Raw genomic sequence first — 62,403 nt, forward strand, 5'->3', positions numbered from 1 at the left:
TAAAAGAATCCGTTAAATCAATTTAAAAGTTGAATATCCAAATTAAAACTGAATTTAAAAATATTAATTTATCAAAATCTATAGTTTATTCTAACAAATAATGACTCTTTTAAGTTGTGGAAGTTTACTATTTCAACGATTTTGCACTTCATAGCTTTATATAAAAAATAAAATTTTGTCGAAATTTACCATAATTCAAGATATCATGAGAAAAGATATTATTTTTTTCTGAAGTTAAATTTGTAGCATATATGATAGCTAATATTCCATTTCATAGCAAACAATTACACTTTCGAAAAATAAAAATAAATGTAATTCAAGGGCGTGTGTTGAAAGATAACATGGTTTCTAATTGAGACGCAAAGTTATGTTCCTCTATTGTGCTTTCTCTTTCAGGATATGTAACTTGTCTCGAGCGAAAGCAAAAGAGAAGCATTTTCCCCAACAAAAGGACTATAAAGACTAAAGCAAAAGAAAGAAACCAGAGAAGAGAACATGTAGTTTTTTCATACGCCAGTTAATTGCCAACTACGTAAAGATAGAGATTGAAAAGGAAGAGTCTGAAACCTTCAACCTTTGTTTCCTTATCGATGATGAAGATCTACATCACAACCACTCCAAACCAGAACTGTAACAAAAGAGAAAAGGTGCAAAGAATAATCTGTCAGAAAAAGCAAATTAAAGAGAAACTATAGCTCTTTTGTCTACCTCTGATGAATCGTTCTTTAAGAATAACAAGTGCTATTTGAATTTCTTAATTATGTATTAAGGAGAGGGAAGAAAAAATAAAGGCATATGATCCATGCATGCATGCTTTTGTATTTAAAACGATGAAAGACGATAGGAAAAGAATGAGATCTGGTCGGAGAGAGAAGAAGAAAGAAGTAAAGGGAAATGGTAAATCCTATCCCAAACTTTGCGAGGAACATTTGGGGCAAATGGAACATTCAGGGTGTTGTCCTTGTGAGTCTGACCATGCAAATAGTTCTCATATTCATAGCTCCTTTCAGAAAACGCTCGAGAAATACATTGTTGGTTTCGGTGCTTTGGTGCACGTACCTTGTTGCAGATGTCACTGCGGAATTCTGTGTTGGCCTCATCTCCAACAAATATGGTGATAAAGACACGGCAGTTTCCACCATCGATGACTACTTGCGAGCCTTCTGGACACCCTTTCTGCTGCTGCACTTGGGTGGCCCTGACACCATTACTGCTTTTTCTCTCGAGGACAATGAACTTTGGCTCAGGCACATGCTTGCTTTCACGGTGCAGGTAAACCTAATTTACTTGTATTTCTTAACAATATAATTAATCTATGTATTCTATATAAAAAATCTTATCATACTATTGTCCAGGCACAGTATTCAATAATATAGTAATATACCCATGTCATTACCCTAAGTGTCTCTTGTACATATCTATAATATATGTATTTTTCTGAGAGAAAAAATTAATCTGTGTAGTATCTGACAAACATATATTTTCCAATCATAATACTTAAATATAATATACTGCTTTAGATATTCCAATCCAAGCACTTTGACATTGTTGGTTTAATTTAAAAGAAAATTATATTCTACATCACCTTGTATAATTATATTTTTCTTTTACTCTTCTAATGTTTCAATCAAATTTATATATTCAATTATGTTTGACAATCCCAATTTCGTACATTGTGCAAATTTCATCATCTTTTATAAACTTACTCTATTGGAGAGGACTGGAGGTACTGTAATAAACAAGTCCAGGTACAGAAAATGCACAAGGAAGGAGTGGAAATTAAGTCAACATGAATCCATGCTATTACATTTTCTTACATATCTATTAAGTAAAATATACACTACTTAAAAAAAGCATCATCGATACTCAGTAAAAAAACACAACATAATACGAGATGCTTTGGCAATTAACTTAGAAAGATGAGTCCAAATATGAAGATGTGAAAACAATAGTAAAAAAGGTTTGGTCTGGTTTTAGAAGAATAAAGTGTGGCCTCTCTCTTCCTTTAATTTGTCATTAAAAGAGTAGTGTGTTGGAAGTATATCTAGTATGACAAAAAATAATATTTTTATTTTTACCTTTTTTACTCTCCTGTTATTGTTAAGTTTAAAGTTGATCTCTTAAAACTCGTATTAATTTTTTATATATTATCATGTGACAGTAAGCTAGTTTTGATAGTTAGACTTTAAAAGCTTGTATTTAATGTGCTTCAAAGATGAATTTAAATTTCACATCATTACATAATTCAAGTTCATTTTTACATTTTACATATTGGTTTAAATTTTATTTTTATCGATAATATTCGGCCTAATTATAATTTTCTCCTGCAGTACATAGTATTTCAAAAAATTTTGTCTTTGGTTTTCCACAGATTTTAACTAAAAAGTTATATGAATTTCTCTAACTTTTAGTTAGTATAATAATTTTCTTAAAAAAAGATATTGTTATTACAATATTAATATATTATTCCTTTAAATAATCACAATGCATTACCATATCATATTTCTCAATCTTATTCCGTTACTATTGAAATATGATAAAGTTTTAAAATTAAAAAGGTTTTGAAATCCGTCCTAAAGAGACATTAATTTATTCAATGAAATATATATAATGAAAAGACTTAGGATTATTTGACACACCTAAATTTTTCATATTTATTTTATATTATTTTTTTTTATTTTTTATTTTTTATTTTTTATTTTTTATTTTTTTTAAAAAATACAAAAGTTTATATTTTTATAACTATTTTATCCTTATGTTTTGTGTCAAATGAATGTAAAAATGTGTGATAGTATTATTACTCATAAGAAAAATGTTTTTTTAACAATTTTTTTAATACAACCTATTTACAAGTGGTAGCTCGTGATTGATTATTTATAGAGACTAATGAAATAATAACACATGTTTTCAAAAAATTATTAAAATGCTAAGAAAAAGTTGTTAACATGGTAGATATTAGGTTTAATAGCCAATTTAGTCCTCACTTTGGTTGAAAAATCTCAATTTAGTCCCTCGTTATAAAAGTGTTTTGAATTAGTCCTAACTTTTAAAATAGTGGGTCAGATTGGTCCTTTCTGTTAAATATAAGTTAACAAAATTAATGGATGATGATGTGACACAACTTAAAGCTAACGAGGGACCAATCTAACACATCAGCTTTAAGCTGTGTCACATCATCATCGATTAATTTCGTTAACTTATATTTAACGAAAGGGACGAATCTGACCCACTATTTTAAAAGTTAGGACTAATGTAAAACACTTTTATAACGAGGGACTAAATTGAGATTTTTCAACCAAAGTGGGGACTAAATTGGCTATTAAATCTAGATATTAATATCTGACCTTTTATATTCACAGGTTTGTCTAACGGGTTACGTGTTCCTGTTGACACTTCCAGAAAACACGTTATTGATCCCTACAGTCCTAGTTTTCATGGCGGGGGTCATCAAATTTGCAGAAAGAACTATTTCTCTTCAACATGCAAGTGCTGACAACTTCCGACAATCTATGATTCAAAATGCTGATGCAGTTCCCAGTTATGCAAAGCTCATGGATGAGCTGAAATCAAGACAGGAAGCAGGACTTCCAGCACAAATAGTAACCATGCCAGAAATCTCAGAACAATTTTTGGACATTGATGAGTCACATGATCAACATTCCAAGATACCTTCTATAGAGGAAAATGATGACCAAATTGATGGCAATAAGCCTTACAAACAATCTCAAGAAAAAGAAACACCCATTAGTACCGACTCACAACCAGACACTCCCAAGAGTAAGCCATCTAAAGCTTAAGCTCAGCAACATCAACAGAATAGTATTCATTGTTATAATATTATTTAGCTTAATTATGTTTACACTCCACGAAATTTGGACTGAGTTGCTTTTCGTTATTCCAAATTTATTTTGAAAATAACCACTTTCAAACTTTGATTTAGGTCTCCCTCGTGAAGTGGGAGATTCTTCAACTGAGAGGGATGTTGACGAAAAGCTATCGGATTTGCAAGTAATGAAGGGTGCTTATGACTACTTCAACAAATTCAAAGGGCTGGTTGTTGACATGACCTTCAGCTTCCAGGAGCGCAATGAGAGTCGCACTTATTTGCTAAAAAGAACAGCAGTGGATGCTTTGAGAGTGATAGAGGTTGAACTCAACTTCATCTACCAAGCTTTCTACACCAAGACAACCATCATAGAGAGTTGGGTAGGGCTTTTCTTTCGATTTCTGTCCATTGCTTCAGTCGTAGCAGCTTTGGTTGTTTTCATTTTTGACGAAAAGAGGGGTTGCGAACCCTTTGATGTTACAGTCACCTACATATTGTTGTATGGTGCTGTATCCTTGGAAGTCGTGTCCATTTTCATGTTCATTTTCTCTGACTACTCATTTGCAATATTGTACTCTCGCGGCTCTCAGAAAATCAGTGATTCTGATAGTGGCACTGGAGATGACACGGAAGCAACCAAACTAGAAACCACTCTCAGTTGGGTCCTGAAGCTTAAGAAACCCAAATGGTCAAAACACAAGGATAACAAGCCAAAATGGTTAAAAAATGAGGAATACGAAGTTTTGAAAAGATTCGTACTGTTTCGTAGATGGTCTGAAACCATCTCGGCATTCAACTTGATATCACGTTGCTTAGACAAGAAGATTAAATGGTTGGATTGGGTGATTAGAAAAATTGGAGTCGAAGAGTTTGTGGAAAAATGGATATATGAGAAGAAGAGGCCATTGCTTCAGAAACTTTGGATTTTTATATTTAACGAGTTGAAAAGAAAATCTGGGGATGCAGAAGATGTTGAAAGTATTCAAAGAATATGTTCCTCTAGAGGTGAGTGGGTTATCAAGAAAGGTGGTCTATCACGAGATGATCTGAACAAGTTGATGCCTTATGTGGAACGCAACGATGTCACTTTTGATGAGTGCCTAATTCTGTGGCACATTGCCACTGACCTCTTGTTCTATGTAGAAGGTCAGCCAAACGAAACGGATGAGCAGATAAAGAAAAAAATTGATGCTCCTGATCTGGAGAAAGGAAACCATGATGATGGTGAAGATGGTGATAAAGAGGGACAAAACAAAACGGATGAGAAGAAAAAGAAAGAAAATAATGCTCATGATCTCAAGCAAGAAAATCATGGTGATTGTGAATATGGTGATATTGAACTGCGGCATTTTAGTAAGCTTTTGTCGGATTACATGTTGTACCTCTTGATCATGCAACCTACCATGATGTCTTCTATTAGTGGAATTGGGCATAAAAGATTCCTAGAGACGTGTGAACATACCTCCCAAGAGGCCACTAGCTTCTTTAACAAAAGGGCTGTTAGAGAAAAGAAAATGAGAGAGGGATTAGATAAAAGAAACAAGCAGCTTCAAAAAAAGAACACATCGAATTGGCTTCTCTATCAGGCAAGGGACAAGTGGGACAAGCTTGGACAATTCATTAAGTTCATCAAAAGGGTAATACATAATCCCCTCTTAAATTATACATACACACCCCAATTACTTCAAATGCTCTAAATTTAACACCATTGTTAAAACTAAAAACTAGGCTATCACTCTTCCTAGATTTCATAATAAACACACACACATATATAGTTAAAAATTTTATCAGCACTAATTATGTTTTAAAATATCAATCATGTTAAATCATTCATTATATTTATAACTTTTTCTGCCTAGGGGTTAAGTTTCAAAGAAAAAGAAGAGGATGAAGATGCAGAAAGTAAAATGAAAAAGGCATGCGAGGCACTACATAGTGTGTCTGTGGAATATGAACCCTCTGATGTGAAGGGAGATAGGAGCAAATCTTTGTTATTTGATGCGTGTAAATTGGCGAGTGTTATAAGACGTTTAGATGGGACGAACAAATGGAGACTGATGGCACAAGTATGGGTGGAATTATTATCATATGCAGCAGCAAATTGCATACCAATCACTCATGTCCAACAACTTAGTAAAGGTGGAGAATTCCTTTCCATTGTTTGGCTATTGATGACTCATTTAGGCCTAGCCAAGCAGTTTCAAATCAAGCGCAAAATTGGTCGTAAGTGAAGAATATGAGGAGAAAACAAATGAGGGCAAAAGTAGCTAAAAATAACTTCAGTATAACTTGTTGCTTCTTTTTTCTTGTTAAGACTAGAAGATGTAGAGCGCTTGTTTATTTTCTGTGTTGGCGGTATCATATGTTTTTTTTCTTTGAATAACGTAGTCATATTTGGTAAATAAATAATAGAAGGAATGATATTGTAGAACTACAATTTCTAAAGTAAAATTTGTAATATAAAACTGTTCCGGTTTCATAATATATTGAGTTATTCTGTTGTACATAATTTTCTCATAAATATTGTTTTTTACAACTTGTTTAGAGTAATTTTATATGTTAGACGCAAAAATATATATATTAAGAACGCATATTAAATCAATTATGAAATCAATTTAATATATGTGGATGTAATCTATTACATCTTAGATAATTGTAGAATTGATTTAATACATTTATCTGATCTTATATTTTTAATCGAAAAGGACAAAATAACATTTTTAAAGGATTATATTAGATCGGTTAATACCATATCCGATCTAATATTTGTATCTATTTTAACAAAAAACTCGAACATATTAGATTGGTTATGATCGTAACCGATCTAATATGTCATGCATTAGATTGGTTAATGACAACCAATTTACTATTTGCTGAAAAATTTTGTTTTCAATTACAATAAACTCAAACATGTTACATTCAAAATAAAACAATGTCAATGATACCAATAACTAAATGACAATATTATTTATTGGACAATATTATTTATTGGACAAATAATCATCATTTGTCAATAATACCTATTAAACAAGAAATTTAATTAGTGATTTAAAATTAATTACATGATAGCTAGAGTGAGTGAGTTTCATGTAACATCCCAATTTAAGATACCATTAATAAAGTGTAAACCTTCTAACATGTGGAAAATGAGAATTAATTAACTAAACCTTTTCAAAGTAGTTATATCAATAAAAGAAATAAAATCATATTTATTGAATAAAAATAAATCAAAGTCTCCTTCCAAGTAAAACTACGAAACAAAACATTATATTTTGACATAACAAAATTGCTCATCAACTAGAACATATGAAGAATCATTTGTTCTCGTATAACAATAGGAGTTATACAATCATCACACAACAGAATAAATATTATAACAACTCCATATCATACTACAAAAATTATTAATATTACCAACGGATTTTTACCGACGGATACATACGCATTACCGACGGATACATACGCATTACCGAAGGACATGTTCCCTCGGTAAATTCTTCGGTAATGTCAATGTCACTTACCGACGGATTTACCGAAGGTTTTTGGCCGTCGGTAAAAAAAGCGGGAATTTTCCCGCCCATTATTTCACTTACTGACATTACCGACGGATGTACCGAAGGTCCATGTCCATCGATAAAAAGAGCGAGAATTTTCCCGCCCAAATTCTGGCTCCAGTGTCAATATATGTGGCACAGACGCTCATTTCTCCTCATTTTCTTTACCAACTCAGTTTCACACCACCACTACTCATTTCTCCTTACCGTCTTGTGGCTTCAGCTCTCTGTCGTTGCAGGTTGCTCTCCACCATCACGGGATGCTCTCAACTTTTCCGGCGAGCTCCACTTTTCCAGCAAGCTCAAGTTTTTTGGTGAGCTGTTGTAGAGTTTATTTGTGCAACATCACCGGTGCTAAAATTTTCCGGCGAGCTCAACTCTGCATGATAAAATGACACAACATCACCGGTCCTAAACTTTTCCGGCGAGCTCAACTCTCCATGATTCCCTATGGTTATTCGCGTGATGCCGTTTTGGTGGCGGAGTTCGTGGAAATGAAAAAAACAATTGACACAACGATGAAGGAAGAGGAAGAAGATGAACTAGGTCGCGACATTTACCGACGGATTTACCAAAGGCCTAGATCCTTCGGTAATTACCGAAGGCTTTACGGACGGCCAAAAGCCTTCGGTAATTACCGACTGACGAAAGATCCGTCGGTAAAGTTTACTGACAACGTTTTTACCGACGGTATGTTGGCCATCGGTAAGCCGTCGGTAAATGCTAATTACCGACGGATTTTATACATTACCGACGAATTATGGTTGTCGGTAATCTCAATCATTGTTGTAGTGACAATAACATAATTTATCAAGTAAATTTTATGCTCCTACCATTCTAAACAAGATTAAATAAAACTATCCAAATTATTCTTTCCAATCCACACTTCAACTCAAGCAACCCATGCTAACACCATTAATCATTATAAACCTATGTCATCTTTCATACTCTAGCACACACAACTTGTTCGCCAAAACAAGGTTTTTCCTGTTCACTAAAATAGGACTTTCCTGTTCACTAAAACAGGACCCACTCACTACAGTAGGACTTTTCTCGAGCCATTCACCAATAGTACGTAAGAAGACATAGGCTCCCCAATCATATTGTCGTATTGCAATCAACACAACAACATGGCATTCCACATAATCATCATGGACATAAATCACAACACCTCAAACATCAAACCATAAGTTTGAGCAACACCACAACAAAACACATAACTCGACAATACCAGAACATACCCAAATTCACCTAGACAACCCCGACAATGCATGAAAAACATTATATCAATCAAATTAAGCACACTAAATGACTTGGAACATGTAAAAAACACCATTTTACTTCATACACTACTAAAACAAAGGATTTTAACTCGCACATTTGACATCAGTTTAGTAGTAACCGAAGAAAAAAATGGTGGTGACATTTTTGTAATTATCGCAAATGTATATGCCTCGGTTAAAAAAGAACCGATGCTTAAAACTCACATAGTGACATTTTTGTAATTATCACAAACGTCTATTACCTTGGTTGTTTAGAGAACCGAGGCATAAAATAACTAAATTATTTTAGAGGGTTTAGGCAACGGTTCTTTATAGAACCAAGGTCATAGACCTTTATTGCCTTGGTTAAAAAAATAATCAAGGTAATAACACGTATTTTGGGTTAAATTTCGCGCACAGAGGCATTTTTAGGCAAAAGCTTTTTTGTACTTGGTGTTGCGTCGCTGCTCTCTGTTCTTCCGTTTTCGCAGCCATCATCGTCAACTTTTCTTGCATTTTTTCTTTCAGTTTACGTTGATTAAGTGCTTAGGTATGATTTTCTTTTGTTTTGACTAATTGATTTTGTGTAGAGGTGCTCTTCAGCTCTTCGAATAAACGCTTTTGGGATGTTCATTTCAGCCCCAAACTCACCTTCAAGGTTAGTTTCATTTTAGGTTTTTCATGTTTTCGTTTGGTCGATTGTTCTTCATACATCATACACATCAAAACATAACTATAGGTAAAACTGAGAGTATGCTCAAACGAACTAAAATGAAATGAAAATTTGTATGAAGAACCAAAAAATCATGAAAGTCCCTCACAAAAATTTTTAACTCAAAATTCGAAATGTAAATATTTTAAATATTTTTTCAAAGTTTGAAAAGAAAACAAAAAAAGTTCCCGATAAATAGAAAACAATGTTTTCTGTGTTTGTTTGAATTTTTGGGATTTTGTCATATGGTTTATGTGATACAGAAACGATAATTTTTCTTAAAAAAATATACTTTAGACTACGATTTTGGTAAAAATTGAGGCAAAAAATGGTTTATTGCCTCGGTTTTGGATCCAATTGAGGCAATAGACCCTTTAATTAATTAATTTTAAGGGTCTACAACCTCGACTCAAACTAGAACCGAGGTAATAGACCCAATTTTTTATTTATTTTAATCGCTTTACTCCTTCGAATTTTTTGAACCAAGGCAAAAATGTAAGTCTTAAATTTTTATCTCGTCTAAATATACCTCGGTTGTAAAACTGTTGTCATAAACCCAAAACAACTAAGATAATATCCCTTCTTTGCACCAGCACTAGTACAATCAGGGGAAACGACAGCGGTTATTTTTGGCTATAGGCAGCGGTTTGTGAACCGAGGCATATTCAGGCGAGGTAAAAAGTCAAGTACTTTTGGTCTCGGTTGGCAACCGAGGCATATAGTCCCACTCTACGGCCTCGGTTCAGCTTCAACCGAAGCATTAAGTTTTTGGTTTTTTTAATTTATTTTTTTCGTAGGAGATACTGCCTCGGGTCACTTCAACCGAGGCATAAAGTTGCACTCTACTGCCTCGGTTCGGGCCACAACCGAGGCAGTAGAGTCCTTTTTTTTTTCTCTTCCGCGACACATTCTGCTTCGGTTTTGACCACAACCGAGGCAGTAAGTGGGCTTTTGACTTCGGTTTTTACCAGAACCGAGGCATATAAGTACGTTTTTTTTTAAAGTGGTATCTGTTTCTGCAACATTCCCAATCACAGAAACAGACCTGCATATCTTTTTATAACCAGAACAGTCCAGAATATTACACAAACGTATATTTTAAATGAAATTCATATTAAAACATAAAATATATTGATTGGAATCATAAATCAAATTCTTAGAAGCATAAATCAATCCAATGTAATCATAAATCAAGTTTGAAGCATAAATCAATGCAATGTACATGTTGAATTTATAGTAACATAGAAAAGCATAAAACAACTTAGAAACATAAACTTAAAACTTAGTATATCCTAATATCTCCTACATACTATTATATAAATGAATTACATATCTAGCAAGTGTTTTCCTCACAAGTTGGATTGACTTCTTTGGAATTGAAGCAGTCCTATTAAATCTCTGCATAAAGTACAATGATTTCAATTAGTGTATATGAAATCCAAATATAGAGAACATAAAATTCAAACCTAAATATTACCGTTTCCCATCCAGTGGTGTAATGTGCACGAATGATGGTCATCATCCAAAACATAACGTAGTAACCACATTCATATGACCCCATTTGTCTATTACACTACAATATATCATTATAATTATAAAATGTTAAGTAACATCATTTGAATGGAAGCAAATGTAACAAAGTATGGACTAAAATACCAAACCTTAAGAGAAACCCATGCAAGCTTTTTAGCTGTAGCAGTAGATCTCCCAGATAACATCATATGTGCTGCAAGGGAACTATTAAAAGAAATTCTTTTAGCATACATTTATATAAAAAAAAGGACCAGACATTGAGATTCTTACCAATCTACTGCATGTCTAAGAGGGCTGGGAGGAGACTTATGCAATGAACAAAACCAAACAGCCGTGTTCTCCGGTACGGAGATCACAAGTAGCTGCCAATGACACCTGAAATTGGTAATAACTTATGAATGATATACCAATATTAATAAATGAATGTGTTGAAGTTAACAAACTTCACTTACCCATGTATATAAGGGAGAAAATATATCTCCTTCCCCGTTCCAAAGCAGGTGGTGATGTATGTCTGGATATCATCAAATTTATTTCTGTCATGAGTCATAGAAGGGTCAATGAACCCATATACATCGTTGAACCCCTTCTTGTTTCTAACATCAAACAGATACCTAAAATGAAGAAATAATATGATATAAGTAAGTTGATAAAATACATGTATATATAAAAGTTTTCATAAACTTACATCATTCACAGCTGAATGAGTGTAATATTAATTTCATCTCTCCCCGACGCAAGCTCCCTAACATCTTGCTGATGCAAGTACAATGGGATAAGAGCTTCTCTTCCAAATGTAGTAGAATCCCAATGTACATTCATCGGCACCTCTGAAATGAGTTTAGCAAGGTCGTCTAATGCACCAAGAGGGTCATCCTCAGATAAATGAGTCTTCTTCGGTCTAGGACTTCCCTCTTGACCTATCTGCTGTTAAATGAAAAAATGGTTGTTATAACGTCAATTAGAAGTAAATATTAAAATTGAGAAGTATATAGTACAAGTGTTTACCGGGGGATTAGATACATGACCAACCAAATGTCTAGGCCAGGCGAGAAAGGACCTAAATGCTTCTTCCACAGTGAAGAACTCATCTGTAGGCACAGGAAGAACGGCATCCGCTATGACAACTTCATCGACCGTGACCTTGACCTCATCTTCTGCAAGCTGTACCCCATGCACTACAGTGGCTGTCTCATACACTGTACCACGAGCCACTAGCATGGTCCCAGTATCAGAGAGAATATATAACTCACATGGACGAGTGTCATCCATGTCGTCCCCTGGGGCACCGGCAGCTGAGCAACTTCCTTTACCGCTTCTACCTGTCAAATTAAATGTTAGTTTATGCAAAAAGTAAATTAGTAAGCAAAAATAAATAACCTTACCTGTAAGGGGCACAGCATGTTCCGCTACAGGAGATGGTGGAGGACGATTGCCATAATCCTCATAATGCTGCTGGAACTGGCGCGCAACCATTTCAGCAACTTCATCATATAACTCTGCTCGAACCTTCTTTGTGATCTCCTGCGTCATCTCTTTTCTTATTTCGTCCTTCATCTTTTCATATGAATATGGACGCGAGGAAGACCCAAAAAAATGTCGTATGCCTATGCCAGTCCCAGCAGCACGCACTCGTCCTGGGTGCTCAGTTCGTCCAATAGCTTTGGCAAGAATATCTTGACGACCTTCTTGTGTGAATTGACCTTGGGAGCTCTGCTCAACCAAGGAGTCCTGTCACATAACAAAAGTTCAAAGGATTTTTAATATACATGTTAGATATATAACAAAATTAATGTAATATAATAAGAAATGACATCTTACAATTCTTTCAGATATTTCTCTGGCAGACTCGGAAGTGTAGGAGCCCGATGGTCTCATACGGGCTAACTTCCACTTGTCGTGCCGAGATGGTGGTGAAGGAGGAGGAAGAGGGTCATCACCCTCAGAAAGTGGAAGTCTACTATCTGACTTCTGCTTCATTATTTTCTCTTCAAGCTTCCTATATCCACCACGAGACAGGAGGTGTGGATTTTTATTCTGAGCGCTTATTCCCTGTGCTTTTGACCTTTTTTCCTGTGACAAAATTAAACAATTGCCATGGTAAATAATTATGAAGGATGAATTGAATGATTTTACTACACTTACCTGCCACGCCTCAGAAGAACGAAGCTGTACAAACTGACGCCACGTTTCTTCGTCAATTGCTGAATATTTGGAACATGGATTTTCATCACTTTTTGGTCCAAATATATATCTAGACGTCAATTTTGTCTTAAACCCTCGAAATCGTTCTGCAATTGCAGATAAACACCTATTCCTTAAGCTCTCGACGTTTGGCATATCAAATGTTATCTGCAACAAAGAAAGTAATAACCTCATATAAATACAGATTTATCAATATACTAAATATAGAAGATTGAGCAATATTGCTTAACTTACCAATAGATCTTGCCAGATGAGATTCCGATCAGCCTCAGAAACATGGTCAAACGATGGAGTAAGTATAGAGATACGATCACGTGCCAATACTCCAAGGTAAGACCTAAATACATCTGCATTTGGGCCAGATGCAACTCCAGTGACCACGTCAATAATGACAGGTGTCCTCTCACCTCCATTTCTTCTAAGTATAAGCTGTCGTAACCTCGTTGCTCCTCTCGTCCGTCTAGAAGTGGTAGGGACTTCATCGCCCGACGAATGAGGTGACTCAGTCATATATCTGTCACAATAAATAAGATGAAATATAAATAAAACACTTATAAATTGTGCAATATATTATTTAACAAAAGCCATAAATATTTACACAAACATGAAATTCATACATAATCATATCGATTGGTCATATATATTTTCCCTCATTGTGATCTTCTCGTATTGCTTGTATATCATCAATTAGAGGGTCGTCATCCAAATTTATTGTCGTTTTAAATGGATGGTTGTCAGCGATATGAATATTACTTAGATTCTCTTCTTTTTCTTCAATTTGCCTTTTTCCTTGGAGAGCAACATACCAATGGTCAGATGCAGGATCTTTTACATAAAAAACCTGACTTGCTTGATATGCCATGATGAACGGTTCGTCTCTATAACCAACCTTTCGAAAATCAACAAGTGTCATACCAGATTCATCTATTTTGACACCACTCTTATTGTCTATCCACTTACATTTGAAGAGTGCAACGAAAAACTTAGTGTAATCAACTTCAAATATCTCTTCAATTCTACCATAGTATCTCATGGAACCAACTATAGGATTTTGATCTTTGGATGTGGAAAACTGTAGCGACTCAGCTTCTAGACTGACACCACTATTTTGTACTGTGCTTTTATCATCCAAAGTTTTCGTATAGAATGTGCAATTATTAATTTCGTATCCTGTACAACATACAACATCAAACTTCAAGCCATTTGCTAACCAGAACAAAGTCTCAGAGGAACGTGATTCTTTTGAAACTTCAGATTTGAACCAGGACAAGAATGTTCTGTTATGCTCCATCAACTGCCATTTCTCTGATTGTCGTGGATACTTGTCCCTTACAACGGCTTTGTGAGCTTCCAAAAATGGGATCACTTCATCTGTGTTGTTTAATATGTATATATGTGCTTGCATCAATTCTTCACGACTTTTCGTCACCACATTCACACCTCGGATGCTTTTACTTGTAGAATATCTACTCAACCATGATGTCCGAGGGACTCCTATCGGATTTGCTTTAGCCATATACTCAGAGCAAAACTCAATACTTTCTTCAGCAATATATCTTTCAATCATCGAACCTTCTGGACGATATTGATTTTTGACGTACCCTTTCAAAATCTTCATATAACGCTCAATAGGGTACATCCATCTTAAGTATACTGGTCCACACAACTTTATTTCTCTGACCAAATGAACAAGTAAATGCACCATGATGTCAAAAAAGGATGGAGGGAAAAACATTTCTAGTTGACACAAGATGATCATAATTTCGTTTTGAAGTTCATCTAACTTTGTAGGATCGATGACTTTACTACAAATTGACGAGAAAAATGAGCACAATCGAGTTATGGTCAGCCTAACTTTTTTTGGCAAAATTCCACGAACTGCCACTGGTAACAACTGTTGCATTAAGACGTGGCAATCGTGAGACTTCAGTCCAACAAGCTTTAAGTCCTGCATTGACACTAAGCTCTTGATATTTGAAGAGTATCCTTGTGGTACCTTGATACTCTTTAAACAAAGACAAAAACTTATCTTCTCTTGTTTGGACATTGTGTAACATGCAGGGGGCAAATAAGTACGTTTACCAATCTCTCTTGGTGCCAATTCTTCTCGGATCTTCATGTCAACCAAATCCAAACGCGCATTCACTCCATCTTTTGTTTTTCCCTGGATGTTTAGTAGTGTACCAATCAAGCTATCACAAACATTTTTCTCAACATGCATGACATCTATGCAATGTCTAACATCTAACTTTGACCAATATGGAAGATCAAAGAATATTGATTTCTTCTTCCAAGGGGTCGCTACAGAAGACTTCTTCGACGTTTTCCCAAATTGATGATGTACTTTATTAACTTTCTCAACAACTTCAAGTCCAGTAAGTGGAATGGGTGCATTGTCTTTCTCTTGTTCTCCATTGAATGCTTTCTTTAACCTTCGATATGGATGATTAGATTGTAAAAATTGCCGATGACGCATATACATTGTCTTCCTTCCGTGTTTTAATTGTTGAGATGCAGTGTTTTCTTCACATATAGGACATGCTTTATGACCCTTCACACTGTACCCCGACAAATTACCATTAGCTGGGAAGTCATTAATGGTGCAAAATAACATGGCATGCATCATGAAAGTTTCTGAAGCAAAGGCATCAAATATTTCAACCCCATCAACCCACAACAACTTCAAGTCTTCAACTAGTGGCCTTAGATAAACATCGATGTCATTTCCAGGCTGCTTTGGACCAGATATCAACATTGACAACATCATGTACTTTCTTTTCATGCACAATCCAGGAGATAAGTTGTAAATTATCAGTATAACGGGCCAACAACTGTGATTGGTACTTAAATTACCAAATGGATTCATTCCATCAGTAGCTAAGCCAAACCTAAGATTTCTACATTCTTCACCAAATTGGGGGAATTCTTGATCAATAATTTTCCATTGCTTGGAATCAGCCGGATGACGAAGCATCCCATCAGTTGTTCTCTCATCTGCATGCCATCTTAGGTTTTTAGCGTCTTTGGGATTCGCAAACAAACGCTTAAGTCTGGCAACTAGTGGAAGGTACCAAACTACTTTCAAAGCAGAACCATTCTTTTCTGTGATGCCACCTTCTTCACCGTTGTTTTTTGACTTGTATCGTGATAATCCACATTTTGGACACTTTATCAAAACTTCATTCTCATTCCTATATAATATGCAATCATTCGGACATGCATGTATCCGTTTATATTCCATACCCATCGGACAGAGAATTTTTTTTGCATCATAATTACGATTGGGTAACGTATTTCCATCTGGCAGCATTTCATTCAACAACGACAACAATTCTGTAAAACTCTTATCACTCCATCCATTGCTCGCCTTTAAATTCATCAGCCTTAACACCGCTGACAACCGTGTGAACTTAGTTGAACCCGCATACAAAGGAGTCTCCGCATCAGTGGACATCGTTTCATACACATGCGCTTGGGCAAAAGCTTCTGCGCCAACATCGCGGATCATGTCCTCTAAGTTGTCTTCTTCTGCTTCATCTTCCATATCCATTGTGGAATCATAAACATTTCCAGTTGGAGAGACAGTTGGAAAGTCTGTTAATTCGCCGTGCCATATCCATGTTGTATAACTTCGTATGAAACCATCACAGATAAGATGTTCCCTAATATCAGTTGCGTTCAACTTCCTCCCATTCAAACAGTTCACACAGGGACATCTGAACTTGACTTCATCATCACCACTTGTACTCGCATTACGTTGCGCAAACTGTATAAAGTCTTCTACCCCTCTCTCGTACTCAGTGCTGATGCGTGGTAAATTCATCCACCCTCTATCCGTACGCATGTTTACTGAAATTGTTTACACAATCTCAATAATCTTGAATGATCACTTTGAAAGTGTATGCTTTTGCCTCGGTTCAAATGAAACTGAAGCACTAAAGAGTGTTCATTTTTCTACTCTTTTTTTCGCCAGACTTTTTGACCTCGGTTGCTGATGAACCGAGGTAATAAAGGAGAATCTTATGCCTCGCTTTGAAGTTGAACCGAGGCAATAGAAACTGCAAAAATATTAAAAGTAATATTTTATTCAAAAGCATCACATATTTCAGAATTTTACTTTTAACACTCTCCAGAATAAAAGACGACAAATACATTTTAATGAACCCGTAAAAAAGGGAGGCTATGACTGTATGGACCAAAAAACTAAGAAGATAGAAGTGGTAGGAATACAAGAGTACATTTCCATAATAAAAAAAAGTAATTATATATACAATTATGTCAAAGCATGTTCGTCCCTGTTGGTTCATATATTTTTAAATAAAAGAAGGAACTTAGATGATCTAGTACTATATTACATATCTAATTGCAAGAGGATTAAGACTTAGATTTCACAATTTAAACCTCCTCCGACGAAAGATCAAGAGCAAAATATCAATCACAGCCCTGTTTGAGAAACATGTTTCCCAGTAGCACGAAATAAAATTCTTTCGAAAGGAACTGATTTTTCCCTTGAAACAACTCCACTAATAAAGCCCAACTTAATTTGCTTTGTTGACGTCTCCTCCTGAGCATAAATTTACCAAGTGTGAGAAAGAGAACAAATCTGTAAAGTAACAAATACAAAATACAAAGCTTGGGAAGTTTGGGCGTTTTTACTTGAGGATATTAACAATAGTGGGATTGATGGAAGTGATGCAGAAAAGGCGATATGGTGGGAACAAGAACAAGAACGGAAATTGTTTCGTGGAAGGGCAGAGGCATTCATTCCAAAGATGCATCAAGTACAAGGTATGAATGATATTATCATGAAAATCTAAGCACTATTCACACAACTGACAAATATCTACCTAACAATGTACTACGAGGATAATACTATATATATATATATATATATATATATATATATATATATAGGCTTAATTACCTACTTAGTCCCCATGTTCGGAGGTAATTTGCTGTTTAGTACCCGGTTTTAAAAATGTAGGCATTTGATACCTATGTTTTGAAATTTGTATCAATTGAATCCTACCCACTTAACGCCGTTATAATTGATAACGTTTTTCTGACTGTGTATGTGATTTGTGCAATCAATTGCGTCGTGGCAATGACGTGGCAGGCTGAATTGGGAATTTGAAATGGGTTACATTTTTTTAAATTAACCCTAACTACCCACCACCCACGTCCCAGCCGCCGGCGACGCTAAGCACCACCAGGACCACTGCCGGCGATGCCGTTCACGCCCGTCGGAGCAGTTCTGGCCGCCGCCTCCTCCAAGCAGACCGCCGCAAGTTGCTTCTGGTCTCTCTCCTTCTCTTTTCACCGTCGACCCAGCCACCCGTGCCACCACCTCTTGCGTCGTCGGCAAACCCCAAATACCACCGGATCCGTTCCCAACCTTCGTTCCTTTCCCCCGCCAGTCGCTATCATCCGTTTGGATTCTCCACACTGTGCTCACCCGTAACAGCCTCAACAAACATAACCCTCCACTACACCTATCATCCCTCAAAATCACCATTGATGCCCCATTCGCATGCCCCTTTCACTATCCAGATTTTGACACTCACGGCTACTTCCAATCACCTTTTTCCCCACTCCCAATCCTCATATCCTATTCGCCTTCCCCATGAATCCGTTTCTCAACTCTAATCATCATTTTCTCATAATCTAATCAGCACCCAGAAACCTTCAAAATCGTTAACAGAAGCATCCAAGTAAACAGAAGCATCCAGGTAGGAAAACAGAGAATGAATAAACCAAATCCTAAACGAATCAGTAATTAAAAAAGAAAAAAGAAGAATATCGGAAGGAGGAGAGTGATGCCGTGGCGGCTTGCGGTGGTTGGCCTCACTGGGGGTGGTGTCGGCATGGCACGGAGGGGTGAGAGTCCCTCTCTCGCACGCGAAGAGGTGGAGAAGAGAAGGAGCTGATTGGAGCTTGGGCCGACACGGGCTCTGGCGGTGCGCGACGCCACGGAGGAGGAAGCAGTGGTGTGGACTGGAACAGAGGCTGGGTTGCGGCGGCCAGTTAGACAGACGCGGCGGTGAGCCTGCGGAGAGAGTAAGAGACCTTGGGTCTCCGAAGAGAGGGTGAGCTGAGGGAGTGAGCTTACGGGAGAGTTCAGTCTTAGAGGAAGCCTGCCACGTCAAGTCACTTAAGCCACCTCATTGCCATGATTGCACAAATCACATACACAGTCAGAAAAACGTTATCAATTATAACGGCGTTAAGTGGGTAGGATTCAATTGATACAAATTTCAAAACAAAGGTATCAAATGCCTACATTTTTAAAACCGGATACTAAACAGCAAATTACCTCTGAACATGGGGACTAAGTAGGTAATTAAGCCTATATATATATATATATATATATATATATATATAAGTGTGTGTGTTTTTTCCTGCCTTAGAAAATCATGCAGCATTGAAAAGGCTCCAATAAATTAGTATGCATAAAAAAACAATTACATTTGCTTCTCCTAAAAATGTTTCTAAAATGGTTTTAGAAAGGCTATTTCAGTGGATCAATGACAACTCGAGGGAGTTTCATAATATATACATTTTCTATTCCCTGCATGTGGAATGAATCCAGGAAGAAATTACGAAGATCAAGGTCCCTGCCATGCCATGTTTCTTTTGAGGAATAATTCTCTTTGTCAATCTATTTCAGAAACCTTTCAACTTTACTGAGATGTGCTTTGGAGTTGTTAACAGGGCATCAAAAGATGAGCTATCATCTTCAGCGCTTGTGAGTTGTGGGAAGATCTACTTTTGGAAGTGCCAATTTCAGAATATATAACTAATAATATGCTAGATTATAAGAACAACCATAAACCCAGTAAGGATTGTACCTCCATTTTCTTCATCTCCATTTCAGCTTTTCTAATCTGGTGATTTTCTCAGGCTTGAATCTTCACCTTTTCACGCTTGAACCTAAATAAAGGTTTAACAAACAAACTTTGTTAACAGTCAACATTGGAATAAGATAAACCCTCACATTGGAATAAACCCTCAACATCTCCACCATTGATTTTGATCCATGTACAGAGAGACTGGGTTTGTATTTGATATTTCATATGCTAAGTATAATGAAATTTTCATATCAAATCTAGTAAGACCCGCAAGTTACTCTTTCTACCTATCCGTTGGACCCACCTCAGAGATTTCCAAATCTTTTAGGTATATAAAAAAGAAAAATCTACCATAAATATTCAACATGCTACATAAGAGAAAAAAAATTATATATTATAGATCATACATTTGATAAAGAAGAAAGATAAAAAAGTAACAAGTGTTGAATATATATATATATATATATATATATATATATATATATATATATATATATGTGATCTTTAATGAAACCGTCATGTATCCGTAAAAAGGAAAAAAAAAGTCATGGCTACTGTCAAAATCCAGTAGTATAAGAAATGTGCGATTATCTTTGATTGAATAGTTATCTCAATACTACGAGCAAATCAATACATCATTGGCCAAATATCAATATTATACATGCACTTACCAACACAACATTTAGAGCAGGCTACTCCAAGATGGGGTTATATCAAATTAAACAATTGTATAAAATTTCTCATCAGTTAATAAAAGTGATAAATATTGCTCTTAGACACATTGGACCGTCAAAAGTTAACTTGTTAATAATCTCAGTCTATATCATGAAAATTGGTTATGCATCAGAGAGATTCCCAAAGACAAACCACCGTCCTTAGCATAAGTGTTGATGTCCCTATCTAAGTTATCGTCACTTGCAAATCATATAATGGAACTTGAAACAACCCGTGCAAATACTTCCTTAAAAAAAGTTACAAAATATACACAAACGCATCAGAGAGATTCCCATTAGACGAAGTCAACATTCTCCTTTGGAGTGCTGATGTCCCTGTCTATTTTTTCGTCATCTGCGTATGACTAAAACATTTAGAGTCTCGTGATCTTTTAATATTCACACTAGACAGCAAAAGCTAGATCACAAGCCATGCAATCGCATGCATCAACTTAGAGCAATAACATCACAATTGCAATTCAATCATGATAAGAAATATTAAAAAAACAATAAAAAAAACAATAAAAAAAAAAGAAAACAAAATAATAGAAGTTTTAAAACACCTTACTTTACGAATCATCGAAGAAGATAAAGCTAATGCCTCATATCGAAGTTTATATCATAGAAATGAATCTCATCCCAAGAACAAGCTTTCCTTCAATACATTCAGTTGATCAAAGAACAAGCTCAATAGTTAAGTAATTACCTGCCTCATCCCAAGCCATTGCTCGACTTTCTAGTGGACTCAATCCTCTAGCTTGATCTTCAATCCTCTTGCAGGGGCTTGTTGATCCTCTTCCTCTTCCATCTCACTACCTGAGTAATCATGCTCCTTTTGTGGCACAAGAGCTATCAGTCTCAAATCATCTGCGTTTGAGTTTCCTGGTCTGTTTTTGGAGTGACTTTTCTCTCCTCCTTTTGACAATCCCAAAAGCCACTTTTGTGCATCATCCCACTTAGAAGGGGTTGGTTTTCCCATAGTTGTTCGATGGTGGTGGGGGATACAACGGCGGCTTAATCTGCCAAAATGCAAACCACCAAACTGTAATCCTGACTGGACGCTCAAAATAAATAGAAAAATCAAAACAAAAAAAGGAGAGAAAGGGGATAACAGCTGAAGCAATGTAGATCTGAGATTGTTCACCATGCAACACTAAAATTGGGGATGGGGATCTGGATTAGAACCCTAGGAGCTGTTATCGAGAAGCTGCTGCTTGCTCTTCACTCCAGAGGCGACGCACTCGCAGGAGAGGTGGAAGCCGCGCTCACAACCGTCGAACACGACGAGGTGTTGGTGGCTCCCAGTGGCGGCGTGGCAGGGCTTGGAGCAAGCAGCGCAAGGAGCGAGGCCACCGCTTGGGAAGGCAGCGGGGGCTCCCGGCGACGGCCCGAGGTTCTCGTGATAAGTGATGATGACGTCGGCGGAGTCTAGTAAGGTTTCGGCGAACAAGGAGGAAGGCGAAGGGATCTCGGTAGATTCCAAGAGCGAGCGTCCTGATGGTGGTTGTTGTGTTGTGGCTGCGGCGGGCGTTAAGGTTGGAGCGTAGAGAAGAGAGAGAAACAAGAAAAGGAAAAGGAAAATGGAAGATGGGAGAGGAAGACGCTTGCGCGAGAAGAAGAATAAGAAAATATGAAGATATTGACTCGGTTATCTATTCAACCGGTGCCTAAACCAAATTCCATATTATATGCCTCGGGTTATCTTATTAATAGGTCCCTAAACCATTTAAATTTCATATTATATGCTTGGGTTCTGAGGTAGGATTTCATTGTAAAAAAAAACCTGATTTTGATGTTGGGGCTGATGAAGTGACACAACTTTTATGTCTGGGTTGGCATTCTAACAGAGACAGTAATATCTATAGGTATCGATTCATATATAACCGAAGCATATAATCACTCAATATTTACGAAAATGACACCGCGCTTTTATATATTTCAGTTTTAATAAAATCGAAGTGTATATAGCGCGTTAAAAAAGTTTTTTTTTACTAGTGCTTGCTGTAATCCACTTCCAAACACATCCCGCTCCTAGACATTGACTTTGACACAACTTAAGAACTCTTTCTCAAACCCACACTCAAGGCGGCTAGAGTCCTTCCCTTCCTCAACCTCTCTAATATAGTATTTATAACTTCTAAATAAGCCTAAAACTACCTTTGGCCCATGAACATAATGAAAAAAACACTTAATTAAAGTTACTATTTTGAATCTAAAAGAAGAAAAGAAAGGAAACAAATTAAAACCTATTATAAATTTAACAATTTTACCTTTAAAACTTTAATTTTGATACTTTATACCCGTGGGACATAATATCCAATATCTTCTTTGCATCATAATTGCATGTTAGCAATGTGTTGCCTTTAGGAAACATGTCACTCAACAACAAGTAATTTTGTGAAGCTTTTATCAGTTCACTCATTTCTTGCCTTCATAGTGAAAATTTAAGTAACATTTACAATTGAGTATACTTAGTGCATTTTGGATACAAAGGTTATTCTGCGTCACTGCACAAGTTTTCACACACATGACAACGTTGGAATGAATCATGTCCAACATCACATATCATGTCCACGAACCGATCAGATATCTCTAAATCAACTTCGTATGCTTCTACTTGATACTCATATCTACACTTGGCATGTCTATTAATTCACCATGTCATGTCCACTTTGTGGAGTTCTTTAGGAATCCATCACAAAGCACATGCTCTCGAATAACTTTAGTTGGTAGTTTTCGCTCATTCAAGTAATTAACACAGGACAATATAACCTTTTATTATTATCTAAAATATTCATCATTGCAAATTCAAGAAATTGATTTACTCTATTCTCATACTCATTTATTATGTGAAAAAAATTTATCCAACTTTTATCCATTGTTGTGCTTATAAACTAAACCCTCTAATTTTAAGTGGAGCTAAGAAGCAACCAAACATGCATAACACAAACAATTAATTAATTCATTTGGTTGTCTACATGTCAAAATCCATGTTTTACATTATTTACCTTCCTTGATTTTCTCATGTAAGGCTAGTAGGTTCACATACCCTCTTTTGAGGCCAAATAAGTTATCTTATATTCACTGTCAACTTCGCTAATATGATAGTGAGTGCAGAAGGCGATGCGCAAATGTGAGGATGAGTAGACATATGGGAGGATAGCAAAAAATGGAGGAGACCAACAAAGGAGGAGCTACGATGTTGATATGTTCTTATAGCAACAACGAACACGAGGAATGAAGGAGAGCAAATGAGAATGATAAGAAATGGAAGAAGGAGAGGGAAATGCTCATGAGAATGTAAAGTCGAACTTAGTGAAAAAGGGAGAAGGTAGGGGATTGAAATCACTATAGAGGCAATGTGGTGAAGTGCAAAAACTTGGAGAAGAAGATTAAACATTCTATAGCGGTTATAATGACCAACCGATATACTCCATCACTCTCTATATTGGCTATTCTAGGTCTAATCGGTATAGAAAAATTTTGTAATTTATTACAATTATTCACCGTACCATTTTTTATATTGATTCTAGATCCAACCAGTATAGAAAAACTTTGTAATTTAATATAATTTTCCTATCGTGTCACTTTCTATACCAGTTTAAAGTTTGATCAATATAGAAAAACTTGTCATATTTAAAAAAATTACCATTGTACCACTTTCTATACCTAACAAAGTATAACTGGTATGAAAAAAACCAAACCTTTGAAATATATTATACAAAAACGCTTCTTTAACAACGTTTTTTGCCAACGATTTGACAACGCCATGTGGCGGTTGTCCATTGGCTGATGTTTAAAAAAATAAATTAATATGCAATTGATCAAGCAAGGGTATTATGGGAAGAAAAAATGCAAAATTTCATTTCGCGCTTTCGCTTCTTCTTTCATTTGCATTTCGCAGTTTCGCTTTCGCCTGACATGTCGCGTTCCCTCATCTCTCTCAGTTCTCTTATCTTTCTGGTGTTCAAAGGCTAACCTTCTCGCTAAACCCTAAAGACTCACCTTCTCGCTGTCTTGGACATCCGTCTTCGACAGCATTGAAGCCCTGTTCTACGTAGTTGTCAACCATTTGTATTGTGCCTTATCATTGTCGTGGTGTTTTTTGGTAAGTAGAATTGTGAGAACCCTAACCATCTTTTCCAACATTGACATTTTCTTCTTTCGCGAACCATAACCATCTTCTCGACCCTTGTTGTTTTGTTGATGTTATAACTACATGTCCAACGACAACCCAATGGCAACCCTCTTCTTCGTCTCTCTCCACTATTTTCACTTTGTCTGGAGCATTGCTTTCACTCTCACGGGTCTTCCTCTCAATCGAAAGAAATTTTTCACTTTTATATACAAAAGATCATGATTATAAATGTTGGGTAATATGTACTGATAATATATTATATGAATAAAATTTCAATTTTGATCTAGTACCATACGTTCTCTACTAGTTTTGTTCGACCATATATATTGAAACTTTTATTTGGTTATGGGTGATTGGTACAAAAATCAATTCTGTAAGCGACCTTGATAGGCTTGAGTGTTGGTGCCTAGAAAAAAGATCCAAATCAATTGAGTGTTGGTGCCTAAAAAATGAATCACATCACACAGGTGCCTAAAACAAGATCAAATTCAATTACGTAAAATGTCTTTGGCTACTTATGTGCCCACAGCTGGCTCTTGCAGCACAAGTTTTTGTACAAAACCAGATATTTGTTCGTGTAATCCTTTACAGGGTCCTTATAATCGATTACAATAGCCAAAAAGGCCTACACTTGAATACCAAGGCATAATTTGAAAGGTCTTTGAGTCTAGATTCCAGCAAAACAAGAATCAACTCATTTGGAGTTCGGTGGAGAAAGTTATGAGCAAAACAACCAGCAAAGGTCAGAGTTGGCAGGAATATATAAAGCGTTAACTTTAAGGAATAAATTGTACCTACTCAGATGTCCAAAAATTACAAATTAGTAGTCATTTGAAATCTTTTTGAGTCTAGTTTCTAATTAAAAAAGAATAACATCATTTGGAGGTCGGTGAGAAAAGTTATCATTAAAATAGCCAGCAAAGGTCAAAGTTGACAACATGTTAACTTGGTCATGACACCAACATTGGGTCTTTCCTCCACCAAAGATTGCCCAAAACCCAGTTTTCAGGCTCTACTCACACTTAAACATTAAAAAGAACTCTCATCCATTCAATAAATATGAAAAAATAATGTAAATTTTTTTTGGCTACTTATTTGCCCACAGTTGGCTCCTACAGCACAAGTTTTTGTACAAAATCAGATTTTTGTTCGTGTAATCGTTTACAGGGTCTTGTAATCGATTAAAATGGCCAAAAAGGCCTACATTTGATTACCAAGGCATAATTTGAAAGTTCTTTGAGTCTAGATTCAAAAACAACAAGAATCAACTCATTTGGAGTTCGGTGGAGAAAGTTATAAGAAAAACAACCAGCAAAGGTCAGAGTTGGCAGAAATATACAAAGCGTTAAGGAGCTTAGAAAAATGTTGTTTTTGGGGAATTATCTGCATCTATTACAGTGGTCTAAAAATTATGGGTTGATAGTAATTTGAAAGCTCTCTGAGTCTAGATTCGAACAAAACAAGAATCAATTAATTTGAAGTTTTGTGAAGAAAGTTATGAGCAAAACAATCAGCAAAGGTCAGAGGTGGCAGGAATGTGTAAAATGTTAACTTTAACGAATTAATTGCACCTACTCAAATGTCCAAAAATCACAAATTAGTAGTCATTGGAAAGAGTTTTGAGTCTATTTTCTAATAAAAAAAGAATCACATCTTTTGGAGGTCCATGCGAAACATTATGATTAAAATAGTCTGCAAAGGTCAAAGTTGACAGCATGTTATCTCACTCAAATTGTCTTTGGTTACTTATGTGCCGAGAGCTGGCTCTTGTAGCACAAGTTTTTGTACAAAACCGGATTTTTGTTCATGTAATTGTTTACAAGGCCCTTGTAATCGATTACAAGGCACAAAATGACCTACACTTGTTTCAAGACTTGAACCAACTTGGCCTTGACACCAACATTGGGTCTTTTCTTCACCATGGACGGCCCAAAGGAATCTCGGTCGGCCTCATCGTTAGTGAGCGATAGTGGATCTTCACGATTTGTTACTCGTTTTTGTCTTCCATCCACTCAACAAGCAGAAAGGACTTAGAGACGAAAGAAAAACAGAGAACCCGTCCTTTTCAGGAAGGCCATCTACAAAACCCCTTCGTATCATTAACATCATGCTCGGGCTTGGGGGGCTGGTGTACCGTAACGGTCCCTGTACTGTACGGTCTCTCGCACATCCAGGCCGACCACCCAGGGCCGACCGAACGGCTCTCCTAAAGTCGACTCTCCTAGGTCTGACCGAACGGCTCTCCCAAGTCCGACTCCCCCAAAGGTCGATATACTGTATGGTCCTCCCGATCCCGTGAATCGAACAGTTCTATCCAGGCCGACCACCCAAGCCGGTCGACCGACCATCCCGGGCGACCAAGCACTAGGCCGATCACATGGTTAGTTTACAAACGATAATAACTCATTAAAGCCCCTAATGAAGATTAAGGCGTGATTGGGCCGTCATTAGGCTGACAACAGGTAAAAGCCCATTACAACTCGTATAAATAAGAGTCCCAGGTATGATTTCTGGAAGACTACACACGCTGCACATTATTCACTACTTGCAGCACTTATTATAATCGTTCGGTCACTTTACTGACTTGAGCGTCGGAGCACCTTTAATAAGTACGCCCCCGTCCGGCTTGGAGAAGGAGGGAGAGCGAGTTACGTCCAACCAGGCCTCAACACCCTCCCTGTACAAGAACCGTCCGTTCGCTTTAAGGTTCGTCCAGCTCCCAACGGTCGCCCGCTTGGAACAAAGTCTGCCCCGTCTTCATCCTGAAGCGCTTTGAACAGTGTTCGTCCGTCCAGTCTTTAACATCCACCCAGTCTTCAATACAACAAGGAGTATTTTAGCAGAATTCCACTAAACTCGACCGAAACACTTTCATATAAATTTTAAACATATTTTACGCTTAAATTTATATTTTCGTAACATTCAGTTTATCCATTTTCTTTTACTATACAGAAACGTTTTTATTAAATTATAAAATAAACTTAAAATTATTGAAATAAAAAATATTAATAAATTATAAAATCAATTTTATAAAAAATAAATTATAAAAAAAATATTTTTATTTTTTTATTTCATAATTTTTTTAAAAGTTTAGTTAGTAGGTTACTTTTTTATTGAAATCATATCTTTAATTATTTTACAATATTGTTTTATTCAATTAAATTCTAATTTTGTTTAAAATCGCATAATAGTTAAGTAGGTGATTATTATATAATTATAGCATTATAAAAATTAATTAAAAATTATTTTTATTATTGTTTTCTAGTATATAATGTTTATAACATTCATATAAATTTTAATAATATTTTTTGCTTGCATTTATATTTTCGTAACATTCAGTTGTGTCCATTTTTTTTACTATACAGCAAATTTTTATTAAATTATAAAAGAACTTACAATTATTGAAATAAAATAATATTAATAAATTATAAAATCAATTTTATAAAAAAAAATTATAAAAATAAATATTTTTTATTTTTATTTTTATTTTATACGTTTTTTAAAAGTTTAGTAAGTAGGTTGACTTTTTATTGAACTCAAATCTTTATTAGATATTTTCAATGTTGTTTTATTTAATTAAATTTTAATTTTGTTTAAAATGGCATAATAGTTAAGTTGGCCATTATTATATAATTATAGCATTATAAAAATTAATTAAAAATTAGTTTTATTATTTTTTTCTAGTATATAATGTTTATAACTTTCATATCAATTTTAATAATATTTTACGCTTGCATTTATATTTTCGTAACATCCAGTTGTGTCCATTTTTTTTACTATACAGCAAAGTTTTTATTAAATTATAAAAAACATGTAATTATTGAAATAAAAAATATTAATAAATTATAAAATCAATTTTATAAAAAATAAATTATAAAAAAAATATTTTTATTTTTTTATTTCATAATTTTTTTAAAAGTTTAGTTAGTAGGTTACTTTTTTATTGAAATCATATCTTTAATTATTTTACAATATTGTTTTATTCAATTAAATTCTAATTTTGTTTAAAATCGCATAATAGTAAAGTTGGCAATTATTATATAATTATAGCATTATAAAAATTAATTAAAAATTATTTGTATTATAGTTTTCTAGTGTATAAAGTTTATCACTTTCATATAAATTTTAATAATATTTTACGCTTACATTTATATTTTCATAACATTCAGTTGTGTCATTTCTTTTACTATACAGCAAATTTTTTATTAAATTATAAAAGAGCTTATAATTATTGAAATAAAAATTATTAATGAATTATAAAATCAATTTTATAAAAAAAATAATTATGAAATTAAATATTTTTATTTTTTTATTTTAAAATTGTTTTAAAAATTTAGTTAGTAGGTTGATTTTTATTGAAATCAAATCTTTAATTATTTTTCAATATTGTTTTATTCAATTAAATTATAATTTTGTTTAAAATCGCATTATAGTTAAGATGGCAATTATTATATATAATTATAGCATTATAAAAATTAATTAAAAATTATTTTTATTATTGTTTTATAACTTTCTTATAAATTTTAATAGTATTTTACGCTTACATTTATATTTTCGTAACATTCAGTTGTGTCCAATTATTTTACTATACTGCAAATTTGTGTTTTTAAGTTTATATTTTTGTTAAGATATAATTATTATATGTTATTTTTTTATTTCTATATTTTTGTTTAAGGGTAAAATAGTCTTTTACCTTTATTAATTAGTGTAGTAATTAATCAAGGGGTGGTTTGGAAACCTTATAAACTTTAAATCAAAAAGAGAAAATAGAGAAAGAGAGGAGGTTCACTTTTTGAAAAAAAAAAAGCAATGGAAAACTATTAGTGTAAAGGAAGATTTGTGGTGTTTTAGGGTTGTAAATAAAACTTTATGATTGACCAATGTATTGAGAAACTTACCTTTGTTTGTTTATGGTTGTATGTTATATGTGTTCTTGATTATCTTCATTGGTAATCCTTGTTTTGATACATGTGTATATGATTATGATTATTTATGATTATTGTTGGATAAGTGTTTGTGTATGAATGGACAAAGGGTTTATGTAATATTTGTTATGGGTTTTATGTATGAATGTATTATGTTGTAAGTGTTGGGTTATTGGGCTCCCTTCCTATATAGAGAATATGCCCAATAATATGGACCATTATGTCTCACTTTGTTTTAGTGGAGCTGGATCAGATTAATAGGGCATATTAGAGTCATTTGAAGAGAGAGACTCTGTTTGAAAAAAAAAATCAGCCTGCATCAACAACTCTGTTTTTGAAAATTTCATGAAATCTACATTAGTGTTTTCGTCGTTGTGAAGTCATTCACGGTTGGATCAAGCTATTTTTTGGACAGTGGATTCCAGACGTATGGTTCTTTATTCTAACAGTTCAGATCGTCAATCGAATGTCTAGTTTGGGTGAATCATGTCTTAAACAGATTAAAAATCTAGTTTCTGATTTAAATAATCGATTACATAAAGTGTATAATCTGTTAGATTTAGCCATAATACTTAGAAAGCGAATGGGTGATTCACTCAGTTATAATCGATTATACAAGGTAAATAATCGATTAAAATAGAGAGAAAGCCATAATTTGTTAGATATTATGTTAAGTTGGCAAATAAATGACTGATTTGGTTAAGTGTTAATATAATCGATTGCATAAGTTTGATAATCGATTAAAACAAAAAAATCCATTACATAAATAGCCTAATCTGTAAAGATTGTTAAAAGAAGCAGTAATAGGCTTAAGTGTTTAAATAATTGATTACACACATAAGATAATATGTTAAAACAGAAAGAAAAGCATAACAAATTATGCAATTAACCTAATCGATTATTCTACGACAAGATTTGAAAATCCTATATATATGTGACTCGAAACCTGTTTCAATAACGTTACAATTTTCAAATACTAACATTCTTGTTGAGTTCTGATTACAAGTGATTTCAAGAAACATTCTTGGAGAATCAAAACTTCATTTGGTGATTACAAATCAAGGATTCTTTGAAGACTTGGACTACATTGGTTCTGATTCAATCTACAATTTGAGAGTGTGTTAAAGATTAGGTTCACCAACAATCTGTGCATTGTGTACTTGTGCGGGGATAGCCAAGTTTGAAGAGTTGAGATTGCTCTTGTGTTAGTAAGAGATTGAGTGTGTTCATCTCTTGTTTTACTATTTTGATTTTGAGTGGTGAGAGGAGTGCAAATGAGGGATTTTCATTATATTCTTGTATACTCAATCATTACAGGGAATTCCCTTCAAATAAGATTGTTGAAGAAGGATTGAATGTAGGCTTGTGATAGCCAAACCAATATAGATTGTTGTGTCTTGATCTTTCTTTCTCTTTATCTTTGTTGATTCATTTGTGTTTGATTATTGATTTCAAGTTTTAAGAATTCAAAAAAATTTCAAAAAAATTAAAACAATTCATTTGCTCTCTTCCCCTCTCCGTTTAACATATAAAGCTTATCTTTTCTAATAATTGATACCAAAATTTGAAAGTTAATAGAAATTTAATATATTATATTCATAGTTTAATAAGTTAAATTAATCACTTATATATCACAAACTATGAGTAAAGGTCTATTTGCTAATGTGAACTGTAGCTTCACTTCGGGACAGTTATTTAACACCAAATTCTCTAAGGATGACCATTTAACAATATCTCCCGAGAAAAAGCTTCTTATATTAGGTAAATCTTCAAGATGTACTTTCTTCACTTCACATAATTCAATTGCGGCTTCTCCCTCAGAGTTGAACTGTCCATAAATAAAATCTCTATAAGGTTTTTGAGTTGCAAATAAAAACACATATAAGCAACAAGAGTTTTTAAAATATTGACAGAGCACAATATTTTTATTACAAAATTTTGAATGTATTTCTACTTTGATATACCTATTCGAAATTCACCAAAAAAAATTTATTAGATGTGTACTTTTTCAATATCAATATTAAAACTTTATTCACTTTTGTAATGTGTGGAATAGTATACCACAATTGTTACTCTGTCTAAAGTACTAAGTAGTTACTTTTATATATATATATATATAAACTTTGGTAACTAATTCAATCACATAATAATTTTATTATAATAGATAATACAATAATATAAACAGATGATTGGTAAAATAAATGAAGTTGAAGTTGTTAATATATTTTGTTTTTAGATGTATTTGTGAGCCTGCTTAGCTAATGACAAATTCTCACATTTATATTACTTGCGGCCTCCAGTCCCAGCCGGATTTCCTTTAGTTACTGAGAATTTCGGCTTCATTCCATCTTCAAATCAAAGAATACAAATTTAAGTAGTAATTTAAATTTTATTATTTTTGTAAATATTGAAAGGAAAAATAAACCTTTAGAATTCGAATAAACTTAATGAATATTCAACAATAATTAAGAGAAAAAAATAAAAATTTATATAGTAAAAAGAAATTATTTGAATGAAACGAAACTTAATATCTACCTATAGATGAAAGGAAGTCTTCATCCTCTCTTCAAGTCAAATAATAAAAATTTAATTAATAATTTAATTTTTATATTTAAGATTTTATTTATTTTAGTTTTTATATATTTTTTAAATTATTTTTTTATTTTCTTTAAAAAAATTCTTTACGTTCCAAGTGACATTAATATTACGTATTAAAGATAAATTTTCTTCATTTCACAAAATTCATATTGAAATTGTAATATTTATGGTCAGTTGGAAATTTTATTTGATTCCATTATTTTAGCATGTTTCATTACCATTTTTCAAATTTGTGCGTGTCATAGATAGATATCTAATTTTCTTTTATCCTTCCAATTTGATCACAAAATTTAAAATACGTTATTTTTAGTATGTTTGTTACACTAACTAATAATTTTATTTTTATAGGTACTGTATACATTAAAAATAAATTAAATGTTTCTATGTATATAGCATTTTTATGGATATTATTCAAACAATCTATTTATTTTATCAAAAAGATATCATATATACTAGAAGAAATATACTATCATATATGTGTCTATTTTTATATTATAATATAAAAGAAATAAAAACAGAATTATTAAAGTAAATTATAAAAATATTTCATAAGTAAATAACTTTTATGATTTTATTGTTATAGTTAACTAAATTTGAAAAGAAAATTATAAAATCTAAATGATAAAATTTGTCTAAAAAAAATAAGGTTTAATCATTCAGGAGGTCCCTATTTTTCTAAGAGAATCTCAATTTCGTTCTGTTCTTTTTCGGTTTCTCAATTGGGTTCTAATTTTGTGAAAATTGCAACAATCACTACAAAAATAATTAATTTTAGGAGGGGTTTGTTTCCGGCGGTTTGGAAAACCCCGAATAAGTTCCGCGGTTTATGCTTATAACCGCAGGTAGCTTTTTATTTTGAATAATTTTTCGGCCATCCTTATTGTTCACCTTCTTTTCCCGCACCTTCATTTCTAATTCCCTAAATCTAAACCCTAATTCCCTCCCTCCCTCTCCGCTGCCTTCGTCAAAATCTTCCCCTGCTACGTGTTCGTGGAGCATCTCTCCCCGCCGTCTTCATCAAATTTTCTGCCAAACCCCTTCCCCACATCACAATCTTTCCCCTCTGCTTCGTGTTCGTTTCTGCTTTGTGCCTTCCCCTGCTTGGGCTGAGCGTCGAGGTCGATGCGGCGAGGTCGAGGCAGCGAGGACTCTGTTGAGGCGATTTTTATCACTCCCGTCTCCAACCCCTCAAACTCAAATCCTCTCTGCTATGTTCATCTTATCTCTTCAATCTTCATCTTATCTCTTCAATCAGATTATTCTTTGTGTTCTTTTCCTCTTGCTTGAGCCTCCGATTCCTAATACTTAGTTCCTCTCCTTCCTCTTTTACTTCCCATTTCAATTCACACTAGGTATGTATTCATCTGTCTCTCTATCTATATCTTCATTTTTCACTCTAACCTAATATTATTCATCGTTTCTAAAGATCATCTCCTTCAGGTTTGTGATTTCTATGTTTATGCTCTTTTATTTTTGCAATTCGTATTATATCAAAAGCAATTTCGCAAAGATATTAGTTCATGTGCAGCGTCAACTCACCATTTCGCAAAGATATTTTATGTACTTGATCTTTTTGGATAACAGTTATTTACTCCTTTGAACTTTGCAGGTCTTGCACGCTGGTGGAAAATTTGGTGGTGCCAACAGTGGGTACTCTGTCTCAGGAGGTTTGCACGGTGTATATTATGTTTTTATATTTTGACAAGGTATGGTAAGAAAAAACATTAGTTTTAATTTATAAAATATGTAAGCAATGGTACAAATGAATGTCTGAAACTTTTTATATGGTTTTTCCAACCATCTAAATCATGCATAGCCTTAACTTTACGTAACACTCATTCATTAAGATTTTCAAACCTAGAATAGATAAACTGGATTTTTAAAATTCTTAAATTCAGCAAGGAATGGGAATTTGGCATTAAAATTAGTCCTCTTCATTCATTTTGATAGCTTTGTTTTGAGATTTTCCAGAATTCGAATCTCATTGCTGTAAATTTGAATTTTTTCCTTTACATCAGAGCACTTATATCATGTTTTTGTTTCTTTTCTTTTTTTCTTCAATTACATAGCTTCACCAATTTTAACTGTGTTCTTTTTATTCTTTTAAGAAAACTAAATTACCTCTAAATGATAACTTCATAGTGAGCACTGCATCAAAATAAGGCCATTTTTCCAGGTTATAAACTTCTCTGTTAATTAAGTATAAGGCATTGATACTCGAGTATAAACTGGTTGATGTCCTAACATGAATCCTTTGTGAAAACACATGTAAAGTATACATTATGAGATGTGTGAATAAAAAAGATGTGCCATTAACTGATAAACAAAAACAAACTGTGAAAACATATATCAGTTAAATGTCATTCTAACATAACATCTTAGTAGCTCTCTTTTAATATGCTTCAGCATGGAAGCTCTCTTTTAAGCTTTTTATTATTATTATTATTATTATTATTATTATTATTATTATTATTATTTCACTTAATTATATAATGTTTTTGCTGTAGGAAATGAAAGCTTAGAGAGAAAGGGTACTTGTTTTCTAGGGCACTTTTGTGGTCATCACATGCATGTCTGCTTTTCTTCTTCACTGTTCCTTTGAAGGTACCAAATTCCAGTAATCTTTTAATTCAATTTTGGTTGTTTTTTTACTCGAAAACTGATTCACACTTTGTACGCTACTTAAACACTCTTTGATTTTGGGGAATCGTAAATACATTATGCAAAGACATGCATTTTTAATATGCCTAATTGTGTGAATGTTGGATGGGATGATTCGTGCTATTTTTGGGTATCATATGACAGGAGATTGAATTATTATATGTTGAAAATAAATAGTCACATGTTTGAATTAAGATTGGTTGGCTGAAATGTTTTTGGTATGTGGATATTTGATGCAGAGAAATGACGTATGTTTGAGGTTGTGGGTGGTAGTTTATATTTGGATTGGAATAATAAAAGTAAAGATATGTTATTTTGAAAGTTATATATATTAAATTGGTGGAAATACATGATTTTTTTGTTAACGTAATAAAGTAATATGAACCTAAGAAACCAATTATTGAAATGTTAAATGTGCTTATGCCTTATATTGAATTAAAGGGGGCAATCATCTAAATTCCAGTTATGAATTATTTTATAAATAGTGGTATGGGTGTAGATTTTATATATACCTAAGTATGTTTCTAGGATGAAATAGTCTTTGTTTGCATGTCTCTGATAGCTTTTGATAAAGAAAGTAACAAAGAATGTATTGAAATATGTAACATTTCTCTTTTTTATTAGGAACCCTTAAGTGAATAATATTTTTATTGGTTATCTGGTTTCTTATGTAGTTAATGAGTTTATATCAACTTATCTTTTTCAAGTTTTAACAGAGATTATTGAGAATTGTTCTTTTTGTTATAATGAACTCCAGTTGTACTTGCATGAAGGTTTTAAATTGAGATTGAAATTGCTAAAAACTGAAGGTAAATGATTAAATGTGGCCGGAATTGCGATTGGGGAGATTTTTGAAACCATGAATTTTGGTTAGGGGCTGTAATCTAAAACTCAGATTGTAACTTAGTATGACACTAGGGTGGTCTGTTCTAGTTGGTGTATGAGAGTAATAGGTGTATGTATATTATGTTATCTTTTTGAGGTTAAATACTAGATGTGCTGAAGTTGGTTTATGACAGTAGTAATAGATGTATGGAATTGTTACCTCAGTTATCTGGGGTAGTCATTTTGTGCAAAATGATTACACGCATAACTAAATGCTAATTGTCATATCATAATACAGAAAACAATTATGTGTATCTTCTGCATATATCTATGCTATAATGGGTTCTGCTGCTGGAATTGCAGTATTCTAGTTGAGGATTTTCATTAAAGATATTATGTTTCTTATTCAGAAAAGTGGAACAAATAGCTGACGAGGCTGAATCACTAAGAGCAAGTTTGGATAAATATAACTTACGGCATCAGAAACGGATGAGAGAAGCTAATAAGAGAGCAGAACTGTTGGGACGAGCTGTATGTTGTTACCATCATGTTCTAGTTTAGTGGCTTATTTTTACTTCCTCATTTGTTGATAACTACTTCATTTGAAATTGCTAGAATGGGGATTCTCCTCATGTTCTAAGAATTTTTCATGAGGAGGCACAAGCATTACATTCAGTTTGCGCCTCTGCCCCGGAACTAGAAAATGCAAATGCAATTGGGGAAGCCATCCTTTCTTCAATACATGGTCAAAGAGAACGCTTGAAGGTAATTTCATTTCATTTCTGTTGTGAAAACATTTATATTCTATAGTTCACTTGTTTTTCATCAATAACTAAAATTGATTTGTAAATCTGAAGTTTTCATATGATTCCCCTAATGTTCTGCTAATTTTTTTGGCAATATGTACTAATTTTTGAAGTTTATTGATTTAAGGAGTGTAACTAGATTTAGTTTTTACAAACTATATTGATTTAGTAATGTATGTTATACTGGACTTACATTTGGCATAGGTAATCTGAGACGTGTTCTGGTAGGGGCTGGAAAGTGTATGAGAGAAGAAGGTATAGGAGGGAGAGAGAGGGGGACCGAACGGTAGAAGGTGGGGAGCTATTTGACCGAACGGTAGAGGAGGGAGGACGATCGGACCGAACGATCGGGAACGGGGAGCTAGTGGGACGACCGGTAGAGGAGGGAAGACGAACAGACCGAACGGTCGGGAATAGGGAGCTAGTTGGACGATCGGTAGAGGAGGGTGGACGACTAGACCGAACGGTCGGGAACAGGGAGCTAGTTGGACGAGCGCGGTAGACGAGGGAGGACGACCAGACCGAACGATATGTTTATTAAATATATTATCGACTAACTATTATGTTATATTGTAGGTATCTGATCAAGGGAGTGGGTCAAACAATGGATGTAATGAAGAAAAAAATTAGATATTGTTATTCAATACTTTTATGAGTCATACTTTTAGTATTGAACATTTATATTGAACATATGTAATGAACCTTTTTCTTTCTAATTTTTATGTATGAACAATTAGTTGTATGAATGATATTAGGTTGAACAATGTAGTTTATTTTATACAATATTATTAAATTTTAGTTCATATTAATTTATTGTTTGTTTTGTCAATAAAATCATTTTTATTATAATATAATTTTATTACAATTAAAAAAATGAACTATACAAATTCCCGGCGGTTTTAAAACCCCGGTAAACTAAACCATTAAAAATAGGGGCGGTTTTGAGATAACCCCAGCTAGTTTCGGAGGTTTTTGAGAAGCCCCGCTATTCCCGGCGGTTTTCATAAAGCCCCAACTAATTCCGGCGGTTTCTACAAAACCCCTGGAAATTCCGGCGGTTTCTACAAAACCCCTGGAAATTCCGGCGGTTTCTGGAAACCCCCGCTAATACTGGCGGTTTTTCCAGAACCGCCGGTACTTGCTTGGCGACGGACGTTTTCCCACCGGTTTTTCCAACCGCGGGAAATATGATTTACGGGGGTTAAAACCGCCGATAATATTTAAAAAAACCCCGGGTAAAAATACAGATTTTTGTAGTGAATTGAGTCCCTACCGTTAAATTGGACCCAACCGCGTTAGTGTGTGATTGACGTGGCACGCTGGAGTCCCTTTCTTAATTGACGTGGCATGCTGGAGTGAGTGTTTTTAATTGACGTGGATTAATGATGTGCATTTGAGTAGATTCCAGAACTAGTAGAAGGTTATTTAGAGGAATTTAAGATTTTGGAAGTTTTCCCCATACAAATACACAAAACGGTGTGTTGTCCGAGATCAAGGAATATCAAAAATCAAAATAATGAAGAATCAAGGTTGAGGTCACTGATGTAGTTGGAGAAGAGACTACACCTTCGACGTTGTCACCGAATTCAACACCTCCCCCAACGTCTTCTTCCCATCCACTGCATTTTTCCACCTCCTATTTCACAAGGGGGCATTTTTTTAGTCTGACGAACCCTTATCAGAAATTCTCCCAATTCTTGTTTTTTACTCCTCGTACAAACCCTAGCATTAGAGGATTTTCTCTCCTTTCCTCTTTTATAAAGAGGCTTGACAAAATAGGGAGACACCATTCTCCTTCCCCTTTTGGTTCTGGTTAAGGTCTGTAGAGAACCGATTTCTTCTCCCCTCTTTTAGGTTTTGTTTCGCATCATGAGGACGTCAATCTCCTCTTCTTTTTTTGGTTCTGGTGCGGTCTTTGCAAGGAAGGAGATGATGGGTCAGATAGGCGCGGTGTTTCTGCGACATCTGGGTTCGCTTTCTGGCAGCGAAAGTCTCTATTAGTTGGCATTCTCGTGGCCGCACATGGCACTGCATTAGGGTTTCAGTTTAGGGATTTTGGGGTTTCTGATTTTGGGTTGCGTCTGAAGAAGAAGACCTGCGTTTTGTTCTTGTTTTCTATGTTTTCTTTTGATTGAATTGAAAAATAAATAAAAGGAAAGAAATATAATGTAGATAAACTTTTAAAATGAAAAGTAATCAAAAGGAAATAAAAACGTAAGGCAACTTTTAAAATGAAAAGTAATAAAAAAGTTCACTTTCTTCTGTAATGTGTCAGCCACCTCAATTAAGTAACCGACTTCAGCGTGCCCGTCAATCACACACTAACGTCGTTGAGTCCATTTTAACGGTAGGGACCCAATTGTTGCAATTTTCACAAAATTAGGACCCAATTAAAAAACCGAAAAAAAAAACAGGACAAAATTGAGATTCTCCTCGAAAATAGGGACCTCCTGAATGATTAAACCAAAAAGTAATTAAGAAGATAACTCACTTAGTTAATTTGCTGGTAAAATACACTTGTTTCCATATATTAATATTTTTATTACATTAAAATAATATAATTTTTAAAATACATATAACTTTATGAATTTTATACTTTTATTATTTTTATGAATAATTAATTGAAAATAGTACTAAATAATATATGTAATTTTTTAAAAGTAATATTACAAATTTATGTAAAAAAATTTAAAGGGAAAATTTATTAAATTATTTTAAAATAAAGAAAGATTATTTTTTTATTGAGTGAATAAATTATTTTTTATTTGTTAAAAAGTAAATTTGTTTAATTAGAATATAATATCAAAGAAAAGTATCAAATAGTGTATCTCCTTAAGTTGAATCTACACAAAATAGAGCTAAAAAGTAAAAAAATAATAATAATTACATAAATATTAAAATAGTATGAAAAACATTAAATAATTAAACATAATTACAATTTTGTAAAAACTATAAGATATTAATTTCGTAAATGTTGGAAGAAAAAAAAAAACCTTTAGAATCGGAGTAAACTTAATGGATAATGAAAAATCGAATGATTAAGAGAGAAAAGAAATATTTATATAGTAAAAATAACAAGGTGAATAAGGTTGTATTCTTTTCTTTATTCTTTCAATGTTAGTGTTCCCCTCATCTAGAAAAGTGAAAAAGTAAGATTATGGAAGTTCCCCTAAATTCTTTCCTAAAAGTATAGGTTTTAGTAATTCCTTACATAAATCTAACGCCAGAATAAGAATGTCACAAACTGTAACTTGTAGACAAACCTAATGTGACTGTTCCCACAAGAAACGTAAGGCATTTTTTCTTAACGAGACTCACTTTTTTTGTTAAATAATTCATCTTCTTCATCTATTCTAGAATTTGATTTCATTGTAGTAGAAAAACTAAAGAGCGTTTTAAATAGGTTAGATTTATAAATAGGGTAAGTTTTTATTTACATTATAAAATTTTTCGTCTTTTTAGCATTGGTTTAGTCATTAATGAATTCACTTGAAAGAAATTACCTTGGTGATTTCTCAATTTATTTTACTGAATTTCTATTTTATTTGAAAATTTTAGATCTCTATAAACCAAAAGGTACCCCGAAGGCTGAATTGGATTTTAAGAAAAATTGATATGTTTTAAAAGAATTTTTATGAATCATTTGAGAAGATTAGTGTGAGATGCATTATTAAAGTATCAATTACAGAAAAAAATTAAACCAATAAAAGAATAAAACAAATAATTTTGATATTGGTTCAATTCTATCAAATCTACATATATAGTTTTTCTAATAATCTAAATTAGTAATTTCACTAAATTTTAGATTACATTAACAATTAAATAATCCTAAACTCTAGACCTAATCAAATTCTTGAAGAAACCGTTCAAGAAATATAAGAATAGGTTGTCACACATTACACCGTATAAGTGAATTACAACACAAATAATAGAAATACAAAGCAAAGAATATTACCTAATTAAAGATGTTACAATTAAAACCTATAATTAAAAGAAAAACCTTTCATTATTTAATCTTCTTGAACCAAAATGATTTATGCAATGTTTAAAAGCTCAAATAAATCTCACCATGTTTTTAGAATATAAAAAAGTGTTCCGTTAAAGTGAAAAAATATGTAAAATTTAAAGAAAAAGAGATAACTATCAATATTAATTGATTATATTAATATCTAATCAATTAAAATGTTTTTTTTGGAAAACCTAGAAAATTAAATCAGACTCTATTAATTAATTATGTTAGTAGCTTAATCAATTAATATGTCTTAGCCATATTTTTTAAATGCTTGTTGGATTAATTGAGTATTATATAAATTGATCAATTAATGGAGAATGCTAGTTACATTCACTTAATCAAATAATATTTTACTTAATCAATGAAGCCTCGTCAAGTGACAAGAAGGCTGCGAAGAAACCACAAGGCTGCTTGACAAAATTGAAGAGTTTATCTCGACGTGACATTTAAAAAGGTTGTTTAAAATCGAGCAAGTGAAGAGGAGTCCTTGTGGGCGTATCACACCTCAAAGTCCCAAATGAACATCTAAGACTGACTGTCGTAAAGAATCATCTTGGCAAAGGAGCAAAAGTCGAAGCCGATAACGTTTGCTTAGAGGTGTGATTAATACCATCTATGGAGGATTTGTGGGAGATGGATCATCAACACTGACACGTAAGGGATATATTCGAGTACGTAAAATTGTTAGTGTCCGCTAATAAGTAAGTTGGGATGAATTGGCTCACTAAGTGATCAACCTCTGGTAGACTAGGTCTGGTCACGCCGGGTTACCCGTTTCGACTGCAGTAGAAGAAGGTATGATTATCTTTCTATGATGTTGTTTTATTTGCGTTAGATATATTGTTGAATATAGTAAAAAATCATGTATGGGATTAATTTCCCTTATCTTGGATATACACACAAAATACTCTATTTATAATAGAAGAAATATAGTCTATGCCCAAAATATAAATAATGAATAATAACAAACTAACTAAAGATAAAAGATAAACATAATATGTCCAACACTCTTCCTCAAGGTGGTGCATACAAATTGTATGTACCAAGCTTACTAATATCTATTTCTATCCTTCACCTAATTATTAGTGATTTACGAATATGACATAGAAGACGAAATACCAAAACTTCCCTGAGTAACAAATCTGGGAGGTTGTTTCATATAAATCTTTTATGCAAATCGTCGTTGAGGAATGCATTCATGACATGAATATAGTGGACAAAGAGATCATTGATGATAGGAGGTTAAAAGAGACAACAACGAAAGAAATCATTGATGAACATGAGAGAGAAACCTTAAAAATCTAAAATTTTCCAATCAAGGCACTTAAAAATTTGGGAGGTTGTTTCATATAATCTTTTATTGCAAATCTTCATTAAGGAATGCATTATTGACATCTAGTGGATACAGAGGTCATTTTTAAAGAGTCACCAGGACTATAAATAAAATAACAAAAGCCATCTTTATCATAGAAGAAAACACATATATGGACAGATCAAACACAATGGTGACAAAAAGGGCTAGAAGAGACAACAACGAAAAAAACCATTGACGAACAAGATAAAGAAACCTTAAAAATCTAAGATTCTTTAATCAAGAAGAGAAATAAAGTGACCTTGACGTGCCACCACACAAAATGGAAAGTGTTTTCTCAAAAGAACTCGACTCTAGATATTATGTTAAGAACTGAATTTTAAGTCTAATCTTACAAAATCAGCTTGGATGAGGTTTGCACCCACATATATATTAATAACTAACCTTATCTCTGGTTGATGTGAGACTTCCAACCATTTATATATTGTTAAGCAGTATTCCTTTTATATATATAAAATTTTTTATTTTAAAAAACTAAATTTAAATATTTATTTTTTACATAAAACACATACTATTTCGTGATGATCTTAAAAAAAAGGGAAAGAAACTTCATGTGAAGATTTTTTATATTTCCAAAATTATGAAATGGCAACCCACATTAATGTTCAGAATTTTGCATATCTAAAAGTCAATTACATTTTTTTTTTCAATTCTTTTAGTGTTTGTATAAAGGTTGAGGTATTCCTAAGAGTAGTTTATGTAATATCTTTTCTTGTAAAAGAGTGAGAGATATTTTTGAAAACTAATAATTAATTTTAAATAAAAAATAACCACAAGAATTTTGTCTGTGAGAAATCACTTCAGCCACCTTTAAACGAACAATGAAAATTCAAATGCATACATACATAACTTTAGTTTAAGTTAAGAAGGAATGAAATTTACAATTTAAGGTTCATGCTATTGTTCAAGCACACCTACATATTCAAATATTCTTCCAAATATTTTTTCATTTTTCTTCCGTGTTCAATACGTGCGTTACCTGATAATCCGGGAAGGCCAGCATACCATTCTTCCTCGAATTTTTTCTTCAAGGCTTCAAATCCTGTAGTAACACACACATACTCCAATTTGGGAAGACCAGTTAAAGTTATTTCAATCATTGGAATGCTCAGTTGAAGCCCTGCTTTTGTGCTATCTTGCCTCATCACAGTGAAAATGCTCGTCATTAAACTGCAATTTCTAACCTCTAACGTCTTCAAATTATCAAGATTTTTGGAAAGATTAACTGGAAAAACAGTTCTCAATTTCTCACAATCTTTGATAATTACGTTTTTCAGTTTCCCAAATGAATTTTCAGCATCATACTCTTCATTCCATATTGTTGTCAATTCACTAACCTCGGAAATCACCATTGTCTCCAGCTTAGGGCAAGAAACCTGCATATTTAATGACATTAATCAATACTATTAGCAGTTTTTTACCACACAATTGTGACTACTCTAATTATCTAAGGGTTTCAGTATTTGTTTGGTTTTTTGTACTTACATTATTGCTATGCTTTGGTATACATATAAAAGGTTTAAGTACTATACTTAATCTTGCTATGTTTTGGCTCTCGTATTTATAAAATACATGTTTTAGTTTCTGTGTAATAACTTTTAGTTACGCTTTGGTTTCTACAGTCTGCTATCTCTTCAAATCCTTAGCGCTAATACAGTCACAAAATTTACACCACCACCAATCTTCTGTTATATTACTTTAGGAGAGAATTTCTGGTAGTTTAAGAGACTTAATGATAGAGACTAAGATATAATTAAAAGTGACTGTATAAAGACTAAGATATGTAATTTATAAATATAGTTACCAAAAGAAAAAAACAAATTAAACAGTATCCCAAACCAGATGAATAGTTAAAATTTGTTTGTGGTAAATTTTGTGTGCTTTGTTCATTTTAAAGAGAGTACCATATTATTGTAATATATAAAAAGTGATGAGCTGTGCGACTAATCTATAGTTTTTTGTGAATAATTATTTGTCATTTGATAAAATTATCTGCTTTTGCTTTGTTAAGAAAAAGACTATAAAGGTTCATCTATCTTTATATGATGATAACAACATTTTCAGTGAGTTATGTTCATCAAACTTGTATGCCTGTGAATGGGATGTAGGGTTGTTGAGAGTATGCATGCAGTAATTGTTCTACAAGTTAGACATGTTTAATGCTTTAATGCCTTATCAGTGCTGGAAATATTTTAATACCTTGTCATGGAAAAGTGTAGCAGAAGAGGATCCTTCAGTTGAGCAGAAACTGATTAATGCTGGGAGTCCTTGTAAGGTTAGAGAGCATAATTCAGGAAATTCTATGGGACGATTCTCTGCACCTTCAAATAGCACAATTGCCTTTATGGATGTGCACTGTGAAACTTCCAAAGTAGCAAGATGAGGAATACCATTGATCATGGATACTGAGAAGAGACATCGCATTGCATTGCATTTCTCTATTTTGATGACTCTCAGTTTGAAGAAAGATTTCTCAGTTAAGGAATCACCATGGTATATGTACTCCAAAATGCTCAGAATGGTGAGAGACAGTGACTCCAAGTTCGGGAAAGTATCAAGAGGATCGTTCCCTGACCCTGTGGCTATGAATTTGACTTCAGCATTGTGTTGAATGAAAAGAGACTGCAGTTGTGGAAACCCATCGCACTCCATATCATTAACAACATTCTGGACACCATTCAGTGTATCCAAGTACAAAACCTGAACTTCTTTCAGCATCTTTTTTATTCCATTCTCTGACTGAAACCTCCTGTTCAGCTTCAGTTTCAATGTCTTCAATTCATGATCACCATCATATGCTCGGTCCCACCCTTTACCAATGAAAATTGTATATGATCTTAGGTTTCCAAAGAACAAGTCCACAGGCCATGCCTGCGGATCAGGAACATACATGTCTTCTATGTATGCCAAGTGTTCCAAGTCTGTAAGCTCTTTCAAGCTTGCATTCTTGTTTTCACTGGTAGACGTTTCAATCTCCCAATTACAGAAGGAGTTTCTCAAATATAATTCTTCCAAGCTTGTCAATTTGGACAGGACATTGGGTGGAATCACTTGGAGATTTGTGTCTCTTAAATCCAAGAATAGCAACTTCTGAAGCTTTACAATTTGCGCAGGCAATTGTCGGATACTACTTTCAAGGAGGCCTAGCATTCGTAGATTTGTGAGCTCACAAACTTCTTTAATGTCTTCCAATCCACATTGATACATGGATAATGCTTCAAGGTCCTTTAAAACAACAAAACTAGGAGGCAGCTTTGGGCAATGAAAGGAAACAAAATCTAGCACTTTTAGAAGTTTAGTCTCCTTAAAAAATGAATCTGGAACATCTATTGTGGAATTTTCCCTACTTATCAGAAGATGTTTCAAGTTTGGACATTGCAACGTTGCGGGAAGTTTCAAATCACCAACAGGATGTAAGTTGCAGAAGTGAAGATCTGTTAGCAATTCTTCAGGTGGCCATTCTGTGGAAATCACTGAAGCTCTTCTATCATGTAGGGCCATTCGATAAGCAGTATGATATATGTAGTCATCTACTTTGACGCAGTCCTTTCCATTTTCAAACACAAGACCATAGGCCTTCAGATCACTAATCAGTGACTCACGCTTTTTTCTTGCAGCATCTGCTGTTTCCAGATTTTTGAATACACCTGTCCACATGTCTATGTACATGCTATAACGGTTAATAAATCTTCTTCCCCTAATAACAAGAAGATACAACAATGCTTTGTGTTCCTCATTTTCTTCCAAACAATAGGACAATAGTTTTGCTGGTGAACTATTTTCCTTGAACTGCATCAAGGCATCTTCGCCCTTATTTTCTAATGCCTTTGCTAGGGCATAAATTAAAGAAATGGAACCTTCACAACTTCTCACTATTTCTTCTACAATGTAACTTTGATCTTCATCAAAACTTCCAACCTTCTTCTCAAACAGCTTCCGAGCCTCTTCTTTTTGTAATTCTTCTAATTGAAACACTATATTAAGCTCAGGGGCATCGTCGAAATATTTTAAAAATTTCACATTTCCTGATGTCAAGAATACTTTGCACCGTTCATGTTCATTACCCGGAGGAACTCCAAATTCCTCCAAGTCAAATTCTTCTGGGTTCAATTCCCCCCACGTATCATCAACTATGATGAGAGTACTTTGCTCTTTTTTTATTCTCTGACGCAATTTATTTCTTCTTTTCACAAGACTTTCTCCTTTGGTAAACTGCACTCCCAATTCATTTGCAATAGCATTTTGAACTTGCTCCTGATTTGGCTTATCAGTTACAGTTATGAAAACCATTGCATCAAACACATTCTGTTCTTTTGTTTTCTCTCTAATGTTTTCGGCTAATGAGGTTGTGCCTAAACCACCCAGCGCCCATACTCCAACTGCTTGGATATCAGGGTTAATTAGGAAATCCATACTAGTTACTATCGTTTCATCTCTTGATGCTGGTCTTTCGTAATGTTTTCGTGTTTTCGCTGATACATGAGATTTTCCTTCATTCATTAATACTGAAATCTCTGGTTGCATCTTTCTTGATTGTTTACCAACCTTGTACCGCAACAAAATATTTGTGCAACTACTTCTGCCTTCATAGGAGTTTAATAAATTATCCCCTTGTCCAAGAATATCATCCACTCTTTTGAGCCAGTCACTTTGAGTCTGGAATTCTTTATCTTCCCAAATAAGATTTTCTTGCACTTTTTGCCTTTGATCTTGCAGAGTCTTGAGGTCAGTTTTGAGATTCTCCAAAATACTTCTGTTGGAAATTAGGTTACCAAGATGATGTGCAACCACTGCTGCTTTCATCTTTTGAAACAATGTGCCAAATGATCTTCCTTTCCTTTGTTCTTGTGTTGGTTGCTGCAAAGGAGATACTAGTTTAATCTAGGATAGGATAATAGATAGAGGTAACAACTTTAATGAAGCGACGCAAAATTTGAAGCAAATGGCTCACCCTCTTTTAGATAATGACGAAAACAGAAAGGATGTGACTTTAAGAGCAATTTGTCTTCAACTGTACTTCCTTTCATGAACAAAACAAATTGAACAAACTATTTAATTTATTACTGGCAAAAAAATAATATCGCACACAAACTTCAACATTTCACATTTAACCGGTATCGAAAGGACATGATTATAATTTTATAAATAAAAGGACAATATTATATTAGTTTTTTTTATATGTAAAAGTTTGGCATGGGTATGTATTATCACATCTTACATATAATTTAGATTCACATTTCGCAATAATCTTTAAATGTAACAAATTTTAAAGATAAAAAGTAATTGGTTATTGACAAGATGTCAATTTATAAATTAAATTTTTTTGAGATATTAGTAATTATAATTAATGTTAATGACCAAGTCTAATTCATAAAGTAATTATAATTTTTTTATTAATAATAAATACTATTTTAGATAATAATAATTTTTAGTTTATAAATTAGTACCTAAATTAGTTCCTGACCAAGTATTTTTATTTCAAAAATTGATTGTTATTTAAAGATTTTCTTGTAGTGCTTCAAAGCACACCAATCGTAGTAAATTTTCAAAAGAACAATTTTAATCATAGTACGTTTATAATTAATCGCCCTGTCAATGCATTCCCTTAGTCACCGAATGATCAACTCTCCCAAAATAATGAAGATTCCCTAAAACCCCATAGCAGCATCGACCAATCGGTTACCATTTCTACAGAAGATCGATCGGTAGTACATATTAAAATCATCATCACAAATCCAACATGTTTAACATGGTAAAACATGTCTATAGGCTCTTAGGTCGTAATTGAGTCAACTCTAATTAAAAGTTCACTTCGAAACCTATAATTGGTTAAGCTAAGAAGAGGAATATGAAACAAAACTTGGACTTAGCCGTTTTCTCTAGTGCCGTCAAAATGGGTTGAGACCTGTGAGCCAATCCGGTTCACCACGGGTTTGAGTCGGGTTGGGTTGGAAAAAATGCAAAAAATTTTATGCGAGTCAATTTTGACCCAGCTCACTAAGAACCCGGCTCACATGGGTTGAACCCATGGTGGGTCGGGTTGACTCACCAACCCACCTATTTTTTTTAATTAAATCAAATTAATTAAATTAATTATTCAAATCCTATTTTTTTATTGAAATCAAATTAATTAAATTAGTTATTCAAAATACACAACCTTTACATAGCAATAGAGCCTTTCGCGCTGCTGTCTTTCCAAAAGTTCCCTCTGCAAATAAAACCCTAAGATTATAGATTGGATAATATTATAGATGGAGATAAAGAAGAAAATGCTTCAAGAGAGCATAATACTGTGGATTTATCCATTTAGGACTCCAATTTAATAGATGGATAATATTATAGATTGGATAATTCAGGAATATATCATTTATTTTATCTTGTTTTTAGACATATCTACAAGCATGACAATTTTATCTTGTGCTATATATTTTTGTTAACGGCTATATGTAGTTTCTTGGTCAAAACGGTTGTGTATGTCTCATTAAACTAAATTGGCAAAATTTGATGCTTGATAGCTTAGAATATATATAACAATATATTTCTTTTGTTTCATTTTCTTTTATATCATCAATTGGTCCAATTATTACTGTTTCCATTTGATCGATCAAAGTAACATGTTATAAGAATCTCAGAAGAAGAGGGTGAAAAAAAAGTTAATTAAGTGAGTCAATGAGTCAACCCGTTTAACCCACCAACCCGTGGTGGGTCGGGTCGTGTTCGAATTTTTTCGGCTCGCTAATAAATGAGTCGGGTTGTGTTGGCTCACTATGTGGCCAACCCGTGGTGAGTCGGGTCGGGTCAGGCCGAGTTACCCCGTTTTGACAGCTCTAGTTTTCTCTATCTTTTTTCCATAACAGGACTTTAATAATTCAAAAATATTTATGATAAAAGATAATTTTGGACAAATATATCTTTAAATATTTTATTTGATATTTTTAAACATCAGAAGATAATAACTACCAAATCTTTTTAAATTTGACAAGATCTTCTTAAATATTTTTTAAATCTCTATAACAACCAAATATATAAAGATATTGGATTAGTTAGAAGATAATTGGATGAGATTACGTTATTAGAAAAAATATTACAACAATGGAAAAACTTGAAATAAAGCTTAGTCCAATTTCTAAAGAAAGAGACTTAGGGAAACACCTTTGGATGACTTAGGAACTCGAGGGGGTGCTAATTTCATTCTCTCTCACGTTCTCCACCCTATCTTTTTTTTTTTATGTTATTTCTACATTTCAAAGAGTGTTAAACCTCTAGGCTAGATTTTGGTGTAATTTCTTAATTGAGAATGCACTTTGATTAAAATTATAAACTTTCATGTGATTGAATGAGTTTATTTTTTGCCAAAATTGATAATATACTTTGACTAAAGGTGAAACCTATAAAAATAATTAATCAAAAAATTATTTTGGTTCACTAGTTTTTTACTTGATAAAGTGATAAAACAATAGACATGATTAACTATAGTAATATTTAATTATTTAATTGAGAATATATTTTGTGAAATTTACTATGACTAATCTAAAAATTTCTTATTTTTAATTGAGAATGTACCCTGGTTAATAGTGATTAAAGGTGAAAAATTTAAGAGTAATTAATCAATAATGTATTTTGGTTAATTAATTTTTTACTTGATAAAATTGGTAAGAGAATAAACATGATTAGATATAATAATATTTAATTAAGAATATACTTTGGTTAAATTTACTATGATTAATTTAAAAAGTTCTTACTTTTAATTGAGAATATACTTTGGTTATTAGTTAAATCGCCAACAAATTAAATGATAATTTACATTGATTAATTTGAAAATAAAAGACAATAATTAATTAAACAATAATATTTAGATAATCAATAATGAATTATTTTTTAAAGAAGACAATGGAATGAACTTATTTTCTTTATTATTATTTTTATCTCTTTTTATCTTTTCAATTCTATTTCTTTCTCTGTTATATTATTTTAGGTTAAATAATTCTAACGGTCTCCATTTTAGGTTGAAAGTTGCATATTGGTCCCTCAATTTATTTTTGTCTCAATTAGGTCTCTAATTTTAAAAAAATTGAAGCAATGCATCCTTTGTCGTTAAATTAGCTGAACGACATTAAAAATACATTGACTAGCCATGCTTGTTTGGATTTTTTAAATGATGCGACTTAATAAAGAATTCTGATGTGGAAGCAAGTACTATAGCAGAGCTCGACTTGCATAGTGGGGAGGATGATCTACAGTGAGGAGGTCAGTCTGCATAATGGGTAGGTTGGTTGCATATTGGGAAGCTCGACTTGCATAATGGGAAGCTTGACCTGCACATTGGGGAGATTGGTCTGCACACTAAGGAGCTTTGTCTACACACTAAGGAGGTCGACATGCAAGTGGAGAGATAAATTAGTACAATGGGGAGCTCGGCCTACACAGTGGCTACCTCGGTCTGCACAGTGGGGTGGTCGACCTTCATAGTGTAGACCGACCTCCCCATTATGCAGGACAAACTTCCCATTGTGTAAGCTATACAGACGGACCTCCTCACTATACAAATTGACCTCCTTACTATGGAGGTCATGCTTCTCATTGTGCAAGCTAAGCTCCTCACTATGCAGATTGAGTTCTTCACTATGCAAATCGACCTCCCCATTATATAGGTTGAGCTCCCCATTGTGCAGACCGATCTCCTCATTGTGCACATCGACCTTCTCACTATTTAGGCCGAGCTCCTCACTGTGCAGGATGAACTCTTCACTATATATGCAGATTGACCTCCTCACTGTGTAGACCGACCTCTTTACTATATAGACCAACCTCTCCACTATGTAGGTCGAGCTCTACTAAAGCTGTTCTTCCACGTCAAACTTCTTTATCAAGCTACATCATTTAAAAAATCCACACAAGTGCGTCTAGCCACTATTTTTTTAATGTTGTTCAAAAAATTTAACAACAAGGGCCGCATTGCTTCAATTTTTCAAAATTAGGGCCTAATTGAAACCATAAAAAATTAAGGGACCGATATGTGACTTTTAGCCTAAAATAGGAATCATTGGAATGATTAAACCATTATTTTATTATTTAATCTTTTTATTTAATCTTTATTTTCTTATCTTATTTTTATTGTACTTAACTAATCTTTTTAGTATATAGAGTTTATAAAAACTAATTTGTTAGAAATCATTTTCTTGGAAAATAACTTAGAATTGACTTTATTCCTAATATTTTGTTGACTATACTATCTTAATACTACTAAAGTTTCAAAGTTTAATAGCATCAATTTGATTGTTTTAAGGATAACGTTATCACTAAGATTAGAAAAAAGGTATGGACCCTTGTTGGTAAAGAGAGTTTACTTAATAAAGTTATAACCTTTATACCTGTATTAATCACCTCTGAATGTATATTATAGCAGTAGTGGTAGATCTTGGGGAAAAAAATCCGAAAGATTTGTTCATGGACGGGGGCATGAAGGTAGGAAAATAGTCTAGGTCAAGTGGAAAAACATAAGTTAAACAAAGGAAGAACCTGAACTTGGACGACAAATTTGTTTAACACAATCCTATTAGCATAATGGAAATGGTTAGGAACTTGTGGAACATTTTATAATTTAAGACAGATTTTTATATATTTCACCCATTAATTTCAAGATTTAATGTCCTTTTTTATTTTGTAATATGGGAGAAATTTAAACTGTAATTTTACGATTTTAGTCTACGTACTAGGAAAACAATCAAATCATTATAATTAAGGATAGGTGTGATAAACTGTGTATTGATATGTAGTGAAATTTAAGACACAAGAACAAAATATAATTAAAAAAATTATATATTTTTTGTAGTTGAAGTGAAAAGAAAAAGTCGTATCTAGAATAAGTACTAATAAAATAACATATCAGTTTTTCGTTTAAATTATAACAAAATGTATTGTTATCTTTCGAATTATTTGACTATTGTGTAAAGTTTCAACAATAAACTTGACTAAATAATACTCTCAAGCAATATTGAAATTGAATTTTCAAAACTATTAAAAGTATGCATACATATAACTCAGGAATAAGGAAAGTCGAAATTAGAGAAATCAATTAGAAGGAAAGTCTTAACCATTAAAATTTAAAATAAGAACCAAGGTAAAATTCATTAATTTAATAATAGAGAAAAGAGAATAAGTACCTGAAGTGAATGACGCTTTCAAAGTTCCTGAAATATGGATCCATAATCTTAATTATATGATGTTGAAATGACAAAAAAAATGTATTTAAAGACTGATTTTTTAATTAAACATTAATTTAGAGATCAATTTTTTTCTTAACCAAAACTGTGTAGTTAATGTTAATAACTAATTTAAATACCAAATTCATAATAAAAATAATTTTAACTACTAATTTAAAAAACTAATTATAATTTTTTATTTATAAAAGAACTATTTTATTTAATAATAACTTTTAATTTATAAATTAGTATCTAAATTGGTAATTATAATAATTAATTATTTTTAGTCATTAAAATTAATCATTATTTAAGAATTTTTTTCTAATAGATAAATACTTCAATCATTTAAAAGGAGATTAAACAAACAAATTTAGAAGACATTTAAATAAAAAGAAAATTACCTGAAGGGGAGAGGAAGAAGAAAGACAAACTGGGACCCCGAAAGACAAAGGAAGAACAAAACCTATTTATGGGAAAACAGGTAATCTTCTTAAGCTTGGGTAAAACTTCGGAAATAAATCAAGAGAACTATCACTAACAATATTTAATTAAATGAAAATATTAAAAACATTTTTCTAATTTTATTTTGTGATAAATTCCAAAATCTCTTGAAATTTAATGGAAATAATAACATTTTGTGGATATTGCAGCAATCTTTTTAAATGATTCAAATAATAAAGAAATCGTGAGAAAAATAGACACAAAAACTACCTGTATAAAAGTCTCTATCGTGTATTCATATGCACTGATTTCTTCTGAAATTTCCTGGAAATTTAAATTTGTAGGAAAATAATACATAAATTTACAGAAAATATGAGTGAATGTACTACCTGGCTTATAGGCATAAAATTGTGGGGGTCGTATCTTTTGTCAAATGTAATGTGTCTGATGTAAACAAAAATTCTTGAAAGAACCGTAGACTATATCTTATATTATCACTTTTTTTTTCCTTTCTCTCAATCTCCTTTCTCCCTTTCTACACCTTACATACCCAAACAGGTTATTCCTTGCTTATTCCTTCAGTTTTTCTATATATATTCGTTCAATAACCATCAAGTTCTAGTCATTCTTTGCTTAAAACTAATGTCAGAACAAGAATATCACACATTCTTTTTAAACTTTATGGAATATGAATAAAAAAGGAATTTCTATACTTTCATTATAAGATGTTTCTTATGTGTTTTGTATGAGATGAAAAATATTTAATAGTGCAACTAGTTAGTTGAAGATATTAAGAAAATAAGTCAGATACAAGAAAATCATGTTTTATCATATATATATATTATATATAAAAAAGATCGTATAGTTATATTATATATCACCACTTCAATATAATATTTATTATAACCAATCTCATAAATGATAGTCATTATATTATTAATTACCATATTTTATTCGTGTACATGGCCTCGTTAAACTTTTATACTACCAATTTTGTGTAGTCTTCAACTCATATTTGCTTAATGTTATAACTTATATGTAACCCTCTTTATTGTTATCTTCCAAAAATCGTGGAAACTAGTAAGAGTCACGTGTTATCAACATTGAGCTCTTTTGTAACAATAAATGTTTCACCTCACCAACAAATGTTAAAAGATATTTAAATTTCTTACATATAAACTCATAAAACTTTGACATGTGAGTTATATTATATCTTAAAATTCATCTATTTCACTTGAAATATTATTAAAATAAAAATAAAAGAATACAAAAAGCATGAAAGACCACACCGAATATGCATTGTATACATTCAAGGTCTCCTTGGTCATGACGCATACATGTCGATTTACTAAGTCAACATGTATCTGTTCTGTAGCTATTTGATCAGGATGACATCACGCCAATCACTTACTATTCACTAATCCATAATTAATTACAATAATACAATATTAACGAATTATTTGGTCAATGTGTCCTGACCCATTCAAATAAGAACCCATGAATAGTAATATAAATAACGCATTTTACAAGGTAAGTTTCTAGGATTCTGTTGATGCAAAGAGGGATAAAGGTGAACTCTAAAAAATTCCAGGTTGTGTGATTGATATGAAGAACCCTAAGAGTATCAAAGAGGTCTAATGTCTAATAAAAAGGTTGATCGCTATCTCCCGTTTCCTCCTAAACTGAAGAAGTATACAAAGTTATTTGGGATGACCAATCCAAGGACATGTATGAGTAGCTCAAACAAATATTGACATCCTTGCCAATCCTATGAAAGCCAGATACTACTTGACCACTCTTGGTCTACATAACGACTATTGTAGAAGCCATTAATGCAATTCTTGTTCAAGAGACTAATATTGTGAAAAATCTCATATACTTCATAAGTAGAACCCTTCAAGATGCCGAAACTAGATACCAAATGGTGGAGAAAGACACATTATCCCTTGTTACCACAACAAGACTAAGACCCTATTTCCATGCATGGAACCATTCGTGTAGTTCCATGCCACCTACCTTAGTAGTCCTAGTTGAACCTTTCATGCAAATCCATGTCACCCACCTAAGTGGTCTTGGTTGAAATATTCATGCAGTTCGCTACCTCCTACTTAGGTGGTCCTGGTTGAACCTTTCATGCAGTTTCCTGCCTCTTACTTAGGCTACTCTGGTCGAACCTTTTGAGATTTATAAAAAGCAAGAAAGAGATACATTTATATGCAAAAGGTCATTTTCATTCAAATTGGTTTATATTGGACAGGTACAAGTTGTGGCCATAATATATTCGACCACAAAAAAAAATACAAAAAAAAACAAGCAACATAAAAAAAAATATTCTAATTAATCTATTGCTTAGCTTATCGTCAAGGTTGGCTACATCTTCATCCTCAACTATGCGATTAATGGCAGTTGAAGGACTTACTCTAGTAGTCTCTTCGTCAGATCTCATCAACAACATCCTTAGTGATCATCGTTTTACTAGCCACCTTAACAGTCGCTATGTCATCCACGTTCTTCGTGCGACCATCATAAATGTCCTTGTTGAAGTCATTAGTGTGCTAAAATATTATAAACCTCTTGGCATAAGTAATCGGATTGCCTGAGTTCGTTATGGAAGTCATTGGTCTGCTTAGATATTATAAACCTCGTTTTCATTTTGAAACTTATTCTTCTCCCTCTTCAGCTTCTTCTCCTAATCAAGGCATCTTGTCCTCTAAGACTTCATCTTCTTCTCATTCTCTTCAAGAGACTTTTCATCTTTGGTTATGCCAACTTGTTAGTCTCATACTTCTTCTTCAATTTGGCTAAGTCCTCGTCCATCTTCAACTTCTCTTATCAACCATTTCCTTTTTTTATAAAATTGGCTATCTTGCGACCAAGGACCAATGGCATCAACCTTCATATTTTCTTCTCTCTTTTCTGGTTTGGCCTTGCAAGAGCCTCCCTTCTTCCCCAAATCGTTCTCAGAGTTGGTGATGACAACCTCCGCAATGCTCATTGCATCAAAACCCAAAAGCCTTTGATTCTTACAAAAGCTAAAAAGGTACTTTTTTTCTGTGTTATTTTGGAAGCGATTTGGAAGGTTTAATTAACGTTGTTGAAATGTTTTGCAGAAAGGGCAACAACGATGGGAACCCCTTTGCATGGTGTATGGGACAATGTTTGACTTTGCCAATCCACCGAGAGGTTCAATCTTGCTGAGGTTTCAAGTTGGCGTTAATTGGATTACACCAAACATCCCTATCCCTTCTAATTAGAAGCCTAAAGCTACTTATGGCACCAAACTAAAAAGGTAATTTGATTATGTGTTACAAAAGCCTTTGCAGTTTACAATCCTAACAAGTCAGTGTTGTTAAGGCTGGTGTAGTTGGTGTGCTGGTAGAATTGCTGATGGATGACAAGGCTAGCATAACAGATGATGCACTTGCAATGCTTGCTTCACTCCTTGGTTTCTTTGAGGGATTGAAAGAGATAAGAAATAGTAGAGCATTGGTGACACTTCTTATTGATCTTCTGAGATTTGGTTCAGTGAAAGGGAAGGAAAATTCAATAACCCTTTTGCTTGGACTATGCAACGAAGAGGGAGAAGTGGTGGCAAGAAGACTCTTGGAAAATCTAAGAAGTATTCCTTCTCTTCAAAGCTTGGCTTCTAATGGATCTTTGAGAGCTAGAAGAAAAGCATATGCACTACTCAGACTCCTCAATAGGTGCTGCTCTCAGCCTCATCATTCTGTTTGATGATGATATTCACATCACTTCACACTTGTATATTATATGAATGAAATTGGTATACTTCAAAAATAGCTCATCATTTCTTGTTTACAATTTTTGGTTTCAATGCTTTGGAGTTTTGCCCAAATGACTGCTGATTAGGAAATAATCTCTCTTAGAAGAATATCTTATCTCTATCTATTAAAAACTAAGAAAAAACTTAAAAAAGATATTGTTATTGAGTAATCATATTGTGGCCTCTATTGAGAAAAAACTTAAACCCCCTCTATTGCAGCCTTTATTGTAGAAAGGTTGAGGAGAAAAAAAAACCCTTCTACTATCTCGGTTCAACTACAAACCGAGGCATAAGACCTCTCTACTACCTCGGTTCACCTGCAACCGAGGCCAAAAGTCTAGCAAAAAAAAAGAGTAAAAAAGGAACGCCCTATACTGCCTCGATTGTATTTGAACCAGAGGCAAAAGCATACACCTTTTTACCTCGGTTCAAAAGCGAGGCAAAAAGGGGTAGACTTTTTACCTCGCCAGTATATACCTCGGTCGAGGAACCGTTGCCTATGGATGAAAATAATCATTGTCATTTTCCTTGACTACACTAGTGAACACACAAATATTTTAATAATTTTTTATTTTTAATTTAAAATAAAAAATAAAAAAAATCAGAAATTATTCAAATATCCTTAACCTTAAAACTTAGAATCCATAATAAATGAGAGTATTTTTGTCAACAAAAATTTGATACAATGAAAATCCCTAAAATTAACGTTGGATTAATATAAACAATAGAATGTATATATGCATTTTTAGTAAGAGGCACATTAGTTCCTTATTGTATAGACTGCATAATAATTTGGAAGTGGTTCTCCCACTGTCCTCTCAAAGGATAATGTTACATATCAAATTAAATGTCTCTTATATTCATTATAATTTAACTTTTGGTTTTGATAAAACCATTTGACATTCATTAATACATGAATATGCATTTATTAATCTTTATTTTTTACCGATCACTATCTATTATTAGAAGAAGTTCCTATTGAAAGTCATAGCTACAATGATTGCTTTAGGATTGTTAGCACTTATCCTTTGTTCCCTCCACTCTCTTGACAATTTTTTTATTCAATGGGCTCATGATATATTTGGCCAATGTTTTAATTCTACATGCTATCTATATTAGGGTTCTTTGATACATATGAAACTGAAAGTCGTAAAATAAATATTGTAAAACCTATATATTTTCAATTCCCTAAACCCTAAACCCATGTATTTGTCATTTTTTCACATATTTTTTTTCCAAGGATTACATCATGTCTTACTAATCATGAGATGGAAACAATGTAAGATATGAAAAATATATGGTGATTCTTACACGTGTAGGTGCATTTTATATTTTATATTGGATAATGATACATTGACATATTTTTTTACAATATTTTGACATAGTCACGTGTCGCGAGGTCAATGGTCCATGTGTACAAGAAATTAGAAAACAAAAATGATGTGGAAATGAAGGGCTGCAGGGGTTTCAAGTGGCGGGCTTCATTTTGGGATTTCAAAACCATAATATCGCTTTGGGTAAGAGAGAACCCTAGAGAGAAGGAGCACCCAACAGACTCGTGCCACGGTGAACAGAACCATCGTTTGACGGAGTTTTGACCGTTCGACGGACCGAGTCCGTTCACCAAAGCACATTCTGTTGTCATTCCGCCCTTTGGAAGCAACAACCACCGAAAGCGTTGCCTTTTCGCCATTCCGCCGCCGTTGGACCGTTCCTTTGGGAAATCATATGTTGTTGTTCGGTGGGTTTGACTTGTTTTATAATATCTTTTACCACGTAGGGGTTTTGTGGTTTTATGGGTCTTATTGAGATATTGTTTAACCTTATTTGGTGTAGTGTAATGGAAGAACTTGATCAACAGGAACTTGAAGTGAAAAATTTTTTTCTTAACAATTGTTGCACATACAAGTGATGTTCAGACAATGATTATGACACTTATATCGAACTCCATCCCCAAGGAACCATTCTTTGTAAAACTCATGGTGCAAAAACTGCATTGGTACCAAAGACAAAATAACTAAGGACTTTAGGCAAAACTTTTGCATAGAAAGGTCAATTATGAAAATGACATTCATTTTGAAGTGCAATTTTTTTTTCTTAATAAATATTGAACATAAAAGTGATGTTAAGGCATTGATTATGAGATTTATATCGAACTCCATCCCCAAGGAACCATTCTTTGTAAAACTCATGGTGTAGAAACTGCATTGGTACCAAAGGCCAAATAATTGGTGACTTCAGACAAAGGTTTTGCACAACTAGGTCAACTATGAAAATGACATTCATTTTGAAGTGCAAAATTTTTTCTTAACAATTATTGCACATACAAGTGATGTTAAGGCAATAATTATGACATTTATATCAAACTCCATCCCCAAGAAACCATTCTATGTAAAACTCACGGTGTAGAAACTGCATTGGTACCAAAGGCCAAATAACTACGGACTCTAGGCAAAGATTTCGCGCAACAAGATCAACTATGAAAATGACATTCATTTTGAAATTCAATATTTTTTTACTTATTGGACATACAACTGATGTTGAGGCATTAATTATGACATTTATATCGAACAACAATGAACCATTATTTGTACAAAATTTGGTACACAAACTTGTTGATAGGGGGAGCATAGTGTTAGCTAAACCCAATCCTTGTGCTGGTTGTTTTTGATGATGACAATACATTGTTAATAAAAACACATGTGTGTACTGTGTTATATGTTGAATGCATACATGTTTACTGTGTAATATGCACATATTGTGCTTCTCACATTATTTGTTGAACATATCATATTGATTGATGCATACTATTGTGTTTATGAAGTGATTATACTTGCGTATGCTCAATGTATGTTACTGTGATATGAAAACCACAAGCATAAAAGCATATTTGCATGACTTAATCGATTATAGTGGTGTGATAATCAATTATGGTCATCAGAAAGCTTGAGTTTTAAACTGTGACGAAACAACTAGTTTTGAATCGGTTACATTAGTTAGTAAATCGATTAAAACTGATGTGTTTGCACACATCTTTTGCAAATGCGCAGTGATGTGTTTTGGAAAGAAATGTTTTCAAAAAATATTCTAAGTGTTAAAGTTTAATCGATTACATGGATCATATATTCAATTTAGTCTGTTAAGATTTGAAAATTGATTTCATGCTGTTCTAACTTCTATAACGGTCATATTTTTAAACATGTTTGACCAGCATTTAATGAAAATCGATTGCATTAATTGCATATTCAATTAAGGAGCCAAATTGGTTGTAATTCTATTACACTTATTTAATGTAACCGATTACATAAGTTGGTTAATCGATTTCATAGCGTCAGGATTGACATAAACTATATATTGACGCATTGTTTGATTTTTTGTAAAAAAAAAATTTATGAATTACACTTTCATATCTGATTGATTTTCATCTAAGAGGTTTTACAGATTGTTAAAGAGCTCCAAAAATCAAGAACAAATAGTGGTTTATAGATCTTGAAGATTTCTTGAGAAGCAAACGTGACTAGATTGAAAGGACTAATCGTTTCTGCACAACTGAAGATGCTTTCTACTTGATCAGGAGAAGAAGATTTGTAATCTTGGATTTGTTGTTTCCCTGTACGTGTGGCGTCAGGAAGAAGAGTGGTGCACTCTTGACTTTGAGAGGGGATATCTCAAAGGGGTTGTTGCGACAGGAACGAGGTAGAACTGTTGGCAGGTTTTGTTGTTCAATATTTGATTGAGAGTTTGTGAGGTGTTTATATTGAGAGTGACTCTATAAAACCTTAACTGTAATACTATAATCATTATAGTGAATTACTCTCCAATCTATGGTTGATTGGGAGGGTGACTAGATGTAGGCATGGAGGTCGAACCAGTATAAAAACTGAGTTTGATTTTCTTCTCCCTATATCTTTACATTTATGCATACATTCGGTAATTGTTTTACACGCATAATGTCTTCATTTCACACCATTGCTCACGGCACAAGAAATTTTTCAAGAACAATATCATTTCCGAAAAAGATTTGAAAAATGCACATTTTTGTAAAACACCAATTCACCCCCCTCTTGGTGTTGAGGAACAAAGTCAATCTTTTCTAACAAAACTGATTAGTACCAATGGCCAAATAATTGGGGACTTTAAGCAAAGGTTTTGCGTAGACATATCAACTTTTAAAATGTCAATGATTTTGAAGTGCATAATTTTTATTTTTAACACTTATTGGACATAAAAATCATGTTCAGGCAATGATTATGACACTTAAGGCAAATATTTTTCACATGGTCAACAAAGTTCATGCCATTCATTTTTCAATGCAAAAATTTATTTTCATCATTTAATCTACATACAAACTTGTTCATACCAGATTGAACACAAATAATCACATCCACATTTCGTGGGGACTGAAATACAGACGTCCTACACAAAAAATGGTCATTCTTCTATTCAACCCTCTACTAATCAACACCAAAAATAACACAATGATCATTCTTATCTTCAATTTTCATTATCAATAAATGTAAGCAATACATTTCGTTGAACATTTCTAACAAAAAATATGTACATTCAGACCTAATCAATACATTTTTAAAAAGTTCTAAAAAATCCATAAATCACATTGCAAGAATTCCTATTGTACAACATCTACACAAGCCCTAAATCTTGCAACACTTCATCCCTCCGCACATTGTCGACATCTAAAATCTAATAAAAAACATACTTCTCCCTAACCTACTGTAGTTCCTCTTGCAAAGAAACAAATGCACACAGTATAAAAAAACTGCCCAATCTTCTATCAAAGCTCCAAAACATGAAAATTTTTATAACTTACACTTGTGTAATTGGGCATTGTTTTGCCTTCATGTTTCTCAACACCGTCCCACAACTCCATAATTTTCAAAACAATAACTCCATAATCATATCTACATCAAACAAAGTCCAAAATACAAATAATGTAATGCTACTTGAATAAAACAATAAAACATCAGTCTCAATAAAACAAAGTAAAATATACAAACAAGATACACAATCCACATCGGTCTCATTATTTTCTATTAACATTTTTATCATATTTACAACTTCTTTTAGAGTGAATGACTTTGAAGAAAATTGTTCACAAACAACACCACCAACATTATCATCAAAATTCACATTTAAACCCCCAACACCTAAGCCTAGACCCATGCAAACATCTGTAACTGTAAAAGGTACCATTCTTTGCTTCAAAAGATAGCATTTGTTGTGGCTAACCCAACGGGTCACCATTTCCTTCAACAAAGGAATCACTACAGGAAATGCGCATATTACCGGCGGACTTTTACCGAAGGCCTTCGGTAATGATTTGGTGATTTTAAATACCGAAGGACGTAGGTCGTCGGTAAGGGGCTGGATGAATTCAGATAAAAATTTGGGATTTCCCCTACTTCGTCCAATCCAAAAAACCTATTTGCACTCTTTCTTCCCTCCCAAACCCGGTCGGGGTTCTTCCCTGGCAAACCTGATCTCGTGTCGGCGAAGGTGCAATAGGGTCATTCGGTCATAGTTGTGAGGTGAGGTGCGTGGGCCATTGACATTGTGATTCGGACGTTCGTGTCGTGAGCAAAGGCGATTAGTGCTGTGGTTGGTGCTGCGGTTGGGGGATTGTGGTTGAAGACTCTTAGTGGACGGCGATTCGTGCACGTTCTTTGGCTGCCGTGGTGTAGGGAGGCCGCTGTGGAGGTAGGTGTCGAGAATCGTCCCTTTCGTGCAAGTCAAATCTCTGATGTTATTAATGGGTTGTTGTTTATGATGCAGGTCAATTCTTTTGGCGTGCATTTAAGGTTTTTCATGAAGGTTTGGTCCTCCGGTTGAGGGTTTTTTGTCGAAGGATGGTGGAAGGGCATTGGTGCATTCTTTGCTGCTGCCTTGATGTAGGGAAGTTCTTCTGGTGTAGGGAAGCTCTTGTGGAGGGAGGGTTCGATAATCCCTGTGTCGTGGAGGTTAGTTAAGG

At 33.5% G+C, this 62,403-nt stretch overlaps 5 protein-coding genes and 2 non-coding genes across 10 annotated transcripts; 2 read left to right on the plus strand and 5 right to left on the minus strand.

Moving 5' to 3' along the window:
* Positions 1-705: 705 nt before the first annotated feature.
* On the plus strand, positions 706-6,295 carry LOC148200966 (uncharacterized). Its single transcript, XM_088112153.1, has 4 exons — positions 706-1,272; positions 3,360-3,777; positions 3,941-5,463; positions 5,686-6,295. Exons 1-4 carry the CDS (start codon positions 895-897, stop codon positions 6,055-6,057), a joined length of 2,691 nt encoding a protein of 896 aa, XP_087968279.1. The 5' UTR covers positions 706-894; the 3' UTR covers positions 6,058-6,295.
* Positions 6,296-11,489: 5,194 nt separating this feature from the next.
* LOC148200967 (uncharacterized) lies at positions 11,490-12,420 on the minus strand. Its single transcript, XM_088113100.1, has 3 exons — positions 12,273-12,420; positions 11,896-12,209; positions 11,490-11,501 (listed from the first exon to the last, which is right to left on the minus strand). Exons 1-3 carry the CDS (start codon positions 12,418-12,420, stop codon positions 11,490-11,492), a joined length of 474 nt encoding a protein of 157 aa, XP_087969226.1.
* Positions 12,421-12,440: 20 nt separating this feature from the next.
* On the minus strand, positions 12,441-13,602 carry LOC148200968 (uncharacterized). Its single transcript, XM_088113101.1, has 5 exons — positions 13,327-13,602; positions 13,033-13,239; positions 12,709-12,960; positions 12,476-12,618; positions 12,441-12,444 (listed from the first exon to the last, which is right to left on the minus strand). The coding sequence occupies exons 1-5, from the start codon at positions 13,600-13,602 to the stop codon at positions 12,441-12,443; spliced, it is 882 nt and encodes a 293-aa protein (XP_087969227.1).
* Positions 13,603-20,777: 7,175 nt separating this feature from the next.
* Positions 20,778-20,862, minus strand: LOC148200969 (small nucleolar RNA R44/J54/Z268 family). The gene has a single exon (XR_015786427.1). It is a non-coding gene; the product is annotated as a small nucleolar RNA R44/J54/Z268 family (small nucleolar RNA).
* A 66-nt stretch (positions 20,863-20,928) lies between these two features.
* Positions 20,929-21,015, minus strand: LOC148200970 (small nucleolar RNA R44/J54/Z268 family). The gene has a single exon (XR_015786422.1). It is a non-coding gene; the product is annotated as a small nucleolar RNA R44/J54/Z268 family (small nucleolar RNA).
* Positions 21,016-33,196: 12,181 nt separating this feature from the next.
* LOC148200971 (membrin-11-like) lies at positions 33,197-37,370 on the plus strand. 4 transcript variants are annotated; one of them, XM_088112156.1, is made up of 7 exons: positions 33,197-33,666; positions 33,741-33,754; positions 33,924-34,020; positions 34,822-34,918; positions 36,211-36,331; positions 36,416-36,565; positions 37,183-37,370. In XM_088112156.1, the coding sequence occupies exons 5-7, from the start codon at positions 36,290-36,292 to the stop codon at positions 37,234-37,236; spliced, it is 246 nt and encodes an 81-aa protein (XP_087968282.1). In that variant the 5' UTR covers positions 33,197-33,666; positions 33,741-33,754; positions 33,924-34,020; positions 34,822-34,918; positions 36,211-36,289; the 3' UTR covers positions 37,237-37,370. The 4 variants fall into 4 exon arrangements, 3 of the variants coding, with proteins under 3 accessions (XP_087968282.1, XP_087968281.1, XP_087968280.1); XM_088112155.1 differs by having other exon boundaries at positions 33,197-33,754; XM_088112154.1 differs by lacking the exon at positions 33,741-33,754 and having other exon boundaries at positions 33,199-33,666.
* A 5,475-nt stretch (positions 37,371-42,845) lies between these two features.
* LOC148200972 (disease resistance protein At4g27190-like) lies at positions 42,846-46,793 on the minus strand. Its single transcript, XM_088112152.1, has 2 exons — positions 44,190-46,793; positions 42,846-43,366 (listed from the first exon to the last, which is right to left on the minus strand). The coding sequence occupies exons 1-2, from the start codon at positions 46,791-46,793 to the stop codon at positions 42,905-42,907; spliced, it is 3,066 nt and encodes a 1,021-aa protein (XP_087968278.1). The 3' UTR covers positions 42,846-42,904.
* Positions 46,794-62,403: the final 15,610 nt, after the last annotated feature.

The sequence above is a fragment of the Vigna umbellata genome, chromosome 4, assembly GCF_029865625.1.
Source record: "Vigna umbellata cultivar VRB3 chromosome 4, Vumbellata_1.0, whole genome shotgun sequence".
NCBI classification, from domain to species: domain Eukaryota; kingdom Viridiplantae; phylum Streptophyta; class Magnoliopsida; order Fabales; family Fabaceae; genus Vigna; species Vigna umbellata.

Bases quoted from the DNA above. Each gene is read 5' to 3' on its own strand.
- LOC148200966 (XM_088112153.1), top strand. From the start codon at position 895: ATGGTAAATCCTATCCCAAACTTTGCGAGGAACATTTGGGGCAAATGG. The intron at 1,273-3,359 runs GTAAACCTAATT...TTATATTCACAG, and splicing joins TGCTTGCTTTCACGGTGCAG to GTTTGTCTAACGGGTTACGT. The intron at 5,464-5,685 runs GTAATACATAAT...TTTTCTGCCTAG, and splicing joins TCATTAAGTTCATCAAAAGG to GGGTTAAGTTTCAAAGAAAA.
- LOC148200967 (XM_088113100.1), bottom strand. From the start codon at position 12,420: ATGACGCAGGAGATCACAAAGAAGGTTCGAGCAGAGTTATATGATGAA. The intron at 12,210-12,272 runs GTAAGGTTATTT...TTAATTTGACAG, and splicing joins ACATGCTGTGCCCCTTACAG to GTAGAAGCGGTAAAGGAAGT.
- LOC148200968 (XM_088113101.1), bottom strand. From the start codon at position 13,602: ATGACTGAGTCACCTCATTCGTCGGGCGATGAAGTCCCTACCACTTCT. The intron at 13,240-13,326 runs GTAAGTTAAGCA...TCTTTGTTGCAG, and splicing joins TCATCTGGCAAGATCTATTG to ATAACATTTGATATGCCAAA. The intron at 12,961-13,032 runs GTAAGTGTAGTA...ATTTTGTCACAG, and splicing joins GTTCTTCTGAGGCGTGGCAG to GAAAAAAGGTCAAAAGCACA.
- LOC148200971 (XM_088112155.1), top strand. From the start codon at position 36,290: ATGAGAGAAGCTAATAAGAGAGCAGAACTGTTGGGACGAGCT. The intron at 36,332-36,415 runs GTATGTTGTTAC...TGAAATTGCTAG, and splicing joins CAGAACTGTTGGGACGAGCT to AATGGGGATTCTCCTCATGT. The intron at 36,566-37,182 runs GTAATTTCATTT...GTTATATTGTAG, and splicing joins GTCAAAGAGAACGCTTGAAG to GTATCTGATCAAGGGAGTGG.
- LOC148200972 (XM_088112152.1), bottom strand. From the start codon at position 46,793: ATGAAAGCAGCAGTGGTTGCACATCATCTTGGTAACCTAATTTCCAAC. The intron at 43,367-44,189 runs GTATTAAAATAT...TTAAATATGCAG, and splicing joins CTACACTTTTCCATGACAAG to GTTTCTTGCCCTAAGCTGGA.